This window comes from Mesocricetus auratus, unplaced genomic scaffold (genome assembly GCF_017639785.1).
Source record: "Mesocricetus auratus isolate SY011 unplaced genomic scaffold, BCM_Maur_2.0 Super-Scaffold_100031, whole genome shotgun sequence".
NCBI classification, from domain to species: domain Eukaryota; kingdom Metazoa; phylum Chordata; class Mammalia; order Rodentia; family Cricetidae; genus Mesocricetus; species Mesocricetus auratus.
This window is the reverse complement of record NW_024429212.1, coordinates 10040460-10112548: the sequence shown is the minus strand read 5'-3', so window position 1 is coordinate 10112548 and position 72089 is coordinate 10040460. Positions and strand designations below refer to the sequence as shown.

Genomic DNA, 72089 nt, shown 5'->3' with positions numbered 1-72089 from the left:
CAATTTTTGAGCACTTCAAAACACTTACTCCCAAAGAAAAATAATACTTAAAAAGCATTGTTTAGGATCCAAAAATCTGACAACAGTTAAAAGTCTTTCTCAAACGTTGACTTTGGTGGCTTCCACTTGGACTTTTTTCGGTTGTGGTTTTCAAGGCGATAAAGGGTTAGCTGATCTGTCCATGAAAACATGGACGCAGCCCTGTCCGTAGCTACAGTTGTCTCCAGCTAGCTTCAGTTCCACTCTGTGCTGCCCAGCAATCCCAATGTATCATGTGACTTGGATAAATGTAATCGTAAGAAGAAAAGTGCACGCTTGCCCAGAAGGGTGACTACTGCAACGGGCTGGATAACCATCCGCACTCCAGGTGACAGGGTTAGATGATGTCACACAACTGTCCAATAATGCTTGAACCCTGGGCCAGCACATGCCAGACAAACATTGAACCCCTGGCCCGCGCATCTTCTGCTCCAATGCCCTCGGATTAAGTACACGATCGCCTCCCATCCCCAGAGATGTTGTACCACAGCTCCAAGTGTCATTGCACACTCAGCAGATGAGCAAGGGTGGCCCTGTGAGCGGCAGGTGGACACTTGGGGGACCACAGACATTTGTCTGGTTCTGTAACCGTCTTTGATGATATAGCCTAAGCAGTTTCTATGCAGCAGAAACACAGCTGAGGTGCTGTTCAACACACATGTTTGGGTCACTTAACCGCCTGATGAAAGCCAGACCTCTAACCAAATCTTCCAGACCAACAATAAGATTCAAATGGGAATCAAATCTGTCCTGACCCTCGGCACCAGGCACGAACTGAGTTTCTGCAAGCGCTGAAGGGGCACAGCTAAGACACTGAGAGAGAGGTGAAGTGAGGCTTAAGGACATGAGACCACATGATAAGGGTAACTCCAGATACCAGCACTTACGAAGTGTAACATAGCTGCTTCCTATTGTAAAGGCCAAAAAAGGATTCTCTTGTGTGCATAAACCTTCATTCACCATAGCAGAACCTACTACACACTCCAGAAACACTTGGTGACCCCGAGGCACCCTGCATCTTTCTAGTGAAAACCTGAATCCTTCAGGAAGCTGTGAGGGTCACTTAAGGCAGGTCGTTCTGGTGTCTGTCGAGGATGCTGCGTTTCTACACTCTTAATTGAAGTTCAGATCACATGGTCGCATAGAAACAACGTCCAGCAACACCGTTGAACAGGTGGTGAGGTCGACGACAAGGCTAATATGGTGTTACAGTCGAGGTAAACTGCTAATTAGTGCTAAGTGGCTATTTGAGAGACTAATTAGGAAAACAACCTTTTGATTGCCATATTAGTTTTTGTCGGAAATATTTTCACGATCTCTATGCGGCACACTTTAAAGAAATGGGCTTGTGTGTGCGCGGCCGACTATGGAGGAAATGTCACTCACAGTTCCAGATTAATTGCTAAATTAGCAACCTTGACAAACACTATTAATATGACTCGGAGGCGGGGATATCTCACTCATGCCTGGGGCATTCAAGACACAGCAGCCTCTCAGGACGGCAGTGCAACAGCCATCCTAGCTAGTATGTGGTACTTGGCCGTCGCTGAGGTAAAATGCCCAGGGCAGGGAGGGTTTATAAGAACTCAGGAGCCAGCACAGGGAAAGAGGGGGCCTCACTGCTAGGCTGGGGCTCTGAGCAATCTGTCTTACTTTTCCCTTATAAAGCACATCTGGCGAGAAACAATAGGTCAGGTGTAGTGGCTTTGGATTGATCACAGCAAGACCACTAAAGTCCAGTGTCTACTTTTGAATTTTTAACTTTTAAAAATTAGTCATTTTGAGACAAAGTTTCACACGCTGTAACCCAGCCTAGCCTTGAACTCATGGCACTCCTCTTGCCTCCATGGGAACTTAGATGTGAGCTACCACACTGGGCTTTTCCAACTCCTGATTTAGATACACCTATTCTTGTATATGTATGAGCATGCCTATATGTGCACCAGTGTAGGTCAGAGGGCAGTGGTGGGTGTGGTTCCCCAGGCACTGCTTGCCCTGTTTTCTCTGAGACAGGGTCTCTCACTGGAGAGGAGCTCAACAAGCAGGGTAGGTGCTCCAGGACCCACCAGTTCCTGCCTCCTCAGCACTGGGATCCAAGGTTCCTGTTACCACACATGGTTCCTTTGCATGGGTTCTGACACTGGAACTCAGGTCCCACCACTTGCATGGCAAGCACGTTGCTGATTCAGTCAGCTTGCTATCCCCAGAATACAGCATTTTATACTGAAAACTGGTGTGTTTTCTGCAAAACAGTTGGCCTACAAGTTTCCTGCCGCGGTTGCGTTTAAGTAACTAGCATAACGAATGAGTTCTCACTCCAGGTCACCGTCTTCCTAGTTTATAAATCCTAACTAGCTATGAGCTGAGGATTCTGGGCTCGAGCCCTCCTTATTTTCCCTGCCTTTTGTGATCGCTTGGTGGCCTGGATGTCAACAGAGTGCCCCGCAGAGTGCTCCCTGGTCTGCACAGAGCAACTTCCAGGAGCAGCGCTTCTACAGGGAATACAAAGGCCGAACCTCACCAGGCTTGCTCTCCACCCAGAATGCTCGAAAATGCCAACACTCCACTCACTCGCATCCAAGGACTCCGGACTGCAGCCTTCGGAGAGGAGGCTTCTCATCTTGTTTGACTTTGAAAGCCCTACAAAGAACAGTTCTGACCCTGCTGGAGCAGAGAGCTCTCTTCCATGCCCAAGACTTTGATCACAGCTTGGGTCTAAGCTGCAGGACACTACCAGCTCGGCCCCACCACTCGGGTACTCTAAATCTCTGAGGTGGAGTTCATCCTCTCCAAGCTGGTGGCTTTTGCTCTGTGCCTTCACATAGGGCTGGGCCTTTCTCTGAGGTGCGTGTCTGTTTGAAAAACCATCTCATATCTCTGACGTGTCCATGAGGCTGTGTCTATGGTATCCATGCACAGAGTTGTCAAGAATTTAATCTTTTTGAAATTGACATATAATTACATCACTTCTGCTTCCCTTTCCTCCCTTCAACCTCGCTCCATGCCTGCCGTTTCTCTCAAATCCATGGCTTGCTTTCTTTGTTGTCAGTAAGCAACCTGCTGAGTCTGTCTGGTGTTGCTGTATGTACAAGATTTCAGAGCCGACCACCGGCATTAGATAGCGCCTTCCCTTGGGAAGACCGTTCCTGCTGCTCTCAGGATTCCTTAGTTGTCCACAGTTCTTTGTCTAGCGTGAAGCCTTGAGGTGGTTCTCCCTTCCATGTTGGCGTGTCTGTTGGTGTTGTCATCATTTAGGTCTTGTTTAGGCGGCCATATTGTTTTGACATCTGGGACTGGGTTCCCCAAGGTTACCTTTTCTCTGCATTTCAACCAGTTGCTTGCACACCATTCTGTAAACCAAGTAATTTCATAATTTTGTACCCAGAGGTTTGCCACTCACTGGACGACGCTTTCGCTAAAGGCTAGAAGAAAATGAGTCTGGAAGGGATTACGTTTAGATGACAAAACACCAACATACCTCCCTGTCTCTGTCCTACGGAGGGACGGTGAAGACAATCTATCACTAGCCATATGTCATGTGTGACACCCCAGGTTACGTGTTACCGCTGCCCTGTTAGTTTTGGTGTTGGGTTCTGTAAATGGAGGCTTTTTATCCCACCTGGTCCTGCAGCCACTTTTAAAGTACCCAGAGGCTTATATTCATTGTAAGTGTTTGACCAGTGGCTCCGGTTTATCATTAGTTAGCTCTTACATTTAAATTAACCCATATTTCTTATCTGTGCTTTGCCACATGTTTAATGGCTTGTTAACTTGTGTTCCATAGGTCTTATTTCCTCGGCGGCTGTCTGGTTTCCCGCTGACTCCACCCTTCTTTGTCTAAGTTTCACTTTGCCAACCAGCTTTTTCGGCCTGGCTACAGGCCAAACCAGCTTTATTTATCAACCAATGAGAACAACACATATTCTCAGCATACAGAAAGATATCCCACAGCAGGGTTACCCCGATATGGAGTTACAGGCAGTTGTGAGCTGCCCCATAGGAGTGCTGGAACTGAACTTGGGTCCCCTGCAAGGGTGGTCTATGGTCCTAACCGCTGAAAAATTGCTTCAGTGTCATGCCAGGCGTTTTTGTTGTTGTTGTTGTTGTTTAAATAATAGACATTATCATTCACTCCTTAATAGTGGTAGGTATTTTTGGAGTGTTTCTCTCCTTTTCATCTTGTGTGTATAAATGTTTGCCTGCATGCGTGTCTGTGTACCTCATCCATGCAGTACCCGCATAGCCCAGAAGAGGGCATCAGAGCCCCTGGGGCTAGAGTTGCAGATGGTTGTAAGCTGCCCTACGGGTGCTGGGAAGTAAACCCAGGTCACCTGAAAGAACAGCCAGTGCTCTCGACCACTGGGCCATCTCCTCAGCTCCCAACATCGAACACAACTAGCTCAGCCCACTCCTACTAGCGGCAAAAAAGCAACAGAAATGCAAACCTGACTAAATACGCCGTCCTGTAAATGGGAGTGGGCACAGCTGGGCAGGAAGCGAATATTTGCCCGTCACTCCCCCTGTTGGCTCCCCACCTCCCTTGCTAGTTCACTGGCTCTTTGGGGCGAGGTCCCATTTTCATTTTGCAGTCAGCTTTCTGCCGTGAGGTGTAAAGGTGATTTTTAGGTGAAAGGTGTCGGGATGGGGATGCTGGTCTTGGATGTCTGATTTCTCAGACGAAGTAGCTCCTGGGATGTATTTGTTCTAATGAGATCATCTTTCTCTGGAGCCAGAGGTGCTGATAGTACAAACAAGCATGATGGCTTATGTTTTTGTTGTTCTGGAGAGAGAGAGAGAGAGAGAGAGAGAGAGAGAGAGAGAGAGAGAGAGAGAGAGAGAGAGAGAGAGAGCACTCACATGAGCGCTCTTCTGGGTACAAAAATTAGCTCAACAACACCATTAATTCTCAGTGTGATTTTAAATCATGTCGTGTGGTTTTGAAATTTTGGTAGCATATCTACATATCTACCTACATATCTACGAACAAGGCGAAACAGACGAGAGAGGAAGGTTACATTGATCCATGTAGAACATACCAGCAGTCTTATCCAAGGGAGTTCCTTGCTTAAGTAGGATTTAGAGGCCTGGTTTCTGCTGCTTTTGAAGCCGTAAAATGACTCAAGTCGATCAAGCTGCTCAAAACTTGGAGTCCTGGCTCAGGAATGCCACTGTTGGACACGCAGCTTAAAACCCATCACGAGAAAAATGTAGATTGAACAGAAGCTAATACTGAAAAGCATTAGTAAGCCTGACATGTTTTTACAAGGTGTTTCGAATTGATTGGTTAATCCTCACAGAATCTGGAGGGAGAAGCTGCAGAGAGCAGCCCCTCATGTTGAGGTAGCACACATGCTGTGCCTAGAAGGCCTGGCCTAGAGCAATTAGTCCTCCAGGCAGGGAGTCTATTTCTTGCCTTGTACCTGCAGATAAATGGGCGGTGCTTCATGATGTGGAGGGACGGGGACGGGGGGGGGGGGGGGAGGGGTGGATAAACTTTTCAATGTTTTAAATGTAATTAACACAAATGTTTTAGTCTTTGCATTTGGGCACGGCAGACAGACAGGCTGGCTTTGAGCCTCTGTTGCTTCCTATCACAAACAGCCTCCCCACTCCCCGGCTAATCCAGCTCCCGCCATCTTTTCAGGGCAAGCTCAAATGTGTTCTTCTCCTCCAGGAAGCCCTTTCAACTCATCTAAGTAGCTCCGGTTTGCTGCTAAGAACTTTATTTCTCTTCTCTTTAACTCTGGGACCATTTCAAAGAGCCGGGGGGCGTGCCGAGCAGCCACGTGTCTAAGGCAAGAGTCAGAGTGGAGCTTGTGGGTCCTCTGAGCTAATGCACACGGATGCTTCCAAGATGAGGCATGAACTGTCAGGCTGTTCTTACACTAGGGCCTGTTCTGAACGTTCCCAGTGTCCTTATATTAATTTATATTAATGTACACCTGGTTGGGCCTCAAGAAGCTGCATTACCTTGTACAGAGAGTCACACAGACAATTCATTAAGTGAGCAAGTAGTTGAATGCAGAGATCATCTCCCCATATGGAACATAGAATTTCTCCATGCAGCCGGGTTAGTGAAGCTCCAAGAGTGTAGCCTCATCTGCGTGGAGAGAGGCTTCTGGCTAACTATGCTTTAATGGCTACCCTTATCTCTATTGCCTCAACAGAGAATTCGACGTGGGGGGGCTGGTGTGGCCACGTTGCTGTGAGACCCTATTGAGCTTGTAAATGTGCAGACCAACTTGTCCTTATCTTAGAACGGAACTTATTGAGTTTACCTCCATTGGAATTGCCTTTCTTCTGCAGAGGAGCTGTTTCAGTAGTAGTAGTCTTTTCTTGTGCAACGTCCAAATCTGCTTCCTAAAGAGACACCGCTGCAACACGTTATCTTGAGAATTACAGATGACCTGGAAGAATGTAGCTCACAAATACGACCAAGGTCAACATCAGATTGACTCTTCCACAGCAAGCTAAAAGTCCAGTTACAGCCGTTCAGTGCATTGGGATAGACCGGGTGAGGGAGGCAAGAAGAATGGATCCCAATAAGGCTTGCTTGCAATAGAGAGTGCCTTGTTTTTGCGCAAGAGACTTCTGCAGTGGAGTTGTCTCATGTGTTTCACTAATATGCAGGATACAACTACAAAATTTGTCCCAGTAGCGTGCAAACCCATCATTTTCCTTATACTCTGCATCACACATGGGCAAAGCAATATGGGAGAAGCTTGAGATTGGTGGCAATGAAAGACAGAGTGGAAAGGTATCTCTGAAGCCTGTTAGTCCAGCTTGGTTCTCCCCGAGGTAACTGCTCTTGCCTGCCGAATATGAATCCTATAAGACTGTGTGGTTGTGGTTCAGTTCTGGAATAAGAGAGATTAAACAGCACTGCTCCAACGAAATGATTCAGTCACCCGTCATCCAACCGTTTGTCTAACACGCATGCCAAGTGACAGCTCTACACCATCTCTGCGCCACCAGGAAGGACCCCCCCCACATCAGAGAACATAATTCTAGTACTGCAATCTCAGACGTCAACGTCCGGCTCTGACATTCCACCTTTCTTATGAGAGAAGATATGTTTACAAACTGCTGAGGAAATGCAGCGAAAGGAGCGGTTAGACGTGAGGAGGAGGCATTTTAAAGATGAAGGGGCTCTTATGTGTTAGAGGAGGGAAAGAGAAAAGCAAAATGGCAATCCAGGCAAGAAACAAAGACGTATGCATGGCCAGTTGACAGGAGCATAAAGATTTTGATACTGTTTGAAGGGAGGCAGGAAGGTGGACATGACATTTGTCATTAACCCAAGCTTGGCTGGTCATGGACAGACATTGCAGTGGTGCTGTGTGTGATCATGGCGTATCCCATTTCTCTCTTTCGGACCTGAACAGGAAGCAGTGCTCCAGAATCAGAGCCTGGTATGTAAACAGCGGTGCAGGCTCCACAATAACCCTGTTTTCCTATAATTAGGTAAACAGGAACCAAAATCACTCCCACGTTATCAAAAGCAGCAGCTGAACTCTACAAACACACAGAAACTTTCGACATCTTGTCTCTTTTCACAGGAACAAGAAGTGCCACTCTTCCTAAATAGACACTCTCCATGTTGGAGGATATTGTGTTTCCCGTCTCTTCTTTATAGCCCATTAGAAGCTGCATCTGCAGCTCAGGTCTGCGCATTGACTTCCACAATCCGTACAGAGAGAGCCCCACTGTTCCATTTGATGATGAAGTTTTAGAGTTGAAGCTGATGTTGAAGTAACAAAAGACTCCCCCCACCCATCAGAAACTACTCAGTCAAGTGCAGACAGCTCAGCATAACAGAGAACAGCTCCAACCTCTCACCCTTTGAGAGCCGTAAAACACACGATGGCTTTTAAGGACCAGAAGCGAATGTAAAAGCAGAAGAATAAAACCTCAGAACACTTTTTTTTTTCCTGAGACACACCAGAGCACTCGGGAGCAATTGGCATCTTATTTTTGTGTTTGCAAGTCCTCTTTGAAAACATACTTTGCAAAAATGCCTGTGGAGTCGAAGCTGAGAACTATTCAAACCATGTCTGCCAGCCTTTTGTTAAGCGAATCCAGCCATGCTTTCTGATCACATGTAGTTCTCTGACGATAGGACTTTTTCAGAAGCCCAGGTCTGAGCTGCAATACCTTTTTTTATAATTTAAATTAGGCTGGTTTATTTCCACACCTTTCCTTCCAACTTGCAGAAGCCCCAGTGATTCCCAAATTCTTTACCACTGGCTTACCTGTTCTCCAGCCAGTACGAAGAACTTTTAAAGAGGATAAAAATGGCTCCACAAAAACTGCATGGACCAAATTGTTACACCTTTCAGAAGATGCTGTCTGAATCAGGCGGTGGTGGCACATCCTTTAGCCCCAGCACTCAGAAGGCAGAGGCAGGCGGGTCTCTGTGTGTGTTCAAGGCCAGACTGGTCTGCAGAACGTGTTCCAAGGCTGGCTCCAAAGCTACACAGAGAAACCCTGTTTTGAAAAACCAAACAAAATGCTGTCTGTGAGAGCAACGTAGACGCTGAGGACTGGTGGGAATGGAAGCAGGAAACACAGAGGTGTGCTACCTCACGACCACAGTCACAAGTTAGAGCACACCGCTCAAAATCACCTCCTCCATCCCTACGGGAGCCAGGAGCATCACTCCGTCACGTCAGCTTGCCTTCTTCAGGTAGAGCCTTCCCTCGGAAAATGTGGTCCTCAATGTCACCTGCTGTTGGTTGCACTGCTCATTTGTCCCCCCCTTCTCTGTGTGTGTGTGTGTGTGTGTGTGTGTGTCTGTCTGTCTGTGTGTGCATGCCAGTGTGGATGCCCTCGGGGACCACAAGAGGACATCAGATGCTCTGGAGCTGTAGTTACAGGCAGTTGTGTGTTGCTTCACTTGGGCGCTGAGGATCAAACTCGGGGCCTTTGAAAGAACAGCAAATGCCCTTAACCACTGAGCAGCATACGTTCCTTCTGTATTTCCTTTTGGAGAAGATTGTATGCACCCCTCAAATCCATCCCTCAGAAGTAGCCACCGTCTGCTCCCAAACAGCCTTGGCAAGTTTTGCCATCCACAGATGCGGTGGACTCTGCCTTCTCCAGTCTTGGACTTTAAAGAATGAGGAAGGACTCTCTATGGTGTCAACGTCTGCTCCCTCTGCTGTCCTCTGATCGCACTACGTGGTCCCAAGTGCACACGTGCACAAGGACATGCAGAGACAGGCACACACACACACACAGATGCCCACAAACGCCGGCACACAGGCCCACGAAGACACAAATGTGTAAAACACAGAGATACACACACAGACACAGACACATACAGGCAAGCGTACATGCTGAATTTTGTATGACAACGAGGCCCTTGCACGGTGTACATTATTTTTCTTAATTTCCCTAGTGCATAATTCTTAAGTTTCAAGTTTTTTTGGAGGTCATTCCGAGTGAACATCAATAGCCACATGTAATGAACCTGCAGCTGTTCTCAGGGTAACCTCCCTCCTTCGCCTCCTGATCCTTATTTGCTGTCGGGAGTGTCGCTGAAGCGGGACACTGGTCGTACCTGGTAATGGCAACTGGCAGGAGAACCGTGAATTATGAACAATGGCTGCCGAGGAGGAATGATTGGAGCCTCTCTTGGAAATCCCATTTCAGAAAGGCCGATGCTTTAAAGAGATTCATGCTGTCACCGTTTGAAAGGTTTGAGCCTGAAATGTATACTCAAACAAAAGAGGCTAGAGAAGTTTGAAGTGAGGAAGACTAACACAGACAGGGAAAGGCAGTTCCTCATCCAGGTGGCCCTGGGCTTGTCTAAAGAGTCTTTGAGGTCCCCCTGCTTCTCCTGGGAGGAGAGATGCTCCCACAGCAGGGGAGGCAGGGGACCTGCGTCCGTCCTTCCCACGTGTTGTCCGTGCTGCCTCCTGAACTGGGCTGCTCACTGCCACTCCGTCTTCTTGGGTCACCGTACCTTCCAGCGTTTGTTTTCCGTGGCGGGACCCTTTCTTTCCCAATGAGTTATCGCCTGTCTGTCTAGGATAGCTTTCATTTTCTTGGGAAGGCTGTATCGTGTCACCCTGTGGAGAAACTCGAGGAAGCTGAAGAATCCCCTCTCACCACCTCCCCTGGCATTGTTCTTTCTGTTCGATGGCCCCCAGGTACATTTTTTTTTTCTCTGCTGACCCACGGCGTTCCTAACTTGGGCCTCTGGTTCCCTGCTCTGATGGTGTTGACCCCACCTTCAGGACATTGGAAACATGTTCACGAGGACTGTAGCATCGGCAGAGGGCATGGCTCACTAGATCAACCCGACTGTCTGAAGCAGACGGCAATCCTGCCTTCCTGAGAGAATTCCAAAGGGTTAGAAAGACCAGTACTCATCCTTAGCACTCAAGCTTAAAAACCGGAAGGGATGCATATCTCAAGGGCATTTTACTGTATCCCAAGGATGGGCACTGAGTCTTGATCTGTGGAGGGCAGAAGCTTTGCTGGGACCTCAAGTCATCCTCTACTCAGACAATGGGGGTGGGGGGGCTGGTTTGGTTGGTCACCTGTGTTGTGTTCTGCTTTGGGGTAGGGATTAAAGAGCAGTTTTCACCTCTGAAAACTACTCTTGACATTTCTCTCACACACACTGGAATTACACAACGCAGCTGCATTTGTAAGCAAAAGAGACCAAACCATCCACGACCCAGAAGAAAGGAGATGGGTTTTGCTGTTATGAAGGGCTAGGTCTCTCTCATCTGGTGCACTCACTGATGTGGTAACTGACCTGAGGACAGCTGTGGAGGATCCTGGGAAGGACTTCTGCCCAGAGCTGCTGAATTTTAGCTCCTGACCAGACTCTAAATTGGCTTCTTTATTTAACATTGCTTGAAAAACTTCTCTGAACTACGGACCAAATAGGACGTTGCTGTGTTCTAAGTTAAATACGAGTATAATCCGGCATTAACAACTCATTTTCCTAATGTTTAGCCAACAAGGGGTAAGGAGTGTTGGTTTCACTTTTCCGTTTTCAAGCTGTCACAATGAAGAGGGAGACCTTCCAGAGACAAATTGGTGGCACCGAGAAGAGTGTAGAGGATCATCGAGGCTGGGCACATTGTTGAGACCAGTTTAGTTTTAACTGTGTATGTACTCGGTGTGTCAATGGAAGGAGAGGCATCACGGGTCTTCTTTTTTTATTTTTTATTTTTTGTGCGACACAATAAAGATTGATTAGAATAGGAACAATCTGCTTGAATAAAATATCAGCAATTCTGCAGAAGCCAAGTTTTACCTGTGTCAAAAGCACTCCTTGACAGAGCCTCCTTCCTGTTCCCTAGATGAAAGGGAGCAGACTCTTAATGCTTACCTCCACGGCTAAATGTAATCTTAACAAGCTAGCCAGAGAATGCCAGGAATTAGGTAGGTGGCAACAGTTCAAGTGTCTCTGGTCCTTTCCAGAGAGCCTTGGACTTTTACAGGAATATCATTATTGTCAAAGAAGACTGGAAAAATTCACATGCTTTTTTCCCCCTCCTTCTGATTGGGGAATTGAGTCTTAAAAATGCAGTATCTACCAAGCACAGCAAATATTTTGTAAGGATTTTTGTTGTGTAAGGAAAAAACTTTTTTTTTCTTTAATCAGCATGTCTTGTAAAGTCAACAAAAGGTCACTGTGTGAGGATGTCAGAGTTTTTTTGTTTTGTTTTGTTTTTTTGCGGGAGGGGCAAAGTACAAAAAAAAATAAAAGGGTAGTGAGAAAAAAACTCAGAAGGGTTATTACTAGGTAAGTAAAAGACAGTGTATAGACAGACTGTCAATCTCCTATGGCCCGTTGCACGTACAGCAGGCAGCCAGCTCGCCAACAATGCATTTGACCCTTGGGACCCGAGCGGCTCCGCTCACGGCACCTTCTGCCCTGAGCAGCACTAATAGTGAGTGGCACCTTCTGCCCTGGCTTGGGTCAAGTTAGCTATACGAGAAGGTGCTGATGTGGATGTCTCTTTGTCACCACACTCTCCATCTTCTGCAAGGGCTCTGTGTCCTTCACAGGCCTCCTTGGCCTCACTCCCTCCATCCTTCGCTGCCTAGGACAGCCATGGCGAGCCATCAGTCAGAGGTTGGCTTTGATCACGTTTGCATGCCTTTCACTTGAAGGCAGGATGCTGATTGAAAGGATAGGCGTTTTTATTCGAAATCCTGTCCCTTCTGGTACGGGGTAAGAGAGGAAGAGGGAAAGGTGGTGTTGTTACTTTGCTACAGTTACCGGGCAGTGAAACACGGACGGACAGAGCAGCAACGGTCCCACGTGGAGTTTATTGGTAGAGAAGAGGAGGGGGAGAAGGGACAACGGGAGCAGAGACAGAGGCGGGGAGTGGAGGGAAAGGCGCGGAGCTTTAAAAGGGAAAACCACGCATGTGCACTGAGTCCAGTAACGAGTGACGTAGTGACTGTGCGTGCCCCTCCCGTCGTGGGGGGGGCGGAGTCAGCACGATGCTGGGCGTTCCAACAGGTGGACCATGTGAAGTTTTACTCTCTTTCATGAGGCTATCTAAGATGTTCATCTTGACCGTTCAGAAACTGTTTACTGCCCTGGGGTTTTTCAGGGAAGTGAGCCACAAAGCCCTCTTTGAAATCTCAAAAGAATCAAAAAAGAGTTCCAAGTATTCGTGTTGAGGTTCAAGCAGGCTTACAGCCAGGAGGAGGAAGAAATCTAAGCAATCGGTGACAATGAGAACTCCTTGTTAACTACGGATTTTTCACTTATTAATTCATGGAGACATTCAAAGCAGATTAACCTTCAGGTGGATGTAAAGTGTGACAGCGGCAGTGGAATGACAGCACGGAGGAAGAGGAGTAGACACAAAACACCACCAGCAACAGCAGACAGGCGCGGCAGACAGGCACAGCGTGCAGCTCTGGAAGTTTTAGGAAAGGTTGCGCGGCGTTGGGCGAGAACTCATCCTATTTAAATGAGGTGAAAGGGGACGACAAAAGTAGTAAAGATTTTCTCAATTATTGCTATTATTTTTAATTTTTAAATTTTATGCGCATGGACATTTTGCCTGCACGTATGCCTGTGTACCCCATGTGTGCTTGGTGTCTCTGGAGGCCAGAAGAGGTCAATGGATCTCTCCTGGAACTGACTTATGGATGGCTGTGAGTCACGAACTATTTATATGGGTGCTGGGACTCCAACCTGGGTCCTCTGCAAGAGTCCTGGCTGCTCTTCAGCACCGAGTTGTCTCTGAGCCTCTTCCTTGCTTACTTTTAGGGTAGGATCTCACCAAGCCAGTCTATTTTTTGTGTAGGTGAAAGTAATGTTGAAATTTGGGTCCTCCTGACCCTACCTCCCAGGTGCTGGAATTACAAGTTTGTGCCATCATGATTGAGAATTTAAAAGTATTATTTGTTTGTTTATTATTTTGAGATCAGGTCTCACTACATCAAAGGCTGGCCTTAAGCTGGTGATAACCATCCTGCTGTAGTCTCATCAGTGCTGATGACAGGCGTATGTCACCACATGCAAACTGTGAAACATTTTTAATTGACTTACTTCTATGAAGCATGCCTCATACATGGATTGTAGCAAAAATCCATTCTCTTGGGCCATCTTGACCACCATTTTGCAGGAGAGTTTCCTTTGGTGGTCAAATCCCATTATCATCTATCTACACAGTATCGTGTTTTTCTACTCTGTGGTGTCTACCGGGCTTCTAATTTGTGTGGGATTATTGTTCACATTTTGAACTAAATGGTTGTGAATTTTTGAAGCTTTATTTTTATTCCTTTAAATTATGTGTATGGATATGTGTGTGGGGGGAGGGTGAGTATGTGTAAGTGAAGGAAAGTGCCCTTGGAGTCTAGAGATGTCAGATCCATCTTGAATCATAGTCACAGGCCATCGTGATTCCCCCCAGGATGGTACTGTGAACTAACCCCAGGTCCACTGAAAGAGCAGCGTGGACCCTTAACCCATGCCATCCATCAGCCCCACAATTGTCAACCCTAGGGAAGAGACCAAGCTGCTGTGACTCAACACTGGATTTAAGATGCAGGGCTCCAGAAGGCTGGAGAGATGGCTCAGCAGTTTAGACTAGGGCTGGCCCGAGGATGTTTAATGAATGAATAGCTCTAACGAACTCTTTGTGTAGCATCTCCTCAGATTCCTAGACATTATGTTAAATTTCACCACGTATGGTCAGTTTTCCACAAGAGAGTGAAGACAATATAATTTGGCTGCTTGGGCTTTTGATAGGATTTTTAGGAACATGATTGAGAAAACCTACAAGTTTATGCACATCAACTGACTTTAAATTGTCCCTTCAAGCATTTCTTTGTAAGTTCTGGCAAGAGCTGATCCACGGGAAATTCACTCTAAAAAGTTTCTGCAAACAAAAAACACTTGAACTGTTACTCACTGCAGAAAACTCTACATCATGATTAAGCAGAACCATCGCGTAATTCTGAAGGCATTCAGAGGTCTGGGCTGTGTTCTGGCCTGGAAGGAGAGCCGGGGTCTCCCGGAAAATGCTGAGGTGCAATGAAATGAGTAAGGCCTACTGAAACATGAGTTCTAGACTTAGTCCAGCTTCTTGATATCAGTGTGAAGCTGGGCACAGACTCTCTCCTGAGCCACACAGGCCTTTTCGTTGTCAAGTGGGGTAATCAGGAACGTTACGCAGGCAAATGGTGTGGCATGCAGGGAAGTTTGTTAATTTCTTAATGCAGCCTTCCTGGAGCTCATTTATATGAAGGGACTGAATTATGCCTCTCGTTTTTGCACAGGAAGGCTGACTGCCTGGGCGGGGCTTGAGAACAGGGTGACTTTTGCAGTCCAACAACACTGATCATTTTCTAGAAGTTTCCTTACCACCAAATAGAACTCTATCTCTAACATCTGAGTTAGGATTAAAGGAATAAATCATTAAAATTATATCCAAAACTGCCTGATTTCAATTTACTTGTTTCTGGAATAAAACCCAAGGACCAATAAACATCGGACTTCACATTTTCTATTAACTTTCCCCGACTGGTTAATTTTAAGAAATTTAGATTAGAAGACTTGGGCATTTACCAGTAAATTGTAATCAGTTTTTGAAAAGCTAAAATGTGTCCCTGTTTTTGTTAGGACCTCTATACTGGAGTACTTGGGCTGTTTATCACCCACAAATTGTTCAGTGGTAGGAAATGTTACTTATTGTCTATCTTCTTGCAAGCCTCTGTGTTGCTGGAGGCTGGCAAGTGTTCATTGAACCTGGGGGACAGATGAACAATTATCTTCTTAATACCATTTAGAACCGTCTGTGGCTTGTATTAGAGTCCAGTTGTCTCTAACTTGCATACTTGCTCTAGTTACTAAAATTGGGGTATTCAAACTTTCCTTTATTAGAAAAAATCTGTCTCATTGAGAGGTAAACAATTCTCTTCTTGTTCAGGAAACCGGTTTGGATTTTAATAACCTACAGTCTCCCATCTGCTCCGACTATAAATTGTACATACAATTTATCATCATGACAGGACGGTGTTAGGTCAGAATCACCGGGCAGGAACGGCATCCTGAGTCCACTCTCCTCTGAAAAAGTCACCGGGTCCTTTGTCACTCGGAGCAGGTGTGACTGCACAGGCTGGAGAGCTGCCACTTGCCATGCAGGGAATGAGCGAGTGCATGCCCACCCCCGTCGGGCCTCAGGTCTGCATGGGTGTTTTAGAAAGAGATCCGGCTCAGCCTAAAACAATTCAGTTTTTCCAGTTCCCTCGTCTTACAGCATTTGCCCTAATTGTCTGACAGCAGTATAAACGAATGGCTGGGGTTTAGAGAGAACATATACATATACATATATATACACATACATATACATATACACATACACATACATATACATACATACACATACACATACACATACACATACACATACATATACATATACACATACACATACACATACACATACACATACACATACACACACATACACATACACATACACATACACATACATATACATACACATACACATACACATACATATACATATACATACATATACACATACACATACACATACACATACACATACACACACACACATACACATACACATACACATACATATACATATACGTATACATACATATATCAAAGCTATTTGACAAGATGAGTGTCTGTCCATCAGTTTCCAAACGTTTGAAAAGAAGCTACCCGGTGAAAATAGGAAAGGTTCTAAAACAGTGACTGACCACTCATAAACAGGGAGGAACCGCCCACAGTGGCTTTCTCTTCAAGGCGGTGCTCTGTCCCTTTAAGGAGAGTGTGTAGGAACCAGCTGCAGATCTGTGGTGCCCTGAACCTCTCTCTGGGGGTCCTGCTGTGCCTTACAGCTGCCCCCTCTGCATTGCTTGTTAATTCTGATAAAATACGGTTGCATTAAAGCTACCACGGCTTTTTGTTTTTTTAACCTACACGGTTGGGATGGTCTAGAAGAGTGTGGTTACCGCCACCGTAGAAATGAGGGAAATTTGAGTAGCAAGAGAAAGATCACAGAGGGCCGGGATGTGTGATTATGGCAGGACCTTGTTATAGGTGGCTCAGGCTGTGACTCTGAGGCTGAACCACTTCATCACCTGGGGCCAGGTGTCTGCACAGTCAGCAGGGAGCCTGAGCAGAGAGCCAGCCGCCCGTAAAACTGCTTGATGAAGCCTTGTGGCCACCGGTACCTTTTTGGCCCTCTCTCGAGCAAGAGCTGGTGGCCCCGAGTGAAAGGCAATGGCAGTGAGCGGCCAGTAGAGCAGGCAGGACAGTGGCCTGGTTTACATGTGAGCTCTTGCTGCTGGAAGGTTATCTTAGCCTCCCTGGGCTTGTTCCTCATCCCGGGGACCACGGGGTGAGTTCCCATGAGAAGATAGGACTGAGAACGGTGTTGGTGTTGGTGTGGGATCTGCTCCAGGTCTTGAGGGTCCTGTAAAGATGCTTAGAGGAAGGCAAGGCTCCCAGGAGGGAGGTGCACTGGATAAAGTGGGCTGAGAAGCAGGACTCCCAACGGTACCCTCCATCCTCCGCACCTTTTCTCAAACTTTAGGTTTTTCTTTTAGACCCGATACATTTTAAGGGGGGGGGTGTAGAGTGTAGTTTTTTCCTTGCCAGTTGTCTGGGCCCTGCTGCTCTGCCTGAACCCCCCCAAATAACACACAGGACACTATATTAATTAATGAAGCTGTTGTTGGGTATTTGCTTGGTTTCTTACTGGCTAGCTCTGATTTAAGTATTTAACCCATAATTGTTAATCTAGGCATTTCTCCTACCGGAGAAAAGGGTCCGGACCTCTTACTCTGGCGGTCTACATGTTGTCTGACTCTGCCTCTCTTTCCCAGAATCCTCCTTGACTCCTAGTCCCACCTATCTTGCTTCCCTATTAGCCAACAGTGCTTTATTCAACAACCAACAAGAGAGACAGATTTACAGAATGGCATCTCCCATGATGGGAGGGAGAGATTATTTTTGTTTGTTCCCCCACATAGCCCTCCTAGTCAGACTTCATTGTCTTAAAGAAATAAATTCGCTGGTAAATCACACGTATCTTTTCCAGCTATAATTTTCTGTTGTAATTGATGTTGTTAAAATTTTCTCATCTGTCCTACTTAGGGTTGCTATTGCTGTGATGAGACACCCTGACCCAAGAAACTTGGGGAGGAAAGGGTTTATTTGGCCTACACTTCCACATCGTAGTAGTCCGTCAGAAAAGGAAGTCAGGACAGGAGCTCAAACACAGCAGGAACCTGAAGGCAGGAGCTGATGCAGTGGCTGTGGAGGGGTGCTTTTCACTGGCTTGCTGCTCGTGGCTTCCTCGGCCTGCCTTCGTGTGGAAACCAGGACTACCAGCCTAGGGATGACACCACCCACAATGACTGGTCTCTGCCCTAATCTTCAACTAAGAAATTGCTTTGCAGGCTTGCCTATAGCCAGATCTGACAGAGGCATTTTCTCCCTTGAAGTTCCTTCCTCTCTAAGGACATAAAAATCAGCAGGCGTGCCATCCGGTCTAGAATTTATGCTTTACATTTTTTATTCTTTAAAAAAAAACCTTGAGATTATAATCACATCATTTCTCTCCTCCCTTTCCGCCCTCCAAACCTTCCCTGAAACCCCTTCTTACTCTTTCTCAGGTTCATTGCTGTGGAATAATTCTGTGCACTCCCTTTATGGTTATTTGGGAGCAGCTGCTCAGACACAGAGAAACTCCAACTATAGTTCATGTCCTCTTTTTCCAATTATTTTATATACATCTGTGTAGCCCTGGCGGTCCTAGAACTCACTATGTAGATCAGGCTGACCATGAGCTCAGAGATCTGAGTGCTGGGATTAAAGATATGAACCACCACACCTGGTATTTATTTTATTTAAAATATTTTATGTGTGTGGGTGTGTTTTGCCTTCAGGAATATGTCTCAGGTTCCCTGGTGCCATAGTTACAGACAGCTGTGAGCTTCTATGTGAGTCCTGGGAATTGAACTGGGGACCTTTGGAAGAACAGTCAATGCTCTTAACCTGCTGAGCCAACCGTCCAGCCCATAGAGTTCCAAAAACTGCTCGGTCTGCAGAATGTTAACTACTTGTAGGGCCTGTTTTCAGGAGTGACCATGTGGTACTGCCTTTACTTCTGCTCTCTTGGTAGGACGTTCACTGATGCCCACATAGTTCATTGGTGACGAAGCCTTTAGGATATATTATTCATACCAAATGGTTTGAAAAGACACGGAGGCAGAACTTTGAAAAGGGTGGCATTTTAAAAAGGAAGCCGCTCATTTAGATTTCACACCATGCACGTTGCGCTCGTCACTGAAGTAAGGGAAAGGTTCTGAAGTAACAGAATAGCATGGGTTTCTGATGCTATGAAGCGTCTCTCATTATAGCCAGGTTGAGTCAGAAGCTAGAAGCAGGCGTTCTCACCGCGGCTCGCGGATGACAATGTGAAGATGTGTAGATGTGCTGTCTTCCCTTCTTTGTCACATCAAAACGAGCTCAAGACACTTCCAGGTTCTCCTTCCTCAGTACCTACTTCATATTATCTTGCTTTCTTTCTAATACAACTTGCTGCATTTCCCAAAAAAGGGTAAAAATGGGGTTCACCACGTCCTTCTAAAGCACTACAAGTTTATCTGGAAAATTGTACACATGCTTCTTTACACATAAGTTTATTTCCCAGTGCCCCCCATACTCAGCAAGAATTAAAAAAGAAAAAGTTTTGTGAATCTATCCATTTCTAATAATCTCTTCCTATAATCCCACAGAAAAGGGATGCCGTTTCTTTCTACCATGGAGCAAGCAAGACAAGATAGCTCTATGAGCAGGAAGGAGAGCATCCAGAGCACTGTGTGTTCTGGATTCATGGAACCTGGGATGCCTGGATGCTGGAAATAAGATATACAAGGAGTTGGTGCACATTCTCAACTTTTCTCCTCGTAGCGACTACCATTTTCAGAGGAGTGCTCAGCTCCTCTGGGCAAAGGGCGGCGGGACTCCAAAGCTAGGAGCTAAGGAGAGAGGGGATCCAGAAATGGTGTGATTACACACACACACACACACACACACACACACACACACACACACACACACACACACACACGAGGCATGGGGGGCCAAAGCCTGCTTGAGCTGCACAGCAGGCGAGGGTGTTTCTAGAGCCTGAAGAGGCTGAGAGGAAAGGATGGACATGCTAGCGTAAGGGAGGACGCTGGAACGTGAGGAGAGAAGAGCAGATGGGGTAAAACATTGCTGGCTCATTCCCCTGGAGGCTTGTCTGCAGGTGCATGAGATAAGGGCCCCGTACAGAATGACTGCGCATCTTTATCTGTAGCCCAGCAAGGAAAGCCAACACTCCGGTGCGCTAACCCTGTGAACAAGCTTCTTTTCATCAGGGGGGAGGGGTGGGGAGTGGCACTTCGGGGTATACAAGATGGCTGTTTCGGCTGCTGGGCCATGGGGAACGCTGCTAACAGAACGTAACTCTAAATCAGGGGTGTTTATCCACCGTGGGAGCCACTGCAGGTCACGCTGTTTGCTTGGTGCCGCTTGGTCTGCCTCGCTGCTTCCCTGGACAGGAAGTCCTTAAGATTAAAGATTATATTTTTTTATGGTTGCATGCCTGCCTACTCCAAGCTATTAGATGAAGAGAAATGTGGCTAGAAGTCCATTTGCAGAGAGGATATTAACAACCATTTGTGTGTGTGACACAATGAAAAATCAGGGGAGGTCAAGGAGAGGCATAGGAGGAAGAAGGAGCCAAGTCGTGTTTGGGGTGTTGGGATATTCCTGTCGACCTTTCTCATTTGTTAAGTGCGTGGTTAAGACAAAACTGAGAAAGAACTTAGCATATCTGGATGTAGAGGGCTTAATCTTTCTTTCCACCGTTACCTTTCACAAGGCACCGTTTCTGCGAACATTACTATATCTGGCCAAATGGAAACAAGTAGATGTTTGTAAACCAAGCCTGCATGTGCCTGCAGGAGGGAAAGGCTGTTTGTCCCTCCCCTTCCCTCTCCCTCCCTCCCACTCCCTCCCCCTCCCCCACAGGCCCCACATCAATGTTGTAAACCAAGCCTGCATGTGCCTGCAGGAGGGAAAGGCTGTTTGTCCCTCCCCTTCCCTCCCCCTCCCTCCCACTCCCTCCCCTCCCTCCCCTCCCTCCCCCTCCCTCCCCCTCCCTCCCCTCCCTTCCCCTTCCTCCCCCTTCCTCCCTCTTCCTCCCCCTTCCTCCCCCTTCCTCCCCCTCCCTCCCCCTTCCCCACAGGCCCCACCTCAATGTTGTAAACAAAGCCTGCATGTGCCTGCAGGAGGGAAAGGCTGTTTCTCCCTCCCCCTCCCTCCCCCTCCCTCCCCCTCCCTCCCCCTCCCTCTCCCTCCCCCTTCCTCCCCCTCCATCCCCCTCCCCCACAGGCCCCACCTCAATGTTGGGGCTACCTCTGCTTCTTGGAAACCCAGTTTCTTCACACAAGCCTGATGGGTGAGGGATGGCTTGGCATTTTATAATCACGCCACTTGGGTTTATATTTTTGTATTTGATGTTTGTCAAAGTAAGGTAACAAGTGCAATGTATGAATGAATACCATTTTTTAAAAACCCTTAGCCTTTGAGAGAGAATTATTGTTGCTACAATAGGAAATTAATCTTTTCCCAACACATGCTGCTTTTATATTGTACTTAAGACACCTCACTCTGAAAATCAGCTTTGAGAGCTGGCTGGGATTTGGGGAGCTCTGGACATGTGCATGTGTACATGTATGTTGAGGTATTCACGTCATCTAGATAAAACGGTAATGACAGTGTCCACAAAGATGTCTTCAGACATTCGATGGCTTCTAATTTGCTGTTTACCCTCAGTGAATTGCAAAAACATCCAAATAATCATTAGCATGGGAAAGCAGCTTAATTAAATAACTCCTGTGTTTTATATTAAAGCAACTGATTTTGAACGTGTACCAGTAATTAGCCACATTGATTTAGGTATCATTAGAAAACTAGATGGTGAAAAGTTTGGCATAAATAAAAGATTTTTTTTCCTGAAAGGAATGTTGCAGTAGCTTCATGTTCTAAGCAGGAAAAACACTACAAGTTGAAAAAATATAACACCTGGGTTAGAAAGCATGATATATATATGTGTGTGTATATGTATATATGTATACATATATATGTATGTATATTTCAAAGGAAAAAATAATTTAAAGAGAGAACTTATGGATGTCCTCTTCGTTGTATAATAACCATAACTGTGTTCCATGTGTGTGTATTTGTAAGCGCCTGTGTATTAATCTGCCAATATGTGTACATATTATAAAGACATTGTTTAATTTGAGAGCCCTGTGGTGACTTGCTTAGTTTTGGCATGATTTCTTCAAACATCGGGGCAGTTACATTAGAGCTCCGGTCTACACACCTATGCTTGAGGGGCAAGTCTACCCCCAGGACGGTATGGTACATTTGCATCTTTTTTCTTCCTGCTGTTTTAAAACTACCCCACCCCTTCACTATAGACGATGCTCTTACAGGCCTCACACCATTCCCATCTGTTAGCGAACACCAGGATGCTAAATTTACCTGGGGCTTTACACTGTGAGAAGCAGTTCCGTGTGTGAAACTGCTCCCTGGGTCTTACGGGTTTCATCTGAGGATACCATCTTATCCATCACAGGGTACTGAACAGTGGAGCTTAAACACTGAAATATGGTCATTTCCTTAGGTTCTCCAAGTGCTCCCCCTTCCTCTCAGGCCACACAAAAGCCAATTTTGTCCTTATCTGACAGAGCTGAGAACGCCGGCTTTCCTGTTATTTTCCTCTTTTCTGTCTTGACAGAGATTATTTTTTCATAAACAGAAGTGAGTGTTCTACGCTAGGGTTGGAGCAGGTCGGATGGGCTAGGCCTAAGGCCGGTGACCATGGCTGTCAGGTCAACGGGCTGGCCACCATCGATGGGGTCTGCGGGTGAACCTGCCTGTGCTTAAAGAGAATGCTTGCTGCTGTGGGCAGGGTCGTCCTCACACCGTCAAGGACAGAGGTGCCCTCCCAGCTTCACGAAGCTAGCGAGATGTGAGGTCATTTCCCTGGCAAGCTGAAGGCTCTGTGTGCACCTGTCCGTGTGTTTTCACCCTTTATCTGAGAAAGGAGGCGAGCAATCACCTCCTTCTGCCCTCTCCTCTTTTCTTTCTTCTTCAAACACGATTAAAAAAAAAGACAAGTAAGGTGCCTGGTTCCGTAATGATCTGTGACCACTGTCTCTTAAGAGACGTCTCTAGTGTTCTGGGCAGATTTCTCACAGGTATCGATACGGGTGCGTGGACCCTGGCCACATCAGTGTGACTCCAGCCCCCCCAGACCTGAGGTTCTTGCCAGACCTGAAACGGAAGAGAAAGTACAGAGGCTTGGAGACAAAAAGTCTGGGAAATTTGTCAGCCTACTTGTATAAGTGAGACAAAATAAACTAGAGTGAGAAGAAAAAAAAAATCAACCGCACAAACTCTAACCCCCCAAAACCGAACCAAACCAAAACAAAAAAAAGTATTCAAACTAATTAAAATCTTAGGAGTCCCTGTCCGCATCAGAGTGGCTCCCATTGACACTTAGTAGTTAAGTCTGGACATTTGTTTTTAGGGCAGAAGTTCTGACAGCATAGAAACAGAACAATGGGCCCTGCTTAGGAGCTTGTGGACAGGCGCAGAGGGCATGCAGAAGTGCCCTTGGTTCTACTGAAGAAGCAGCTGCAGGTGGCTTCTAACCTGAGGCCACTCTCCGGAGTGGTCAGGCTTCAAGCCTTTCACTCTTGCCTGGACCGCTTGCTATTCACAGGGCAGAAGCTGGGCCTGTGCCTGTCCACCAAAGAAGCAGATGCCACGGTTGCCACCAGAAGCAGGGGCAAAACGAACCCAGTGGGCAAGGCATTCAGGATGGTGGCCAGACTCAGGGGAGACTTTTATTGCTGGTAATCCTTTTAGATCTCCAACACAGACTGATGGCCTTTATTTCGAAGCCATTGTCAACACAGATGCCGCTGGGTTTGGAATGCAGAGGCAGACAAATCCTGTTTGTATTTATACAGTTTATGCTTTTATTCTAAGAGACTCAACTGTGATGTTATCCACTCATTAAAAGCAATTACGGCGCACACACACGCAGGCTCAAGGATACACTCGTGATAAATATGCTTAGCTAAATGGCCATATCAGCATATGCATTTGTAAGTACACATATGCCTAACCCATTGTTAAGTGTGAATCTGCAGCCATGAGCGAAATTTCAAACATTTGAGCTTGTGAACCGCTTACCTCTTGATAGAGTGGTTGTGTAGCTAAGGGGGAAGGCTTGAGATTATTTTTATTTTAAGAAATGAAAGGCATGCCTGTATGATTTATTCTCTTGTTTGTGTGTCTGCTCCAAGACAGGGTCTCACTGTGTCATCTGGCTGGCGGAATCTCCCTGTCATCCAGGCTGGTTTCTGACTCGTGGGTGACCTTGCTGCCCATTTTCTAGCGTGCTGGAACTGCAGATGCATGCCGACATGCATGCCTGAGTTGCTTCTGTTAATCTGACGTGGTGGAAGGGCGATGGTTACCGGTCTTCCTCCATCTCGATCCAGAAGACCAGTCAGTGGGAGACGTGTCCCTCAGATATGAGGGTCTTGTGTGCGCTTTAGTGTCTTCCCTGGGAGCAGTGAGACACAGGGCTGTCGGCCCACACACTGCAGGCATTGTCAGCTCAGGTATCTATATGCCAGCCCTTACCTTTCACCCTGGAGTGTTTCAACTTCACATCTGTTCTGACTGGCTGGACCACCATCCCCAACCCCTGTCCTTGAAGTTGACTTTTCCACCCAGGACTCACTCCAGGGTCATCCTTTCCTCCTGTCGCCCCTTAGGCTGTTCCTTCCGAAACTAGAGGAACTCTATCAAACCTTGTGTACATTTTATTTTTGGTCTTTCATTCTCTGAGACACCTGAAGGTAGTGGCTGCATTTCTGGCCACCAGCATGCGCCAAGTCTGTCTTTGAACCTGATGTCAGCAGATGCTCCGCAGAAGTACACTGAGTAAAAGGTGAAGGGGGGTTTGCTGAAGGACAGGAAGCACATTGCAGGAGACAATGCTGTGTGGGACACGCTCAGGCCCAGCTTGCAGTTCTCCCCTTCTAAACCAAAGCTAACGAGTCCTGGTACCATCACAAGCCGAGGGCGGGTGGCTCAGCTCTCCCTAGCACGTACGTTTCTGAGGGCGGCCGTTATTAAATTTTTCAGGACACCAGAACTTCCCAAGAGAAAAATGACCAATAGGAATGTCCTCACAGTTCTGTATTACAAGAGTCTGGACAAGGCTATGCGGCCTCTGCTACCTCAGGAATCATCCCTCCTATGCCCCTTCAGGTTTCTTCCCGTAGCTCCAGGCGTCACCTGACTTGTGACCTGACTTGTGACTGTGCTGTTTCACTCTGTTTCCGTGTGTCATCGTGTGGCTCCTCCTCTCTGACAGCCTCTCCGCTGTGTAGTTTTAAGAGCCCGCCTAGAAGACACGGGTCCGTTTCTCCTTGAGATTCTTGTGTTAATTGCATCTGCAAGGCCCTGCTCGTGGACAGGGACACCATACAGATGAGGAGGGAAGAGCTGGAGCAGGCTGAGGGGAGATACTCAGGGGCCAGAGGAGCTGTTAGCTCTCTAGCCTCATTCTGCTTGACCTTACTTTGCAGGCACTGAGCTCGTAGCTTCCTCCCATGGCTTCAAGATGGCATGACCTTTCATCTCAGGATGGAATTTATGTCACAGTTGTCCCATGAGCACAGAGGTAGCACGAGGCATCGGGAGCTGTTCCTCTGCCTCCCCCTGTCTTGTTTGCAGCAAACTCTTGGTGGGAGAATGATAGCCTGGTCCCCGCGCCTCCATATGCTCAGCTACGAAGTTGCCAGGAAAGCAAGGGCAAAGACCTGCCACCCTGCAATCAGGATGACCCTGGGGTGTCAGGCAGAAAGACCATCTGCCAACCTGCCCTCCTAAGCTAAGGGATATCCCTGACATTGAGCTGCAGAGTGCTATGTTGAACCCAAACAAATTGTCTCTCTGGCTTAGCCTTTCCCTGCTTCTCGTTTGGTAGTCTGTATTAATTAAGTACAGCAAACCGAGCTGGTAGGATAGTTCAGCAGGTAAAGGCGTTTGCTGCCAAGTCCGAGGAAGAGCAGCTAAATTCTCTGGGACCCATACGGTGGAAGGAAAAAACTGACTCCTTCAGGCTGCCCCCTGACGTTTCCACACCCCGCATGTCTGAAGTGCTAGGGTAGTCAAAATTCCCGATTGTCTGCAGACCCATGTTCAGAAGGAAGACAGCCATAGAAACATTTATTCCAAATCACTGCACGGGGTGTGTAATTTTCTTAGACAACACCTACTTCTCTGAGCTCTTTTCCGTGGAGAACTGGACTGCCATAGTAAAGGAAGCCCGCTTACGTGTGTACCATGATGGACTTTTGTCATTCTATATACTCATGTGGCCAACTTGCAGATGAAGACTCTTCAGTAAAATTATCCCAGCACCTAGGAAGGAAGCATTAAAATTTGTCTCAATTAGATTGGCCTGTGGACATGTCTGTGAGGAATTGTCTTGACAGATGATTGACATGTGGGAGCCCAGCCCACTGTGGGTGGCACCATCTCTAGGCCCATGAGCTTAGGCTACTCAAGAAAGCTAGCTGAGTAAGAGCCAGTCAGTGAGCCAGTGGGCAGGCTTCAGTCAGGGTTTCTGCTTCAAGTTCCTGCCTTGAGCTCCTGCCCCGACCTTCCTCAGTGATTGGCTATTACCTAGCAGTGTAGTAGAACCTTTCTTCCACAAGTTGCTTTTTGATCATTGCATTCGTCATAGTGACAGAAAACTAACTAGAAGAAGATGAAAGAGTTGAGTTAGTATCTCAGGACACGTTTGCACTTACTGTCAACCAGATTCCCTGAATTTAAGGAATCTTGGTTAGAAATATTTACAAGGATCCAACCCATTAAACCAGGCATCCCTATGCATTGCTGATGATGTGACGGGGGCGTCTGTGTGTAGAGGGCCAGGATGTCTTCGCCATGAAAGCTTGGACTGCATGGCTGCTGGGTGGCCACTGACATATCTGTCTCAGTTTTCAAGATCAGCTGTGGAAATTTTCAAGTATATGCCTTACTCTCAAATAATTTTTCTCAAAGGAAACATCTTTCCCAGACAAAGGGATTTCTTTTGGGGCGGTGGGGGCAGGGAGACCTGTTCATCTTCCAAATGTATCAGGTCAGAAAAAAACAGGAAGCTAATACTACTAGAAGGTATCCATTTATGTGCAATACCCATTTTAACTAAAACCTTCAAACTTCTGTTACCCATTCACCAAGAATCAATTACCCAAATTGCTAGGAGGTAATTACACCTGTGGTTCCGACTTTCGTGACGGAGATGCAGACTTGCCAGAGAGAATGCTGAGGCAGATCATTCCAGTGACTGCTTCTCCTTACCAGTGGAGTAGCTACTAAATCCACATGTGTGCACGCATAACACACACATGCACAACACACACATACACACACATGCACAACACACTCACACCCACAAAGAGAGGGACAAGTCTCAGTCTGTGGTTGGGGTAAAGGGAGATAGTGATTGACCACACACACACACACACACACACACACACACACACACACACACACACACACACTAAGCCCTGAGAGCAACTAGGAGAGCATAGTTACAAGTGATAAAACAGACCCCATGTGGAGAGAAGGGAAATACCAGCAAGACCTGGAGTATTCAGAGACAGCATAGGGAATGTGGAACATGAGTGTCTAAGTCAGGGTTCTCTAGAGTAACAGAACTTATAGAATGAATATTTTCATATGAAATAAGTGTATACACAAGGGGGACTTGTTGGAATGACTTGCAGATTGTGGTCCTGCCCGTTCAACAATGGTTGCCTCTGAATGGAAGGCCCAAGAATCCAGTAACTGTTTGGTCCATGAGGGCGTCTAAGCTGGTCTTCAGTGTATGCCAGACTCCTGAAGAAGTAGACTCTAATGCCAGTGGAGGAATGGACTTGCTGGTGAGGTGAGAGCCAGCAGGCAAAGATGGAAGCTTCCTTCTTCCATGTCCTCATTTAGGCTGTCAGCAGAAGGGGTGGACCAGATTAGAGGTGGGTCATTCCATCCCAAAATATCCGGATTAAAGTGTTTTCCCACCTCAGAGACCCTGGTTAGACACACGTCTCCCCCACTTCAAATTAAGCCGTAATCCCTCACAGGTGGGCCCCATCTGGAGGTTTTAGTTAATGCCAGGTGTAGTTAAATTGACAACAAGAACAGCCACCACGAGTCTGTCCTGAAGAATCAGGAGAGTTTGTGGGAACCAAAGAAACAGCCAGGAAGCATGCGGATAGAGACAGTCTGTAGGAAATCGGGGAGAAGGATATAATGCAGGGCTCTGTGTTGCACATAGTGCAGCCAACTTGTATAATTCTTGGACTTCTTACTTGGAGGAGTAATCTTAACCTGGTTTTAGGGACACAGAAATATTTAAGTTCAGAATTAAGCCAGGATTTGACGAAACGGCCTTTCCATAGTTTTCTGGGTCAGTCATAATAAAGGGTTTCGGCAAAGTGGGATTGGGTTACTTGGAGCTTTGCAGCTACCACTGAAAATTATGCTGCTCTCATTCAAATTCCCTACTAAATTCCCTAACTCAGAGTTTTCTAAAGAAAAATCGATCTGTTTGAAATATGTGTATTTCTCCTTTGCTTTTCTTATTTCCAATAAAATCACACGTTCGCCATAAGAAGCATTAGAATCCTGGGTAGAAGAATTTACCCTTGAACTATTCACCTCAGGACTGGGTTTGGGAATCACATCACAGCTTGAGTCTCTCAGCTCTGTTTGTGGTCTGTTGGTGTCAAAAGCATACCTCTCTTAGAAGGGCTGGAGGGAGGGAGTCCGAAGAGAGGAAGGAATACTCATGAGAACTCACAAGGTTCTTTACAGTTCTTTCCTAGAATAACCTGCATTAAATATGGCTCTCTTGGATTTACAGACTAGAAAGCCCAGGCTAAAGTTTAGGACTATGCACTAATAAGGTTGCAGCTGGAGTCTCCAGAATGGCCTCTGGCTCTTCGGGACTGGGATCTCTTAGTCACCATCCCTGTTTAGACCACAGCAATATGAATCTTAATTGGACTCAGAACCTTTTGTCACTGTGACAAAATACCCAACAAAAACGATTTAAGAGAAGGATTTCTTTTGGCTTATATGCTGAAAGTGTAGGTCATCGTGAGAGGGAGACAGAGGAACAAAGAGTTTAAGGTCACATTGCATCGTCAGGAAGAAAGTGGAGAGAGATGAAAGCTGGCACTCAGCAGAATTTCTCTGGTCTTCCTTTTCTTTGGGCCAGGGGTTCAGGATCCCACGCCCAGGGTAGTATGGTGCCCCTCACATTCAGGGTAGTGGGATTTCCTTATCAGTTAACCCTCTTGGAAGCTCCCACAAGAAAGTGCTCACAGCTGTGTATTTTCCAGTCAAATTGACCATGAAGACTTACCATCCCTCCCTCCGTCTGTCCTTCCTCCTTCTCTCTCTCTCTCTCTCTCTCTCTCTCTCTCTCTCTCTCTCTCTCTCCCTCCCTCCCTCCCTCCCTCCCTCCCTCCCTCCCTCTCTCTCTCTCTCTCTCTCTCTTTCTCTCTCTCTCTCTCTCTTCCTGCTCCTTTAGATCAAGATGTAGACCTCTCAGCTACCTCTCTAGCACTATGTCTGCCATATGCTGTCCCCACCATGAAGACAATTGACTGAATCGTAAGCCAGTCCCAGTGAAAGATTTTCCTTTGTAAGAGTTGCCGTGGCCATGGCATCTCGTCACAGCAATAGAACACTGACTACGACACTGGCCTACCTCTTGTCAACCTGACACTGAAATATCATCTTGTTATTATTTGTTTAATTTAGTCTTCTCTCATACAATACATCCAGACTACAGTTCCCTCCCCCTTCCCCTGCCCCCCCTTCTTCCAATTCATTTCACCTCTGGGTCCCCAAACCTCAGAGACATCTCATGACACAAAATGCAGTTATCCCGACTTTAAGCCTCCACAGACTTAGCAGTTTTAGTTTTTAAAAAATGCAAAGCCTCTCCTAAGATCTAACATGTTCTTAACTGTGAGGCTCTGTAAAATAAAGGCTAAGTTACGTGTGTCTAATATGTGGTGTTGCCTTGTTGGCGTTCTAGTTCTGAGGACAGCAAGGAAAGACTGGACCAAGGCAAGACTGAAACTTAGTAGGATAAACAGGTCAACCTTGCCACTCCCTACCTAGCATCTGGGCCTTGGAGCAGCAGCATCTGGGTTCCAGCAGCTTGGGAAGTCCCTCCCTTCCATCTCTGTCTCCTGGAGAACACATAGCTTGTCTCTTAACTGACCCCATTGCCCCTGCAGGGTTTTTTGCTTGTTTGCTTTGATTATTTTTTTGGTAGGCATCCCACAGTTCTGGCATCTTCAGTAGCCTGGGATTTCTACTGTCTTCTATTCACCTTCACGGCTTAACCCAATGACCTCTTGGTGTCTCCGTCAGAGCATCTGACCCTGCCATCCATTGTCTGGCCTTGAGGGCTTTCTAGAATCTTGGTGCAGTCATCCATGACCTTGTAACTCTTGCATTTTGCACACCTGCAAGACCAGTACTATGTGGGCAATGATGCTAAGTTCTTCCCGCCAGCTTGAGATTTGGCCTGGCCAACTGTAGTGGCCTCTGTGTGATTTGTAGCTGTACCCGGCATAACTGCTCCCCTGCAGTGGTTGTATTCGATCATAAAATACCTTTGGAGACATTCTCGGTTCAGCACATCTTTTCAAATGAGTTTGTATTTTACAGCATGGAGCCTTCAGTTGGGTAGTGTCTTCTCTCTAGGCAATTTTGTTGTCCTAGTACAAAAAGTAAGTTTCTGGCCTTGAACTCATAGAGATCCTCCCCCACCTCTGTTTTCTGAGTGCTGGAATTAAAGGTACACATTGCCATGCCTGGCTAGTATTAGTTTTTTAAAGAGTCTATTTATTTTTATTTCAATTTCATGTATGTGAGTGTTTTGTCTCCACGTATGTCTGTGTATTGCATGCATGCACTGTCCATGGAGGCCAGAAGATGGTGTCAGTTTCTCCAGAACTGGAGTTACAGAGGGCTGTGAGCTGTCATGTGGGAGCTGGGAACCTAACCTGGTTCCTCTAGAAGAGCACCCAATGCTCCTAACTGCTGAGTCAGTTGAGGTGTAATTAATTCTTTCTCTTCTTTATTAATTTATTCTTGTGACCTAGACGTGCCAACAGGAATAGAAAACAGACCCTGGGACAGACAGCATGAGTCGGCCATGCTAAGAGAGGACGGGCTGGGGAATTCGGACAGATGAGCAGTCTTGGGGGTTGCAGAGGCCAGGCATGGAGGGGACATTCCTGCCTCCTTCCCCAGGAGAGTCTTTGGGAATTGTGACCAGCCAGGCTCTCTACAACCTCTGCTCTGGCTCTCTGGCCCAAGGTGTCCTATGTAGATGACAGAAGGGACCTTCCTCTTGTGGAAAAGGGGAGCAGTGTCCTGAGGTACTTCCCAGATGAACATCACCTGGGAAGATGACTGTAATTTCTTCATGTCCATGAGGAGGCCCTGGGCTCTGCTTCTTGCAAGGGCCCCCGAGCCATTTGCGAGTCCCAGGTGCCACCAAAAGCACTCTCCTCAGCAGTGGAAGAGACTGGATTTTGTTCCTGGCTTGGATGCTAAGTAAGTGCAGGATTTGGCTAGCTCTTAGTGTAATGGAGCTTCAACTTTCTGTAGAAAGGGAGGGTTGGGCTTCAGTAGGTTTTAAAATTGCTTCCAACTTTAATATTCCACACTGCGTAAAACAGGTTTTGGGGTCTGTAACTCACTTATGAAAGGGATGGGACTGAGCAGAGGCAGCCGGGAGAGAGTGATAGTTACAGAGTAAGGAGTGGAGGCAGGCACAGCTTCACAGTTTCCAGTTTAGGCTACAGAACTGGCTCTCTGTTCTGCTCCAGCACAGCTTCCAAGACGGGACCACATCAGCTTGCATGTATTCGCCATTGATGAACTGTCGGGTCGTACAACCTTGCTTTTTCTCACAAGTGTTCAAGGACTACAAAGGCAGCCTCCCCCATACACTGGACACAGAGAAGTGCGGGTTCTTGCTAAAGAAAGACTATGAATTTCCAAGAGTGACTTAAGAAACGCTGCCTTGTGTCCCTACCCCACCTCCCACCGCATCCTCTGGACTTTTGTGGCTCCAGGTGTGACAAGACAACAGATTTCTCAACTAGTTTGGTGTGTACCTGCAGTTTTACTAAGATACCCAGGCACTCTGCAGCAGAGGCAGGGGAGCACCCTTCGCTGCATCACAGCCAGAGGAGCACAGTTCAGTGCAGCAGAGCTAGGGGAGCACAGTTCACTACAGCGGAGGCAGGGGAGCACTGTTCACTGCAGCAGAGCCAGGGGAGCACAGTTCACTACAGCGGAGGCAGGGGAGCACTGTTCACTGCAGCAGAGCCAGGGGAGCACAGTTCACTATAGCGGAGGCAAGGGGAGCACTGTTCACTGCAGCAGAGCCAGGGGAGCACTATTCACTGCAGCAGAGGCAAGGGGAGCACAGTTCACTGCAGCAGAGCCAGGGGAGCACTATTCACTGCAGCAGAGCCAGGGGAGCACTATTCACTGCAGCAGAGGCAAGGGGAGCACCGTTCACTGCAGCAGAGTCAGAGGGGCACTGTTCACTGCAGCACAGGCAGGGAGCACCACTCACTTACCCGTGAGCAGCCACCAAGGGTTACATTTGGCTTTGTTTGAAGGGACCGGGTGACCTTATCACTTCTGTTTGAAGAAGCACCCACTGGAGCACACACAGAAGTGGGGGAGGCTGGGGAGACCCTGGGGGGTGGGGGAGGGAACCATGAGTCTCGTTCCCGGCTGCTGTCCTTACTTGGTCACTTGAGAGGCCTCTGGGCTGATTGATCTGTGGTTTGGATGCGGGCTCCTGGCAGGACCCTGGAGTCTGCGCGTGTCACGCATGGCTGACATTCAAGCAGTACACTCCCTAGGCGAACAATGAATAGGTGGATACTAATTGGTTTGTTCCAGCACATCTTCCCAGGAAGTGTGGCAGACGCTCAGTTTCCAGTGGCCAGGAGGCAAGCGTGGCATGCTCGAGAGAAGCCGTCAAAAAGGAAAACCGCTTTCACTGATTCCTGTCCAGGTTCTTCCAGAGCAGAAGAACGAGGGGCTCCTTAAAGCCAGGACTGGCTCCCGCCGGTGTGAGATCTGCAAGAGAGATGGGCAGGGGATATGAGACCTGGCGTTCTGCCGCCGGCCTGTTATTTTAAGAACTGGAGGGAAGAGGCTGGGAAAGGCTGGGTTTCTTGGCCTGTGCAGGATAGTGATTACAGATGCTTAGGGGAAACTGGGAAAGACCCTACTTGAAAGAAAGCTGTATACGTGGAAACCTGAACTTCTCCCTCAAAAGCTTAAGTCTTCTGCAACCCAGCCCTGAGCAATGGCTGTCACAAGATCCACTGTAGTTCATTGCAAAGCAGAAGGGCCATACAGTTTTGGGTCATTTTTACCAAGGCAATGGATAACCCATTGGGTAGGCCGATTCCCCTGAAAGGATGGACTGCCTGAGAGTCAGGCAGAGGTCGCTGCTGGTGATGCTAGCAGCCATCATCATGAGGTACAAAACGACCAGAGACGGAGATCGACTCACCCAGGGCAATGACAAACCGTATTTTGAGTTGTCTAACTTGATTCTGACAGATTGTGTTTCTGCTTCCAACCCACTGGTAAAGGTGAAGCCCCAGGAAAGAACAGATTCGGTGTTCTGTCTTAAAAGGATGTTTACACGTGTGTTTACATATCCGTGTGAGCATGTGCGTGACATTCACATGTGTAGGTCAGAGGACAACCCGCTCTTCCTCCCCACGATGTGAGATAAACCCCATGTGCAGCTGCCCTCACAACCGAGCTATCTCCCTGGCCCCAAATTGGCTCAGGATTCCTCATGGTTTGTCTCCCCACCCCACACCCAACTAACTGCTGCTTCCCTGACTTCAGGTCTGTTCCTCAGCACCCACACGGGGTTCGTTTTCCTTCCCAGCCCTCTGTGCACTGATTATTGTTTGAGTTGCTTCCATGCTTTCTAACCCTTCTCTCCCCCAGATGTTCTTCTGCTCTTATTTGTTCTAAGCACTGTCTGTACACGGCAGCTTTGGTGCAAACTCAAGGCTCCAGCTTCATAGGGAGCTTGGACCAGCAGCCCCCGCACAAGATTCAGTAGTTCCTGCCTCCAGGTTCCTGCCCTGTTTGGGTTCCTGTCCTGACTTCCTTTGATGACGAACAGAGATGTGGAAGCATCAGCCAAATAAACCCTGTCCTCAGGTGTTTTCATCACAGCAGTAGAAGCCCTACCTAGAACAGCAGGGAAGGCCACACTGTCCTACTAGTAACACCTATGGTTGCTACGGTGGCTAAACTCGGCTTTTGGAAATGCCATTTTTCCCCCTCTAATCCAATCACCACACATTTCTGGGTACCCATCACACTTTAGGATCTGTCCCCATTGCCAAGGGTGAAAGACTGAGCCACACAGAATATGTCATATACACTCTCCTGTTTCCCCAGGCACTAACCCTTGGTCCTTTGCTCACATGGAGGTAGTCATTGCCTACCCCTGCCCCTGACCTTGGGCAGCCCCACTGCAAGTTGGCTCTTCTGGAGCATGGTCTGCCAACACACTCGAACAACTCCTGTTCCAGTACTCCAAAACATGGCTGGAGAAATCTCTCCCAGGCCCTGTAGCTTTCTTTACCGATTGGGTCCAGAGGTGTCCACTGCTTTGCAGATGCGAATGAAGACCTTAAGATACCCAGATTGCTCAGAGTAATTTATCCAGGTGGGTGCCGAGTGTAGACACATCTCTTCATAAAGTGGAATCAGAGGGCGATCCGACGGCACATGTAAACAGAGAGCAGGAGTCTGCATGACCAAAGATGCAGGGACAGGAATCATGGAGTCTCTAAACCTGGGATGGGTATGCAAAGCTACTGGAGGATCCCCTCGGCCAACGCAGAAGTCTTTCCCAGACCATCAGACAAGAGCTGGCTCTGTTTGCACCATGAGCTCAGCTCCAGAGACTCCTTTCAAACCTCGGCTTCTAAAACCGTCACTGGGCGGTGTTTCCTTAAGGCTGGGTCTGGAAACCGCTCCCTCTTGTTATCCATTGACTATTAATTAGTCCACTCTCTGCACACCCTCTTCTTTGAGGTTCCTGCCCTCAGGTCCCACCTCTTGAGCCTTTTCTGTCCATTGTTAATGACCGTGATTCCAAATGACTACCCTCACATCACTGCACACTCCAGCTTCTGACTCACACCTCCCCGCCTTGAATCCCGCCGTCGTCCCGTGGCTTTCCCAGACAGGGAGATGTCCAGCCCCTTAGCTAGAATTTGCGTTGCTAGGCTCCTCAGACTCCACAAAGATCCCTCCACTTGGCTTCATAGTGTACTTCCACAAGCTCATCCTTGGCACTCAAAATTATCACATGCTCTGAGTCTTGGACTCCATCTGCCTCGCCCAACTCCTCCTTCCTTTCTTTTCTTGGGACACTTTGGGTGACACCACAGGCCAGTGAACCACAGGAAGACCCACGATAGCCATCAGTCTGCAGGTCCCCAGCTCTCCCATCTGCTTGGTTTTTGTTTTTTTCAGTAGAAGCTGGAATGAAAACGTCTAACCTCAGACCAGCTAAGTCAGATGCCAACATCTCCTTCACTCAATAACACGCGTGTCCTCTGCAATTTCAGTTGGTCTCCCCGTGGTCCTTCCTTTGTTCCCTCAACACCTGTAGCCTTCATGACACCATGTTTGTCTTTTCTGGAAGTTTCTAAGTGAACTTCAATTCTCTCCACAGAGCCAGGAAGGAAGAGTTCAGTGCCTTATTGCACTGTCAATATTTCGTTCCTTCGTCAGTTAATTTGTTAGTTGCTCATTACCTATAGCTGCTCCTGCTTCTTTTCATTGTTTCAAAACTGTTAAGTGAAGCTTTTTCTTTTGCTAGCCGCTTTGGTTTATCCCCTGCCAGTCGCCTGGGCTCTGCCACTCCAGCCTGGTTCTAGAGCCGCATCAGTCCCAAATAAACACACAGGAGGCTATATTCATTATGAAGCTGTTGGCCTTGCTTGTTTCTAACTGGCTAGCTCTGACTTAAGTAATTACCCCATAATTGTTAATCTAAGTATGTCTCTTACCAGAGAGGTTTCCAGGCTTCCTACCCCAATGGCGGTTACATCTCGAACTCCTCTGTATTTCTCCTTCCCAGAATCCTCCTGGACTCCTAGCCCCACCTATCTAGATTCCTATTGGCCAGACAGTCTTTATTGACAAATGCACAGGACTTCCCCCAACACAAAACACCAGACTACTTCATTTTATGTTAAAATGTCAAGTTAAAACAGTCTTCTTGGGGTTGTAGAGAGGGCTCAATGGTTAAGAACACTAACTCTCCTTGCAGAGAACCCAGGGCTGAGTCCCAGCACACACATGGCTGCTCACTCATCCATCCATTACTCCGGTTCCAGGGTATCATATGCCCTCTTCTGGCCTCTGTAGGCACACACACACACACACACATATGCCGGCAAACATTTACACACATATACTTACAAAAATGTTCTTTTGTGTGTGTGTGTGTGTGTGTGTGTGTGTGTGTGTGTGTTCATTGCACATGAGATTTTGGAGCCTACCATAGGGTTTAAGATTAAATGAAATACAGACAGTCAGGTTCCCCAAAGTAGTTGACTATCCTGGCAAGTCCTCTGGCCTTTCTCATCAGTTAATGAACAAGTATGCTGGCTAGTTTTAAATTATGGTGTGTGTGTGTGTGTGTGTGTGTGTGTGTGTGTGTGTGTGTTTCCTTATTCATGCTCACATATGTGAAAGTCAGAGAACCATGTGGGGGTCTGGGGAATCATTTCGGTGTCTGCCAGGTTTGGTGGCAAGGGCCTTTATCCATTGAGCCATCTTGTCTACCCAGTCATGGTTTTCAACACCCGCTTTGTATTTGCACTCCTCCATTCTCCTGTCAGCCTGTCCTTCCTTTCTGGAGCTAGCATGACATGTGATGTTTTGCAAATCCTACATGGTTGAGTCAGAATTTACTTTCTCTGTTGCTCTCCTGTCTTCTGGAATGCAGCTGACCCTCACTCTGTCTGGTCAAGAGAATCCCCTATTGAACCTTCCTCAGTGACTTTGAAAGCTGCAGATGGAAGAATGGCAACCACTGCTTTGCACAAAGTTCCCTTGGACTGTCAAAAGAAACAATGTTATCAGACACGGTGAGCCACTGAAGCAATCCTGGACCGGGACAACCGTCAGCAGCCTCCATATTTCAGCTGGAAAGAAAGGATGGGGAGAAACTTGGAATCCTGATAAGACAATTCGAACTCATGAGCTCTCCATCTTATTTATGTTCTTTAGATTCAGTTTCTAAAATGTAACAATGAACGGTGGCTCAACATTTTCTAAGTTTCTTTTGCCAACTTCTATTGATATATTTGTCAGAAGAGCCTGATTTTTTCTTAAAAATATATATTGCAAGAAATGAGCTTACCCATCAGATAGGGTCAAAGATGTCTCTGTCAGATTTCCATTATATATATATATATATATATATATATATATATATATATATATATTAGGCTATGAGCAACTGATTATTCAATGTACTTTAGGAATTGTTATTCCTTTTAACTAAGACCTTGCTGTTCACAATGACACTGCAGTATACCTTTTTATATTTTGTTAACATTATTTAGGTAATATTTATCATAGCTTGTTGATAGGCATTTCTGGAAAGGGAATAAAGAAAATTTGCTGGACAATGGCAAAAAACTCATTTTCTAAGAATTCATCTATAATTGCAAACAATATTTTATTTATTGTTTGAGGATTTCAGCCATGTGTATATTTTTCTCTCGTATAGCTGGATTCTAGCTTCAAATGTTTTGTTTTGGTGTGTAACCGTTAGTACATATGGAAGCCAGGAAACTAAAATGGCTCCATTTGGCGGAGGGGGCGTGCTTTAAGGGAAGGGAGGATGACAGAAAGGATGTGGATGAAAATAGAGAGGAGGGACAAGGGGGGAAAAGGTTAAACAGCTATGGGGAAATGAGGGAGTTGGGGAGAAGATTAATACAAAGGAAAGGTATGTGGAAAAGTCATAAGGCATCCTACTCTCTTGCAATCTAATTAAAAATATTCCTGGAAGGGTGCTGTTTGGGTACTTTCCTAATGCTGTGATAAAACGCCACGGCCAAGGAAACTTACAGAGGCAAGAGTTTCTTTGGGCCTATGCTTCCAGAGGGCTACAGTCCATGATGGCAGAATGTAGGCCTGGCAACAGGAACAGGAAACTTAGGGATCCCATCTTGAACCACAAGTATGAAGCAAACAGAAAAAGAAAATTGAAACTGCTGTGTGAGTCTTTAAACTTGAAACTGCCAACTCCCGTCTCCAGTGACATAGTCCAACAGGGTTACACCTCCTAAATCTCCCACACAGTGCCACCAACTGAAGTGTTCAAATGCTGGAGACGATGAAGGGGCATTTCTCGTTCAACCCAAGGCAGAATCTAATGAAAGAAGAGAGAGGGCCTGGGGTAGGGATATTAAAAGTGTGAGCAGGGGTGGGATGGGGGTATAGAAGACATGGGTCAGGAATGAGTTAACCAAAACTATGGCTGTATGAGAAATCCTTGTGTAATTTTCAATAATCTGTTTCAGTTTTATTTAATCTACCCGCTAATGGTCACCTCCCCACCCCACCCCCAATTTTCTCCAGTGCCCAGAGTTCCTCAAAGATTAGGTGGCTCAAATTTAATTTTTAACTAACTGAATCAAAGATTTACATACAGTGTAACTCCCCCTTAGCCCTTAGAGTGTCTGGATCTGGCTTTATCATGCCCTCATCTATCGATTTTCTCCTAAGCATGTTGATTCTTTGTCATTGTGAAACTGGCCTCACTGAGAGTCAACACAGGATTTGAGACACTCACCTTTTCCAATCTGTAGTCCAAGTTCACACACAAAGTCAAGAACTTAAACATATCTTACTTCTGGCTTCCTCGCAAACATCAACGAAGCTTTGCAATATTCCCTTCAACTTTCTTCCCCTAATATCGTCCCTTTTGTTAATATTTTGATTAACTATTTTTTATATTAGTGTCTTTCAAAGCACAGGGCACTAACTCTATAGACGGTCACCAGGTTTACAAGGGGACGCCACGTTTCCTGTTTAGATATCTTGAGGGGAGGCAGTTTTGAGTTAGACTGAGTTAAAACGAAATGCTTTGAAACCTAGCTAATTGTGTGGCTTTAACTTGTCTATAATTTACTGCTTTCCGTTGTATTGTATTAGCCCCAAATTTCATGGACTATACAAATTACAGCATCTCTAATGTATGAAATTAAATGCCCCTTTAATGTATTTGAAATGCATATATGGCCTGTTTCCATTTCAAGCATTTTTTTTTTCAACACAGCATTCTATGTGAGATTCTCAGGCATGGGCACTAACCTAAAATGAGGCAGCAGAGGAGAATCGCTTGTTACAAGATTAAAGTAGTTTTCTTTATGGCATTCACACACCTTTAATAACATGTGTGAGCTCAAGGATACTCAGTGATAAATTGTAATGAGATGGCTGAGTTTCCAGCTCAGAATGCAGTTGGCAAATGTTAAATCAGAAAGTACCAGGAGCTGAAATTTACCTTTGATGCTAATCCCCAGGGATCCAGCATCAGGTAAGAGTCAAAAGTCGAATGGCAGTCAAGTCCAAAGGCCTCATATCTCACAGCTATTACTAGACTAGACACTTCGGCTGGCTTGATTTTTTTTCCTATTAGAGTCGTTTCAAGTAAACAAAGAGAAATATCTCCTAAATCAGTTAAATATCTTTATAAATTATAACCCAAATTAAAAAATACTTAAAGAAATATAATTTTATGTCATTTAAGGCCTAGATGCAAATTAAAACTGCTCTCAGTGGTTTGCCCTTTCCCTTCTTAACCACAGATGACAAGGGGAGTCTATTTTAAATCGTTGACCAAAGAAGCAGTGTCATCATTCTGAAGTAGCTTTTCCTTGTCTAACTCCGTTTATGTATTTATAAAACGCTACCATTAGTTTTCATTCGAGTGTGTCTGGGCGATTCTTTACTCCGAGGTAGAATTTGGATAAAGAAAATAGCTTTTAATCTTATGATAATGGTACGAATCTCACCTTGAGCCCTGACCCCTGATCTCCTGAACCCTGCAGGCTGTAACTTCCTGCTGCCACACCCGTGCCTTCCCAGGTCTACAGAGGCAGTCGGTTTCCGTTAGCTGTCTCTCTTTCCACTGGTCATGGCCCATTTTCCAGTCTTCCCTCCCGCGTTAGTTACTCATCTCGGTGACCAAAGAGCTGTGGGAGGGTATGGGTAGGACCCTTACATCTGTGGACTCGCGGAGCAGGACGGGGGATGCTGATACTCAGCTGGCTCTTGCCTTCCCTTTTTATTCAGCCAGCCCTGTATCCCAAGCAACGACGACAGGAAACTATCTAAATTCAGCATGGGTTTTCCCTCCTCAGCCAATCAGAAGCGCTCTCGGGGATGCACCTAGAGGTGTGTCTCCTAGTTGATTCGAATATTCCATCAAACCGACAGAACTAATCCTAGGACAGCCAGGGCTACACAGAGAAACCCTGTCTTAGCCACCATCTCCCGCGTTGCTTTTGTGCCTGCGCTAGCTGGTACACAGCGTCTGTCTCTCTCAGCTGAGTTTCCCAACCTCCTCGCCAGTTGGGTGCTGCCTCTGTGGGCAACCTCACTTCCCAAGAAGGGATCTCCACACGGCCCTGCTGGCTCTTCACGGGTCATTTCCCCACGCCCCTCTTCATGAATGCTCAGTAACTACTAGATCCTGACAGTGGATCGCCCATCCTTGTGCAGATGCAGGCACATTTCATGGAGCAGTGTCTTCCTGAAGACCAGGTTGGCAGCAGAGCAAGACACCTTCTGTGCTGAGCATCCTGAGTCCACGTGCTCTCCTGTTTCCACCTTAAAGATCGACTCTGATGCCTCACGCTGGGGCTGCCTGAGTCTCTCCCGTTCCACCGTGATTCCTCACATAATCTCTCTTCCTCACACCACCAGAAGCACCCCACATCACAACTGTGGCTCCCTTGTGCGCTCGCTTGGCTTGAGAGAGTACCTTCACTAACTTTGCAAGAGTAATTAGCTTCAGAGTTTAGTCTCCAGGGTGGGCACAGTGCACAGGATGTAGTCTGTAAGAAAAATGTATGGTTCTCCAAATACGACATAGCTGACACATTTTGGAGCCCCCCCGGCCCCCCCCCCCCGCCTTGTCCCTGTTACATGGGACTGTAAAAGTGTTCAGAACCAGGCTTTGAAGTTCTCCTTCACCGATAGCTGTTCCTTTTGGCTTGCAAAATGGCAATGTCTTAGCACAATCCTGTGATCACCCTACTTCCCTTACCTATTGTTCCCTTTATTAGGTAGGGCCTCTCCCCTTTTGGACTTAGATCTATCATGGGATTATGAAAGACAAAATAAAAGACTAGGCTCTGGAAAAAGATTTCCTGGTATCAAATACTTATTAGTTGTGGGAACCAAGGCAAATTATTTAATGTCTCTCTCCTTCAGTTTTCTTGTCTTTAGTCATGGCTGTAATAATAGTTATTGTGACAAAGAAATGAGGTAATACGTATAAAATGTGTAGAACAGGACCCTGCATGTGATAAGTGCGCTGTGATTTTTCCTGTTATTATGGTAGAATCAAGTCATCTTAGGGCTGAAAAGTATTAGGTGTAGCCTTGCTGTGCTGGAAGCATCGTCAGTCATTTTGAAGTTACATAACTTCCTGAGTGCAGCAAGTGGAAGGAGACTCAGTAGCTCCATTCATTCTACGGGTGGAAATCCCTGTGTATTCTCAGTTCTCCTTTAAGTAAATAGTCATTCCCTTCACTGGTGTTTATTATCTCCTAGAAGGTTCCTTGGAGACCTTTAGAGTCAGCCTAACCCTCTTCTGTCTTAGTCCCTTTAATGTCTGAGGATATTCAGTATGCTGGGTTCTTTTTCATACAAATTCTTTTATGGAAGTTACAGCCACATGTCCTCAAGCTGTCCTCCTTAGATGTGATTCCAATTCCCTTACCACCTGGCCATGGAGAGTCATGGGAGCTCCTGTCACTCCAGTAAGATCCCATTAGTCTGACAACAAATGCCTTAGGATTAATTATTTATGCTGCTCAAACTCGGGAAAGCATATCCTTTTGTCTTAGTTCACTGAGAAGTCCACATTTGCGAATGGCAGCTTCCTATCACCCAATGTCAGGTAGGAATGAGGTGTTCTACAGTTGAGAATTTCCCAAACACGAACACCAAAGGTTTGCTGGATAATCGTTAATTGTGAATGTATGATTTGAATATGTCCTTACTTCACATGGTAGATGTGACAAGAGCTTGTGTTGATTCCTGAGATAGGTAAGTAAAAAGGAAATAACTACCTAAACTGCTGCATTCCACATTGTGGTAGTTTGAATAACAATTATCCCCATAGGCTCACAGATTTGGATGCTTAGTCAACAAGAAGTGACACTATTTAAGAAGGATAAAGAGGTGTGGCCTTGGAGGTGGGGGTGGACTTTGAGGTTTCAAAAACCCATGCTAGCTCCCTCCCAGCAGCCTGCGGAACAGGTACCCTTCAGCTATGCTGCAATGACGACAATGGACTAAACCTCTGAAACCATAAACCAGCCCCAAATTAAATGATTTCTTTTAAGAGTTGCCTTGGTCATGGGTGTCTCTTCTAAGACAGTTATCCTTCTTACAGTCTCCCGAAGGACAAGGACAAAGGGCAGAGTGTAGGACAGTAAGCCCCGAGGGGCAGAACAGTTTTCTTAAACTAGCATTTCATGTGGCCTTTGTCATGGCTGTGACATAACACCCAGAAAAGGCAGAAGTGACGCGTACCGTGACTCCTCACATTTCAGTGCAGCAGAAGCAAAGGGCAGAAGACGCCGGTGCTCAGCTGGCTCTCTGATTTTCCTTTGCATTCACCCTGGATCCCAGTAAATGGGATGCTGCTGCCCACAATCAGGGCAGGTCTTTCCTCTGTCATTGTCGTCGTGTTAAACTTCAAGGAAATGTTCAGAGATGCGTCTCTTAGGAGAGTCCAAATCCAGTGGCATGGCCATGCAGATGAGCCAACCCAACCGTGAGACAGTAGGAATCTACGGAGTGACATAGCAAGAGATACATTTACAGCTGAGGGGGATTGCGTGTGTAAGGCAATTGTTTTGAATCCAAGTGGTGGGATAACTGCAGGATGAGTGTGTCTCACTGGAAGACATGGGTAGGTGGATTCCAGAGAGGTTAGAGTCAGAAGGCAAAAGGCAAGATCAGAGTCTGAGTGTTAATTAGACAGCAAAAGATCTAGCTTTCAGCAGACACTGGAGGGATCAGGCTTGTCTTTGACAGACAGTACTGTGTTGGGAATGTTATTGTGGTGACATGACATATCTGGGGAGTGACTGTTGTGCCCAGAAAAAAAATAATCTCACACTGAATCCTCAAAAAAAAAACCCAAAAATTCCGGTGTTTAGTGTCAGTAAGTAGAAACATAGCCAGGTAAAGAGGAGACTCTGAGAGAATGGGACCATGACCTTTCATCAATAAGGTGAAGGTGCCATTTGAAATCTTATTTCACCTGAAACGCAGTCTTCTACACAAACTTTCCTGTCTCCATGATGCTAGGAGCCACCTGTCACAGCCCTCCCCCTCCCCCCATGCTTATGATGTTTGCTTCTCCCTATTTTTGTCTTGTTTTGTTTTGTTTTTATGACCCTGTCACTTTATGCACTGACATATCATTTCTATAGACTATGAGCTTCCGGCGTCCCAATCCATTTCTTACTCTTCCTCGAATCACCCAAAGCACTGAACAGAGGGATTTGCACATTATAAGCACTTGGTTTTTATTGAAGAGAAGAGTGATCTAATTTGTGTAACAGGAAGATAAATGGTCCAGTTATGTATAAGAAGGATTGCCAAGGAGAGAGACTACACACTGGGTAGGGAAATATTGTGTCGGGTCTTCTGGGGAACATAAGATTAATGGCAGCAGAAATCAGAGGAAGAGATTGTTTGAGGGACCTTTCAAAGAGACAGTGACAGGGGACCTCATCCAGTTGCGTGGGTTAAGTACTTTAATATGCTTGATGACTCTCTCATTTAAATGACCCGGCTTTGCCTGTCTTTCGAGCTCAAAGCTCATATGTTTAGCTGTCAGCTTGTGTCTCTCCCAATCTCGGTTCTCTGCTTGCTCTGAATTCCTTTAATGACATCCCCCATCACGGATTCCTCAGGAGTCGGGTTTGATTTATGACTTTCTCTCATCTTTTCTCACCTGGCTCCATATCTAGCTCGTAAACAAGCCCGGTTCTCCACTCCCGGTATATCCCCCACTGGATGTTTCTCATCATACCCCACTCCAGCAACTCTGGCTTTATCATTGCTTTTATCATTTTCAGGAATACAGAAGCCTCCCAACGACAGTGATGTGAGCTCCAGGTACCCACGAGAGCTGCTGTTCTCTTGCCTTTGCTGTTCCCTTGCCTTTCCTCCAGACAGCCACCAGTGTGATCTTTGCAAGCCTGTATCACTTGGGCAGTACACTGAAACCTTGCAGTGCTGTCCTACGTATGAAGGATGAAGTCCAATATCCCTCTGAACCTTCATCTTCCCTCTGTGACATCTGAAATTTCCTCCAACTTTCACCGTCATGCCCTCCCCCATCAATGTCTTTGAGAGCATGAACCGGAAGTGCCCAAGGCATGAATTATACCTAACCTCTCCCCTGAGATTCTAAAATGGCTCCAGACTTGGTAGAACCTTTCCCACTGATCTGGAGAATGGCTGCTGGATACATGGATGAAGGTGTTCTTTGTATCACTTGAACATGACCCTGGATTATGGGCCTCTGGTCTTGATCTTTTCTCTGTAGATGTTCCCAAGCCCTTCTAGAACCCACCTCCTTCTGACCACACAGGACTTAGCTCTGAATTTAATGTGTCAGTTCCTAAGGAAGTCTTTCCGAGTTTTATCATCCTGTTACCTTAACTCTCTCTCTCTCTCTCTCTCTCTCTCTCTCTCTCTCTCTCTCTCTCTCTCTCTGTCTGTCTCTCTCTGTCTGTCTCTGTGTGTGTGTGTGTGCTAGGATTACTACTGCTGAGATAACACACCATGATCAGAAATCACACTGGGAGGAAAGGGTTTATTTGGCTCATACTTTCACATCGCTATCTTCACTGAAGGAAGTCAGGACAGGAACTCAAGCAGGGTAGCATCCTGGAGTCAGGAACTGATGCAGAAGTCATGGAGGGGCGCTGCTTACTGGCTGGCTCCCCATGGCTTGCTCAGCCTGCTTTCTTATAGAACCCAGGACCACCAGCCCAGGGATAGCAACACACACCATGGCCATGTCAATGTCAATGTCTATTGTCAATCACTATATGCCCACTTATAGCCCTATCTTGTGCAGGCATTTTCTCCATTGAGGCTCCCTCCTCTTTGATGACTGCAGTTGATATAAAACTAGCCAGCAAAACTGACCCTTGTCAACTTGACATACAAACACATCACTGTTAAGCCACAGCTTTTCTTTCTTGTTCATCCCAAAGATCACACATAATATAAATGTCACAGTGCAAAACATTTTACACATGTTACAAGTCCCACCGTTTTCCAGTTTCCAACACTTTAAAAGTTCAGTCTCTTAAAAAACAGGTCTTTCTCTCTTTTCTTTTGCTGTTGTTGTTGTTTGGTTTTTTGTTTTTCAAGAGCGTGTTTTGCTGTGCAGCTCTGGCTGTCCTGGAACTCACTGTGTAGACCAGGCTGGCCTTAAACTCAGAGGTCCTCCTGCTTCTGCTACCTGATTGCTGGTATTAAAGGTGTGAGTCACCACTGCCTGGCTCAAAGTCTCCTAAAATCTGAAGTCGCTCAACTGTAGGTTCCTACAGGACCAAAAATAAGCTGAACACTTATTCTAAGAGGGAAGAGCCAGGGCACAACCACACTCAAATTAAAGCAAGGCCGAGCTCCACCTGGGGCAATAACTCGAAGTGAATTGTCCAGGAGTCACTCACAATCTTCTGGGATCCTCGAAAGGACCTGAGTCACTGTCTGACTCCCTACCTCTGCAGCACACACCCCTTATCTCCTAGGATCAGGTGGGCTCCACTTCACAGCCACTGATGTTCTTGACAGTAGCGCCGTGATACTGGGATCCCCACAATACCGGGGTCTCTTGCTGCAGCTAGGCTGCACTTTCACAAATAGCCCCTCTCGAGATCTTTTCGGGGACTCCAGCCTTACCACAGTGCCACGCCTCAGCTTTTCTTTGTGGCCCCTCTTGTCTGCAAAGCCAGTACCAACTGGGTGATTCTGACCCTACCAAGTTTGGCTGCCAGCACAAGGTACACTTGGCTGCCTCTGGGACACAGCTGTTAAATGCTAACCCTGAGGAAAGAGGTCCCAGAAGATTTCAGCTCAACCATGATGGCGCCTCCTTAAGTCATCACTGCTAACTTCTCAGCCCCAGCTGAGAAGCCAATTACCCCCACCGAAGCCAAGTGTTCACTGTAGTGGTTCTGGTCTCTTGCTCATCACAGCTGATTCTTCAGCCCTAGATTAGCTGGAAATATGCGGCAGCCTCAATAGAGTCTATGTGTGACTCTCAAACTTCCCTTCAAAACCTCACAAGCCGTGTCTCCATCCTTCTCATTTCTCTGAACATTCTTATCTTCCAAACTCCCACAGAACCTCTCACTGAGCTTTGAGTGCTCAATGGCTTTTCTAGTCCCAGAGCTCCAAAGTCCATCTCCAGTCCTCCCCAAAATGACATGGTCAGGCCTCTCACATCAATCTGCCATGGTCTTGGTACCAATTTCTGTCTTAGTTAAGGTTGTTATTGCTGTGACAAAACACCATGACCAAAGCAACTTGGGGAGGAAGGGATTTATTTGGCTTACTGATGGGGGAAGTCCTGTACATTTGTTAATAAAGCACTGTTGAGCCAATAGGAATCTAGATAGGTGGGACTAGGAGTCCAGGAGGATTCTGGGAAGGGGAAACACAAGAGAGTCAACATGTAACACCATGGGGTAGGAGCCCGGAACTATTCTCCGGTAAGAGACATACTTAGATTAACAATTATGGGGTAATTACTTAAAGCAGAGCTAGCCAGTAAGAGGCAAACAAGGCCAACAGCTTCATAATTAATACAGCCTCCTGTGTGTTTATTTCGGGCTACAAAGCAGCAGAGCCCAGGCAACTGGCGGGGGATAAACCAAAGCGGCTAGCAAGGAAAAGCCTCCCTTTACAGCTCACACTACCACATCACTGTTCATCACCCAAGGCAGTCAGGACAGGAACTCACACTGAGCTGGATCTTGGAGGCAGGAGCAGATGCAGAGCCTATGCAGGAGAGTTGCTTCCTGGCTTGCTCCTCATGGCTTGCTCAGCCTGCTTTCCTGTAGAACCCAGGACCACCAGCCCAGTGGTGGCCCCACCCACAATGGGCTGGGCCCTCCCACATCAATTACTAATTGAGTCATCAATTATTAATTAATAAAATGCCCTATAGCCTTGGCTTCAGCCCCATCTTATGAAGAAATTCTCTTAGTTGAGGTTTTCCACCTCTCTGATGATTCTAGCTTATGTCAAGTTGAAATAAAACGAACTAGCACAATAAATACATATGTATGTATGTATATATGTATGTATGTATGTATACTTGGTTTTTATTTTGTTAAATTATATTTAAAAATTACAACCGCAATGAGAGGTATATTGATGGAATGTTCTACATTTCCTTATCTAAACTATATACTCCATGTGTTTGGGAGTAGCACATGTGTGGCATAGCATGTGCGTGGCAGCCAGAGGACAGCTTGTGGGAGTTGGCCTCCTCTCTCCATCATGCTGGTCTCAGGCATTGAAACATGTCATCCACATTCAGTTTCCAGGGAATTTACGATCTGTATGGGACCAGTCATATTAATACCTAAACACTGCTCTCTATTGGCTTCTCCTGTAGTAACCAAATTGTTTGATTATAGTGGTCCTCACACAGAAGGCAGCTGTGAAAAATAGCTCTAGTAACTCGGAATGAAGTCTCTAAGATTCATCTTAGGTCAGTCAGAGCGTTGTATGACTTCTCAATCTTTCCCTGTTTCGTTTCTTTGCAGTTCCAAGAGACAGGGCAGAGCCCAGAGTCAACCAGCCAGCCGTCGGGTTCACCGTTGGTTGTATATCTCCGTTTGGAGCAGCCTTGTCCTAACATCCCAGCAGCTTACAGTAGCCTTTGCTGCCTCTTTATCTCCTTTTGCCCTTGAGATCACATTACCATCCACATGCCTTAACTCCCTCCTGCTCCGTTTTAGCTGTGCCCAGCCCCACTCCCGATCATTTTTATGCAGAGGAGGAGCAACTGCCCAGTTACTCTTTGTTTGGAGGGCGCCTCTATTGTTGGGTAGAACTTGCAGAGCAGACCAGCTCTCCAGCAGAGCTCTCCATCCTGCTGAGGTATCAACACACAGTAGATACATGATACCTCGGGGACCCACACCACTTAACAGTCAATACTTCTTCCCATCCACTCACTGGGTGTGTGGCACACAACCCCCGGAAGTGTTTACTGAGAAAGCCATTGTGGAGGGCTTTAGTGAGACCTGTATCACTCACTCACTGCTAGGTAAGTCTTCATTGTGGTGTGTTTGACACCGTTGAAAGTGGCAGCATGGGAAAAGCCATTGGAAAGTAACTTCTGTTTACTCAGCCTGTCTGGGCTAATTGGTTTTGCTGACAACTCTTGCCTATTCTTTCATTGGTTGGTCCTGGGACCATCAAACCCTTAATTACAGCTCTCCTGGCACTGCCTTTGAGCCTTCCTTTCTTCTGACGAAATGGGGTGCCTTTATATGTTTGATCGACTTTAGTTAACCGAATGATGGAGGCCTACCTGCTGGTTCCCACCCTCTCCTGGGTGAGACAGCCATATGAAGGACACAAGTAGATTTCCCCAAAACTCAGTATGTGATTGGCATGCCCAGACTCGAGGCTTCTCTCTAAAGCTCTCCATTTCTAGTCAATATGTTGCTGTTTTTAGAAAGACTTTTATGCATCTAGGGAATAATGACTTGCTATGCTAATTTACAAATTGAGTTTTTCTCCCCCTTCTCCTGTCATTGTTCTTTCCCGTTGAAGCTGTTAACTAATTAATAACTTACATTAAAGAGTCCACGTGCCTAGCACAGTCCTAGGTATTTAAAGATTCAGTTAATGTACCCTGCCCCCAAATCCTCGTGAAAGAGATGCTACTTTCCACCCCTCTTTATGGAAAAGGGAAGTCTTTAGTTGTTGGAACAAGCATCTTGTTCCCGGTCACACAGTGAGGCTGGGTAGACTGTATGCTGTGTTTGAAGGAAATGAATCTCCATGGGAACTCTGAAGATTTCAGGCTTTGACAAGGTGATTGGAACAGTGATGGGATCAGAGCCTCTCACTCTCCCACTAAGGAAAGATGTCTGTGAGCCGGGTAGCATGCCCTAGGGGATGGGGTTGCAGCAGTATATACATGATGCTCAGGCTGGGCAATTCACAAGCTCAACCAAAGCTTTTTGAGGCTTATCTCCTAGGCAGATAGAATGAAGAAACGGCCTTAGTGGTTCCAGAGCCTTCAAAATGCCTAGGGACAGGAAGTTCACCAGAGGCCGGTGTAAGTACAGGCAGGGATGGAAGGTACCAGTGGCTAGGGTGTTGGAGCACATCTGTGTTATAGGTAGGTCACCATCCCACCTCCTGGTAAGCCTGAGCATGTCTCACTGGAGAGCTGTAGACCCAGTGACCCTAAGGAGTTGCAGAGCCTTCTGGGACTTCCCTCCCCATGCTGGTCACAGGTTCTAGGAAGGGATAGGCAAACACTGAACTGATAATGAAGGTTGTTATGGTCTATTTCCTCATAGAGAACTGGCTTAAATAAGAAGGCATGCGAGTTGTTGAGACCATAGACGGCTGCATTTCTGATCATCTGACGGGAGAGATAGGTCCCATGCATTCACTTAAAACTTGGACACTGACATGGAATTGTTGCTATGTAAAGGACTCTTCCTTCTCTTATGACAATTACTTTAATGATAGGTGAGGTGGTTTTTAAAACTGTATGCTGCCTATTAAATGGATTATTGGGTAGGCGTCTCTACTCAGGCATGTCTACTGGGATCTTTTTCGGAGAAGCTGAACAGCTGCCTGAATTTTGCAAGTCAGCCTTAAAAACAGTGTCCCTGTACCCCTGTACAGAGAGGTGAAATGTCTGCTTTAAATGAATCTCAAAAGAAAACACATGTTCCCAGAGGTTAGAAGTGTCACCTTGGATGTGAGAGTAGAACCTGGAAGAGAAGATGATGGGGTGTCTGGAGCACTCTTAAAAGATATAGAAGTCTCACCCCGGTACCCCACTCCTAGGACCTGTTTCCTCATTTGGAAGTGCTGGAGTATAATCATATCGTCTGTCTGGTGTCCTTATGGGAAGAGAGAAAGCCACCAGAGACACAGGTACACAGAAGCAAGACCATACAAAGATGTGAGCACTCACCGGAGTGGCCATGCTACCAACCAAGCACGCGGCTGCTCTCAGTCTCTCAAGGCAAGACAGAGGCCTGGACCAGACTGACTCCCCCTCAAGTCCCCAGAGGGGAGAGCAGATTACCACCCATTTCAGATGCCTTGTTTGTAGGAATGTCTAGGTACAAGAAGGCCATCCTGTGGCTTATAGATTGAGCACAGGTTCTACGGGGGATTTGTAAATGCTCACCGACCTATGGAACTAGAGATATGACTCATAAGAGTGCTTGGTGTGCAAGCATGAGACTCCAAGTTTGGATCCTAGTCCCCAAACACGTACCATAAAAAGCTGTGCATGACTTGTAACTCCAGCAGTGCTGGGAGAGGAGACAGGAGGATGTCTGGGGTTTGCAGCATACCAGCTTAGTTCCATGTTCAGTGAGAGGTGGATAGTGACAGCAAGACTACCGGCCTTGGCACACCTGCACACACACACACACACACACACACACACACACACACACACACACACACACACAGTGAGCGAGATCCTGTCTAAAATGGTGATGATGGTGATGATGATGATGATTGACAGATCACACATGCGGGCTTGGGGAACTGGATGAGGCCAAAGTCCCTTCTTGTCCTCCCTGGGAAGAAACAGCTTCATGCTCCATTCACTGGGGCTTCTTGTGTGTCCTGGAGAGCCTTTTAGAAGAAACCAGTTGATAAGATGCTATGAGGAAATGGCGGAAAAAAGGAACCCAGAAAATGTGTGTGGCTGGGGGGTGTAAAAGCCGGTGACAAAGACGAATGGCAGAGGGTTTAAAGGAAATTTGACTTTTCTCTCCAAGAGTTTATCTGTTCCCCTGATCATGGGCTGTTAAGCCTGCGGTAATTAGAAGTAGCTTTTCTAGTCCCTCGGTCCCCCCACCCCCTCCAACCCCTGCTAATGAGGGGCTTCCCTCACTTCTCTCAACCCTGGGCTTCCCTCACTTCTCTCAACCCTGGGCTTCCCTCACTTCTCTCAACCCTGGGCTTCCCTCACTTCTCTCAACCCTGGGCTTCCCTCACTTCTCTCAACCCTGGGCTTCCCTCACTTCTCTCAACCCTGGGCTTTGTGGCCTAAGGGGTCTCCCCCCCTTGATTGTCATGGCAGCACCCACAGATAAGAGAAAAAGGAGAGTGGAAGGAAATGGAAGTAGCCCGAGCAGCGGGGAGTCCCCTCCGCCCTGGAAACCTTTGGTGACTTTGCTTGCAGCTGTCACTGGTGTTAAGTTCTAACCCATTAAACTTGCTTGCAGGGTGGCTGGAGTCAATGGAGCAGGAGGTAACCTTCCCTGCCCGCCCCCCATCCAATCCCAGCCAGAAAGAATGAAACACTGAAAGTTCACAGAGGGAACAGAGACTAAGGAGCCAGCGCAGGGAGCCCGAGCCTTTCAACTCTTAGCATTATACTGTCCGTTTGCATCTCAACTTTTATCTGCCCGTTAACCCCTTAAGTTTGCTCATCCATCCATCCACCCAAAGGCAAGAAAGATGAAAAGAGCCTCAGGATGTTCGAGAAAACCTTCGAGGCGTCTTGAGGATGCCCGGTTGCATCCCGACTTCGCCTAATGTGGCTGGCGTCCCGAGGAGACAGATTCTCTGTAATGCTTATGTTTTTGTTTTGTTTTTTAAACATTTAGCTTCAAGATCCTTTGGACATCTTTAAACTCATTTCTGCAAAATGGTTCTTAAGCTTTAAATTCATTTTTGGGGGGAAAACCGAGGAGGTAATTATTCCCCACATGTGGCAAGACTACTTTATGGATGATAATAATAATAATAATAACTGATTCAAATGAATTCTCCATGCTTCCATAAAGCTCACACACCTTCAGTCCGAGCACTCAAGAGGCAAAGGCAGGAGGCTTGTGATTTTGAGACGAGTCTAGGATTTTAAGAGTGAGGCTCTGTCTGAAAAATAAAAGTCTCTAACATATTTCATGCATGCTCACATACCTCTTTAGACTTTTAAATACTCTGCTTATGGTCCAAGAATATGATATTTTTAAAAAACTGCTCCAAGCTGGATAATAAAACAGAATTTTTGTTCCTAGATCACTAAGCTAACTTCACAAATGCTTATTCAGATCTTTGCTAACACAATCCTGTTACCATCCAAGAGAAACCCAATTTTTGAGAGGAAATGGATGCTGATAATTAGCTGGGTTTTCCTGGATATAAATGGATGGATGGAAGGGAACAAAGGTGCTCGTAAAAAAAAAAAAAAAAAAAAAACTAAAGGACTCTTCAGAAAAGGCCCTTTCCACACAGTACAGATTTTCCATATATCCATCCAATCATATAACATTCAATGACTGTACAGGAAATTAAGTGCCTCCACTAGAAACCTCTATAGTCTTAGAAAAGATATTAACATAAAATTAAGGCAATTTGGATACATTTTGCCACAGAACAATGGGCACCTTGTGATTTTAACATGCCTCTCTCCACTGGAGACGGACACACTGGCTGGGTAAAGACACACAGAGACTGGATTCTCTGTGCCCATGCCATCACTCTCTTCTCAACCGAGAGCTGTGTCACCACCATGAGCAGTGAGACTGAAAATGCCCAGACTAACACTTTACAGACCTGGACGCACTCTCCATCTCCGTCCAGACTTGTGACTATGGTTATAGCCAGAACTGGGACGAAAGTAACAGATTCTAGTACCGAGGTTAAACAAGAAACCAATTGGTCGCAAAAAAATAACAGCAGTAGCAGTGGCAGCAACAGCAATGAAACCCAAAGCTTCACGGCTTAGGACAATGCCTGGTTTTTTTTTTTTTATTAGAGTCATTTACTTGTAACGTGAACTGACAGGCAGGGCAAGTTCCACCTCCTCGTGACAAGCGGTGCAAGCACAGTCTGAATCCACATCCGACTTTTCCACCTGACCCTGTTCAGTTCAGTTCAGCTGACACAGTTTCTAAGAAGCTCCAAGCATGGTACTAGGTGTGGAGTCTGCACAGCCAAGAAGCCCAGCTCCTGGCCCTCCAAGGGAACCCTTTACGTTCCCACCATGGCTCTGGATTGCTGTGTAGACATGGCTCGCCCTTCTCTGTGACTTCCTCCGAGGGGAGAAAGAATGAAAATCAGAGCAAAGCTTCACACAGTAAAGGACACAAGTCTGCACACAGCCGTGACAAGAGCCACACAAAGCGCACTGTCAGACGTATAAACGCTGTGTCATGGGAGTCTGGAGTGAGTGAGTGGGCTGGGTGGACAGAGAAGGGGATTCAGTCCAAGTGAAGGAATATTCTTTTAAAACCCTTTGTAAAAAAAAACTAACAAACTAAAAAGCAAAACAAACAAACAAACAAACAAACAAAAAACAAAAACAAAACTTGTGAGCAGATCCCTCCCGAGTGGATCTCAAGAAGCCCTTGACTGCGGTGCCCATTCTGCTCCAAGCTCCACATGCTCGTGGCTGCCTTTTCATGGAAGCAGAGCATCTCTGTATGCATGAGGAGACTTCTGAAGTCATAGAAACACAGCTTACTTCTTGCTATGACGCATCCTCTGAGTTGGTGTGTGCCAGCAGCATCCCTGCTCATGGCCAAGCGTCATGGTCTCTCTGTCAGCCATGCTGCAGGTTATAAATGATGCTGCAGGTTAGAAACCTGTACCCTGCTCTCTGAAGAGCTCCCTGAGCTGGCTAGTGCAACAGGAAGCAGGGAAGGCCTGTGGTTTTTCTCTGTGATTCCCACTGTACCCGATTATCTGTCGGGCTATCTCTTGGATCTGAGGTAAAAATTGAGAGAGATGCCAAGGGCCACAGAGGAGTAGCCAGAGTGTGTTGCCACAAGAGGCGAGTGCTCACATCTCTGGAGCAAAGGAGGCAAGCTCACACACTGTGCTGTAAGTCTGTCTGCAGCAGAGCAGACAATTCTGGTGCAGCCACAGTGGGGCATGATCATGCTGATGATGACCCCTGTATACGCAACCGTATGCCAAGTCCAGCGTGCCACCTAGATTGTCCGTGCATTTAAGTCACCCAAGGACTCCTGTCATCTGCTCCGCTAATTCCTAGGCCAAGATATACCTGGACCGTGGATAATACCTCCCTTTGGGGAAAATCCTTAACACTTTATCCAGGTCTTGTTTCCTCCGTGTCTCTCTCTTTAGAATTCTGGCATAACACTATAGCTGTGGGGAATCTCATAAAGTTGTAGAGAGCTAGACGATTAAGGTCAACTCTTTTCTGATCTCAGACTTTAAAGGAATTGAGGGGGGGAGAGGGACAGAAGGAAACAGATGGAGAGAGGGGGAGGGAGGGAGAGAGGGGGAGGGAGGGAGAGAGAGAGAGAGAGAGAGAGAGAGAGAGTCTTATAGAGCCTGTGCTAGCCTCAAACTAGCAAAGGCTGGCCCTGAACTCCTGGTCCTCCTGCTTCCACTTCCTAAGTGCTGGGATTAAAGGTGTGCACCACCACATCTTGTCACAACCCCAACTTTCATCTTCCAAAGGGAAAGCCCATGCAGGAGACTGACCCTGGTCATACCCGGGTGGCTTCAGAACATGCAGAGAGCTGGGTACAGGACAGAGCTGGGCCCAGCATCAGGAGGGGGAAAGGCCTGTGACCTTACAACTGTGGAAACAGAAGCCACGGGGGACTAGAACTTGCAAGGACCCTGCTTCAAGGATCTCACAGCCCCTGAGGCCAAGATGACACTAACACTGGGACCCTGGAGCTATTGCTAGAAATGCTGATATGCAGAAGGCAATAATACGCTGCTTCCTGGACTCCTCATGAGTGCTGGCTGAAAGACATTCCTTATGCGGTAATAACATCACATTTCCTGGTTATGTTACAAAATGAGCTTAATTGATCTGTCTTCAATTTACCAAATTTATCAGCATAAACCCACTTTTGAACTGATGTTAATTGAAGTCTCATTACAATGGGAACTAGAAAAGTGCACATATCCACCAATAAATGCCCACTTCCTTCATTATTTAGCATGGTTTATATTTAATAGCATGAATTTATATTTTATAGCAGAGCATCAAGGGAAAGAAACCAATGCATTTTTTTAGGACTGATGGTTGTAGTTTTTTAAACTGTGAGCATTTCTCCTAGAAACTCTTCAGTAATTTATTTCACTTTTTGAGCTTTCCCAGGAATCACTGATTTAATTAGGGAGGAGCCTTTTTGGCATCACAGACTTGGTATGTTGACATACACAGCAACACAGACCTGGGACAGTGACTTGGTAACATTCACAAACCTTACAAAAAAGTCTCATTTCTCGTCATTTGCTAAGAAGTGACTACAGTCACATCCGGTGATTAATGGAAAGAAGGTTCAGCCAGGTAGAGTTTGGGGAAAAGATGCTAGGCTTCGAATAACTCTAACATCCCTCCCACATAACGCACTTTGTCAAGTAACATTGGTCTATTACGTCATGAAATCCGCACAGACACACTTCTGTATGCCTCACCTTCTGCTGTTGGGCTATACATCATGGTAGATCCAGGCATCTGGACTGATGGCATGACCAGGTATATTGTCATTGGATGTGCCTGTGGGATTATTATTCCTTGCCTTTTGGTTACTGTTCCTTCTAACTTTCACACTGAGGACCACTCATCCTTAAATTATGAAGAAATGTCCACAAAATCATTTAAGATCTGTATTAGTTTCAGCTGCCAACTTGACTCACAAGTAGAATCTCACCTTGGGAAGAGGCAGCCAAAGGGCATGGCTGTGGGGCATGGTCTTAACTGCTGATTGATGTAGGCGGGTCCAGCCCACTGTGGGTGGTACCATCCCTAGGCAGATGGGGCCTGGGCTGTATAAGCAGCTGATCAGGCAAACCAGAGTAAGCAAGGCAGCCCAGCAGGTAGAATTCCTTCATGGTGTTTGCTCCCATTCTAGCCTCCAGGTTCCTGCCCTGACTTCACTCAATGATGGACCGTGACATGGAAATTTTAAGTTGCTTTTGGCATGGTATATATCACAGCAACAGAAAAGGAAAGTAGGGTAAGATAATGAATTGAAAAGAGAAAAGTTGTGGACAAGAACTGTCACCTTTATCTTCCTCTTGTTGGTGACAGTTTTCAGATGCTCCTTGTTTGACACCTTTGACTGTTAGGAGGCCAAGCGTGTTGTGGGATGTTCTTGTTTAGGAGTTTGGTGTTTGTGCTGTGATTGGGCTGAGATTTCAATAATGAATTATTGGTAAGAAATTCTTTTCCTCAATCTGCCCTTCAGCAACAAGAATCCAAAGTTCGAAACGAAGCAAAACTTCCATCTAAGACCCAAGGCGATGTTGTCTAGCTGTTAATTCATTGACAAATGTGGAAAATGATGTAGTCTCCCGTGGGCTGCAGGTCTCTCCATTGGCTACCTAGCCCTTATGCACAGACAGGCATATTCTGGAAGAAGTTACATCAGTGGTTCAGTCCCCCCCCCCATGTTATAGCATGCTCTTCTTGGTTACTTCCAACAACAAATCCCAAGTTTGAATGTTAATGGGGCTGGGAGCATTGGCGCAGCAGCTTGCTGTGTCATTTCCTGTTGCTTCTTCAGTTAGCTGCTTTCTGATTCGACAAGGATTTTAGGTTTGAATGCCACGCAAAACAATGGAAGGCCCACACCTCACTGTGTTTTCTTTCTCTTTTTGGTGTGTGTGTGTGTGTGTGTGTGTTCAGGTGTTTGTAGTGCTAGGCAGCACAGATTTAGGTTATCCCAGCTTCCATGTTCTAAGGAGGTAGCAATTTCCTGAACTTTTCAGTAACTGAGCAAGGAAAAGTCATAAATTAAGGTACTTCTCAAATACATTAATTGGTACACCAGGTAGGCTATAATCAATATAAACGGTAACGAGGCTCCAGGCCTAGCATTCTGACCACTTCCTCACTGGGGTTCTGAGCCACCCTTCAGCTTTTGTAGAGAAGCTTCTTTACAGGGGTTCTTGTCCACGCTGCTAACCCTGATAGACTTTTATGTGGATTCTCCCAGCCTCACGAGTGTGCGTGTCCCTGACTTCCCTGATCTCCTCATTTCACGGTTTGCTCACATCTTATGCTTACATGCGTGCTTTAGTAGAGATTTCTTCTGACTCGCTTCCTCCACCTAGGTCCGCCCTCCCCAAGGTGGCAAAAAGATCCCTGAAGAGGGCCACTGGCTGGGGACATGGGCCTGCAGACAATTACGCCATAGCCAACCCACAACACTTTTTTTTTTGTCTCTGCAAAAATCTCTGCTTTTGGTTGCTCTCCCTCAGTTCCCGTTTGTCATTGTTCTGGCTTATCCATCACAATTCTCTTAAAGAATGCTGAGAGAACCCGAAACACATGACATTACACGTTACCTCTGAAAGCTGGGGTGCCCAGTCATGGCTAAGAATCAGACAAAGAAGCATGTGTATGAGAAGTACATGTTCCCAATTCTGTGTGGTGCAAGCTATTTATTCCATCTTAACCAGCGTAAAGAAGATACTCCAGAAAGTGAAAAGAGTTTAGATCATAACAGCAAATATGACTGCACTCGTGGGACCCAAAAGGGTACTCACGAATGCATTCACTCTCTAATGCACCTATAAATACATAAAAACATGACTTGAGAGAAGTAAGTCTCATTTGCTTTGAAGCTCATTTCTATTTTTTAAGTGACAGGAATAACAATGATAGGTACATTCTCAAAAGACACTGACGCTTTATCATCATTTTATGTTACCTCTTTGGGTTGAGATGCACTTTTTAAAGACATGAGGTGGATTTCACAGAACGTTCACCTTCCGCACAACATACTACCACATTAACATTTCAGATCCAGTCGAAAGAGAATGGACAATGCTGTGAGAACTCGACATTCCTTCTAGAAACAGAACACAGAAAGCCCACGGTTAGGGTCAGAATTACCTGGCTGGACGTGAGGCAGTGACGTCCCCTTTGCTTTCTTCCCCGTTGCCAAAGGCTGAGTTTTTATTTCATTTGCTTCTTTCACTTATCATTTAAATATAAACCGCGGTTCATTTGTGACATCCATACCACAGGCTCACACCCTCTCAGTGAAGCTCATCTATGGGGTAAGTCAGCAGTGTGCTCAAGGTTGTGTTAGTTCTCGGAAATATTAATTCCGCCTTAATATTTCTGTCTCAATGTTAGGTCATGGTTGGTATCTTATCGTGGGCAAAACTCAAACACATTCAATTCGCCCTTATTTTGAAAATGAGAACATTTAGCTTTGTGAGGCAGAGATTGTACAGGGGAGAAAGCAGATCCAAACTCAAATTTAGCACCTTTGTAAGTGCCATTACTGACTGACTTCATGTGTTAGACGAAATAACCAGGATACGTGAATAAAAAAACAAAACAAGTGACAGTTTCAAAGCATCGAATCTGCAAGTGATAATTACTCAACTGTCTTATTTTCACTCTGGGGCACAAAGAAGTTCTGTTCCTCTGCACTTCAGACTAATCCAGGCGTATGCTGAGGTCTACAGTCTTGCTCTGGGGCACTCTGCAGCTTCCGGTCACATTCTGTGCCTCCTTAAGAATCTGTACTGTTAGATTCCTTTCGTTTTGTTGTGTGGGATGGAAATGAAGATCTTCAAGTAATACACAAGCGTACTGAAAAGTAAAAAAAAAAATCAAGGATGTTCCTTATGACCCACTCTTGAGAGTCTGAAATCTTCTTTGCCAATGGAGTCACTCATTAGGTCCTACTGGATCAAAAAGTAACAAGTTTTTGTCAAAGTCTTTAGCCTGAAGCCCCTCCTAGCCCTTGTAGATTAACTCTGCTGTGCCTGGATTAACCCTCAGGATTCTGTTGTCCTTTCTCCTCATTACGCTTATCCCCATGTCCTCTGTTGTCTTTGCTTTCATGAGCAGGAACACAGTGAAGAGCTTAAGCCACAATAAACTTCTCCAGTCGGGAGCATTGATTTTGGATTCTTTGACACTTGTCCCCTTTCAGTGTAAACATTCATCTTGAATCCAATAACCTAGTCAATAGAAACCATTAACATTAAGTCCCGAGTAGGCCTTGCAAGTAAAAGCCAGGGATGTTACATTCATGGAACAAAAACTAAGGTCAGAAACAACTTAATGGTCTGTTGACCCTGATAGGAAAGATGTTAGCATCTAAGAGCCGCATCTGTTTTCATATTATGAATTTAAAGCATGTGAAATATGTCCTCAGAGGTTATCAAACATAGATATTCATTATACACTCTCCTTCACTTTATACCAATCTCTTAAACAGGCTGGGGTACTGTATGTGTTTAGCATAAATGCGTTGCCAGGGCAATGGACTGAAGGAGACAAAGTCAACATAATTTCATGCTAGCTGTGGATGGAAATAATTTCATCCTGATATCCAGTTACGATTTCATTTGACTCATTTGATTCTGATTCTGACATTGTCTCCAAGGAGATTTGACATTGATTAGACAGGCCACAGGCAAAAGCCACCGAGCTAAATTCCGGGGAAGGGCAAGAATGACACTGTTTTTCTTAGAAGCAGCATGACAAAGAATCAATACAGTGAGCATTCTATGATGTCATAACTTGATTTCCTAGCTTCCCTGCCAGCAATCAATGTCTGGAGAAGATCCAAGGCAGCCTCCGTGGCCTCATCATGTAAACTGGGGTCTTCTATTTACAATGAAAGTTACATCTTGACGTGTCAGGAATGCCTCAAAAAAGGGCAGCCGTCTTGTTGTGACTATGTGAAAATACTTGTAATATTAAAATGTTGAGACCTGCAGTTGTTTGTGGTTTCTCAGTGTTCAGACACTTCTTCCCACGGGAGCACCCAACGTGTTCACCTCATCACTAGGAGTGACTCCCTCACATGCAGGTAGAGTCAAGGGTCAGAGTCAGGAGGCTTTCAAAACAGGAAGAGATTGCTCAGGCCTAGTCATTATTTTAATAGATGATCCAGAAGTGATGTGTGTCATGGTGTTCTCTTCCACAGCTTGTACGTACACACACACACACACACACACACACACACACACACACACACAGATTAATCTGTATGGCTTCTTTTGTTTTGACTTTGTCACTTCTATTAGAGAGAGCATTGTGTGACTGCAAGGGGCCCACTACGCCATTTGAGGAGTTACTCTCCTTTATTAAAAATTCCTGCAAAGCAATCATTATGGCAATGGCAGAGGATACAGGTGGGATCAGGACTGAGGAAGACAGGTTCGGTCAGGGGAACATGCCTTTTTATTATTTAGTGGCATTGGTTTAGGGTCACCGGAGAATGCCTGTTTCTTACTTACATCTCAGTGGCCCCTTCTTTGGAAGCTCCTGAGGTAGGTACAGCCAGATGCTTGTGAGGAAGGAGCTGTATGTAGGGCTTGCATCCTCATTACAGCTGCTGGGTTGGAACACAGAGTCTGTACATTGTCACCCGTCTCTTCAGAGCACTCAATCCCAAGCCAGTTTTGAGAAGCCACCTCTCCCTTGCAGGCTGGGAGAGGAAGAGATGAAAGTTTTAGACCCTGCAGCCAAAAACAAGTCACAGACTGAACTGTAGCTGGGGGCTTATTTTGGAATGAAAATATAACATCAACTCTAGAAATTAAGTCATGCATACATAAGACCCGAAGCAGGCAGTGAGCTTACAGTCAAGTAAAGTGTGCCAGGAGACGTAATTATGAATAAACCAAATTAGATGCCTTATATATCTACCCACAAGCTTCCGTAAAACCCGATGAACTAGTGCAAAGAATCTCTGCACAAGTCTACAGACTACTGTGAGTTTGTCAAATAATAATCTAAATTTGGAAAGACTCAAGACTCTGAGTCTAATCCTGGGTCACTTACACGAGAGGTAATTTATGGTATGTCACCGCACCTGGGAAAACATTGCACAAATTCTTCATGCAACTTTTTCCTAAGAGCAATACTTGCTTCTGCTGCAAGTATTCCTATTTTAACATATTTGAAGGGTCTCATGTTCCCAACCCCCAGTCTTTCCCATCCTAGACATAAAGGTTTGAACAAGTAACCCCCACTACCAAGTGTCAAATTACTTAGTAGTAAAATATGTGGTATTTTGGGGGTCGACCCTAAAATTATTATGATAATGTTATGATTGTCCTAGAAGACTGTTTGACAAGTTATCTACAAAAATAAATGTCTGACAAATGCTAGCCATTACTGACTGTAGAAATTAAGAATATTTATTAATTTTCCTGTCTTTGACTTCAATACTAAATGCTTTCTTTGAATTCACTGATCTATAAAGTATTTATTACCAACCTAAATTACACTTACAGATTATGGTTGGCTCCTGAAGGGAGAGGTCCTAAAGACTGCTTGATCCGTGCTGATCTCATGTGAATCTGTACTCACCCCTCCTCATTGAATCTTCATATTATCCTGTAGTGAGGCAGAAGTTTCTCTGGAATGGGGCATTCTCATAATTTTCACTCTGTGTCTCTAAATATCTTTGGTGAGAAACTGCCTCAGGTTAAGGTCTCTCTCTGTCTCTGTCTCTGTCTCTGTCTCTGTCTCTCTCTCTCTCTCTCTCTCACACACACACACTAGCAGGTACCAGCTCATCTTAGAAGAACACTTTGTTTTATTTACTGACTGAATTAGGTGATTAGGCTGTATATTTGAATGGGCCACACAAAATGGTTTACTGTCCCAGCTGTGCAGGGGTAACGTTAAATACAGGAGAAACATATATTTTCAGTGTTTAGTTAACTAAAGCTGGGTAATACATAACCACCCACACCAGGAGACCCCTGAACACACAGACAAATCTTGGGAGATGGATAGCACTGCATGAATTGATTATCCCTGCCTTCCATATTTCTACTGCTGCTGCATACAGATCATTAGGCAGAAATGGCTCTTATTTCAGACCCGTGTAAATCTTTCAATGGGACGCCGAGGCAGTCTGCTTTAAAATGCTGTACTACAATAGTTAATGGGATTATCTTCTAAGCTATGAAGTGAGGGATAAATTATTTGGGGAAATCTAATCAATGATGCTGTAAAAATTAATTGCAAAAGCCTGAGATCATTTAACTTCTGTTCTATAAAAAAGGTCAATGAAGAAAATCACTGTCAGCATCAGCATGGGAATAGGGGTAAATCTGTCAAGTGTCCAACAGACAGCAGGCAGCGGTGACCAGCAACTCAAGTGGCCACCCACCGGATCGCTCTCATGCAAACCTGCAAGTGTGACAGCTCTCTTGGGATGTGAGCATGGCAGTACTGCTGTGCTGGACTTTTGCTATGGTTTGAACCTAGAGTGACGAGGACAGGCTCCGTCTGGAGCTCTCGGTGCCGGCTCGTGCTGATATTTTTGAAGGCTGTAGGACCTGAAAGAGGGTGAAGCCTGGGTGGTAGATGTGGACCATTAGGGTCACCCTTTGAAGGTGACACCTGTCTCTGTTTCCCAGACCACGAGGAAACTCGTTCAGACAGCCACAGACGGGGCCGCTCTGTCTGTCTTGCCTTCCCTGCCACGGTGGACTGAGAATGCACCAGAATCGACCTCTCCTCAGCTAAACTGCTTTTGTCACTGGGAGGTAAACCATTACAAGTATCACATTTTGTACCCCCTCCCCCCAAACGGTGTTTGTGATGTGATTGCCTTGATTGTCAACTTGACTACATCGGGAATCAACTAAAACACATACCTGTAGTTCTTTTGTTTTTGACTTTCTGTGTTTTTCTTAATCGAATCATTTGAGATGAGAAGACCCACCTTTAATCTGGGTCACACTGTCCCCTGGCAACCTATATAAAGGACGTGGGAGGAGGACGTGGGAGGAGGAGGCTGGTGCTCTGCCCGCTTGCTCTCATTGACAAGCCCATTCCCTCGCAGGCGTTAGAGCCCACTTCTTCAGTATTCTTTATTCTGTCGTCTACTGAAGACCAGCTGAGACACCCGGCCTTGAGCTTACCATCAGGAGGTAGCCATTGTTGGATAGCCAGACAATATCCCATAAGCCATTCATATATATTATATGTGTGTATATGTGTGATGTGTGTCTATTGATTCTATCGGTTATGTTTCTTTAGAGAATACTGACTGATACAGAAATGATGATACTGAAGGATTTTCAGGTGGATGGACTTGAACTCAACTTTTGTTGCATTCTGCATCTATATTTCTCATCTTGTGTCCAGCAATAAAAATTGCATGTTTTAATGCATTTAAATTAAGTTTCAGATATCTGTTTAATTTCTTCTAAAATGTATGGGTGCATTGAAATTGAGTTGGAATTTGATATTTATGCTTTCTTGATGGAAACTTTATGTAAAATGAAATACATAGATTCAAGGTCCCTGTTCTTTGAATTCCAGCAGGTCCCCTTTGTCACCTGGTGCCCTCCATACTAAGAATGCTGTGTCTCTGGAAATTGGCCAGTGGAATTACCCTGTGTTGTAGTTACATGGTTTTCTTTTTTTTTCAAAGCTCTTTACATATGCTAGTACACCGAACCAATTCTCAGAACCAATCTATAATGTAAATATTCTTGTATCCTCATTTTACAAATGAAGAAACAACTAAAGAACCACCACAGAAGCAGATATATCAAGTGATATATCAAATCAAATTTTAACCCAGTAAGTGTTTAGCCTGTGACAGGCTCAGTATTGAGAAATCTATCTGGAAATATTTTCAGGAGACAGACGATTAAGAATCTTATAAGCTAGTTTAAAGTATTTAGACTTTCTTTTGTTTAGGGAACCTACTAGACCACTCAGCTCCTCTTTGGAAAGTTTTAGAGTGAAGGGATGGGTGCCATGTTCCCCAGTGCTGCAGGGTGACAGCCAACTGCCCAGCTCTGTCGAGAGGGAGGGAAGTTTAGAGGAACTGGAGCTAAGGTATCCCATCCAATTACCCAACAAATATCTATTGAGGACCCAGTAGGTGAAGGGAAGTGTTCCATGAACAAAAAGGCATCTCCCATGGAGCTCAGCACAGGAGTAAAAGAAAATGATAAACAGGTAAACACAAGTGCACAGTCTCTGAATATAACAAATATCTGAAAAGCAATAAAGAAGGCAAACGGGGGAGGGGATTGCAGGGGAGCAGATATGGCTTGACAGAGTGACGCAGGAAAGCCTTCAGATAGAAATGGGAGCTGGTCACAATTCTTCACAGACCTTGAAAGAACAATAATCAATTTTGTATGGAAAAACAAAAGACCCAGGATAGCCAAAACAACCCTGTTCAACAAGGCAACGTCTGGAGGCATCACCATCCCTGACCTCAAGCTCTATTATAGAGCTATAGTCCTGAAAACAGCTTGGTATTGGCACAAAAATAGACAGGTAGACCAATGGAGTCGAATTGAAAATCCGGGTATTAACCCACCCACGTACGAACATCTGATCTTTGACAAAGAAGCTAAAAATATACAATGGAATAAAGAAAGCATCTTCAACAAATGGTGCTGGCATAATTGGAGACTGGCATGTAGAAGAATGCGGATCGATCCATGTTTATCGCCATGCACAAAACTTAAGTCCAAATGGATCAAAGACCTCAACATAACTCCAGCCACACTGAACCTCATAGAAGAGAAAGTGGGTGGTACCCTTGAACGAATTGGTACAGGAGACAGCTTCCTGAACATAACACCAGTAGCACAGACAGTGAGATCAACAATTAATAAATGGGACCTACTGAAACTGAGAAGCTTCTGTAAGACAAAGGACACAGTCAGCAAGACAAAAAGGCAGCCCACAGAATGGGAAAAAATATTCACTAATCCCACATCTGACAGAGGGTTGATCTCCAAAATTTACAAAGAACTCAAGAAGCAAGTCTCCAAAACAGCAAAGGACCCAATTAAAAAGTGGGCTGCAGAACTAAATAGAGAGTTTTCAATAGAGGAGTCTAAAATGGCTGAGAGGCACTTGAGAAAGTGCTCAACATCCTTAGCCATCCGGGAAATGCAAATCAAAACAACTCTGAGATACCATCTCACTCCTGTCAGAATGGCTAAAATCAAAAACACCAATGACAATTTATGCTGGAGAGGATGTGGTGAAAGGGGGACACTCCTCCATTGCTGGTGGGAATGCCAACTGGTTCAGCCACTTTGGAAAGCAGTATGGAGATTCCTCAGAAAAATGGGAATAAACCTACCACAAGACCCAGCAACTCCACTCTTAGGCATATACCCAAAAGATGCCCATTCATACAACAAAGATGTCTGTTCCACTATGTTCATAGCAGCTTTATTTGTAATAGCCAGAACTTGGAAGCAACCTAGATGTCCCTCACCCGAAGAGTGGATAGAGAAAATGTGGTACATCTACACAATGGAGTACTATTCAGCAGAAAAAAATAATGGAATCATGAGATTCGCAGGCAAATGGATGACACTAGAAGAAACCATCCTGAGTGAGGTAACCCAGTCACAAAAAGAGAAACATGGCATGTACTCTCTCATATATGGATTTTAGACATAGATCTGGGGAGTGCCAGCATACAATCCTATGGCCAGACAGTCTGGGAAACAGAAACTACATTTAGTGGCTGGTTAAGTACTGAGCTGAACTCAAGAAAGCCAGTATCAGAGAGGGAGGACTGATGATCAAAGGGATTAAGACTGGGCTGGTTTAACCCCCAGAAACAGCTGACCAGACAAAGGTTAACTCTTGAATCCCAGGCATCAGCCTGGGAATCCAGCATGGGACTGATCAAGACCCCCTGAATCTGGGTGTCAGTGAGGAGGCCTAGGGAATCTATTGAGCCTTGGGCAGCAGATCAGTACCCATCCCAAGTATACACACGGACTTTGGACTCCCATAGAACAATGTGAGGTGCACTCTCACCCTGAACTCTTGGGGAAGGGTCTAGGCCCTGCCCTATATGAAATGACAGACTATGGACACCCCCATGGAGGGCCTCACCCTCCCTGGGGGAACGAGGGGATAACGGGGGGGGGGGAGATGGGGGGAGGGCACGGGAGGAGGGGAGGGAAAGGGAGAGGGACCTGGAACTGACTTGTGAAGCAACCTTGTTTCTTATCTAAATTTAAAAAAAAAGAATAAAAAAAAAAAGAAATGGGAGCTGGTGAACCCAAAGCAAGTGATACAGGGTTAGGGAGAGTGGGTCCTAGCCAGGCTGAGAAATCTGATGAGATAACGAGGGTTGGAGACAGCATTTCTCTAAAGCATAGAGACACCTCTCTGGAAAATGGAGGCTACTATCAGAAGCTTTGTCTATCCAGAGACCACACTGGGGTAAATTAAGATGTGGGATATTACTCTTAGTGACATTTTTGGCTCCAGAGCCCAGGGTTATTAAGGTGAAAAACCACTACGAGTCTTACTCTTGTAAAATGGCTGTGTCTGTGAGTGTCCTGTCATTAGCAATTTGGTTGTTCTCTAGATGCATACTTGACTCTTTGTGCTTTGACTCTGTTTTGTGATCGCAAAGCTCGTGTTCTGAAATTAACCATTTTGTGTATCTCTTGGGTCAATAAATTTTTTCAGTAAGATTCAGCCTGAACCCTAATCTCTGCCCTATTCCTGATCCTAACTCTCATGAGTCTTATGTTAACTCTAATCCTCCCCTTTAACCCTAAATGCTAATCCTCACTATCACTAACTTGGATCTAAATCAAATCCTCATCCCAACTACTCATTAATGCTAACCACAATCCTAACCTAACTAGACCTAACCCTCACCCTGACTCTACTCTAAATCCTACCCCTAACCCTGGTCCTCATCTTATGCCAGTGTCCCTGACTCTTAGTGGCTTGTCACTGTTGTCTCACCTCCCTTATTTCTGGCTGCGAGCATGTGTCCTTGTCAAATGAGGGAGGGCATCTGTACTAGGAACCAGAACTCTCTGATACCCTGTCACTGCCATCAAGGTGCCTTCAGTATTTGCACAGAGTCTGTCACTGTGATTTGTCCTGGGCAGGACCTTCTGCAGGACACCATCTCACTGACACTTGCTGAGGTCTGAACTCAGTACATTAGCTTCGCAGCTCATTCCGAGATGCCACAGCTCCCATCCTGCCATCTGACCCAAGCCGTGCTTTCCGTGGGTGATGCCACACTGAGCGGGGCTGTCATCCCAAATGCCACTCTCCCCAGAATAGCAGCAGAAGCAGCAGCCTTATCTACCCAAAACCCCATCCCAGGTCAGAGCAGATGTTTGCTAATGTCCAACTTTTTCCTCCCTGCCCTAAGCTTCTCACATCCTCACATCCACCGTGTGGATGATTGCCATGTGACTCTACATTCCAATCGCTATCAGCGAATACTAAAAATACGTATAAAACAAGAGCAGTTTATTCTTATGTCTTCCCTTATTTCTGGATTTTCATTTTTAGGATTTCCACTCTGCATTTTGACCCCTCCCCGTGTGTATTAAGACAGTAATCGTTAGAGAGGATATATTCAAAATACATTATGTAGTATATGAAAACATATAGTGAATACATACGTGGGATATTTTAAAAAGAGAAACAAAAAATCAGCATAATAGCTAAAAATAGGCAACTTTCCCATTTCACATGTTATTTCTAAGCAGTATCAGTTGATTGGACACATTCTTTTGAGAGAAGACTAGTAAAAGTGTGTGTGTGTGTGTGTGTGTGTGTGTGTGTGTGTGTGTGTGTGTCTTGAGTTTTACTTCCTGGACTGTAGCCTGCTTCTTGGGCTGCTGATCTCATTTGTCCTATTACTTTATCTCCACCATCATTCCCCTCCAGGCAGGCCTGTATAACCTTCTGACACACTGGCCACTGGTCATTCAGCAACATAGCTCAGGAGCACCGCTTGAAAAATGAGTTAGATCCCGGTTTTTTTCCACAACATGCTTTAATTGAATTTAAGTCACACTGTTTAGACATCTCTTTTTTGGTAATTCTATTTATTTTTAATTTATGCTCTTCTGAAGAACAATTTTAAAAAGGCAGCATTCAAGAAGAAACGTTGTTTATTGTATTTTCTGAGCTAAAGCATCATCTTTGACTGTAGGAACTACCTGTTGTTAGGATGATCCCAGCCCTCAACTGTACACCTGCTGGACGTAAGCGCTGTCTCTTAGAGGAAGCTTGGAGAACTTTCTTCTGCTTCTGTCCAAGTCACAGAGAAAAATGATCAAAGGAGAAAATAAGAACAGCGTTTCAGGATTTTGATGCATTTTTTTACCTTATTAATGCATATACTTTTTAAATGTCAGAAATGAAGGAAGTTGGAAAGTTGAAGTCCGTGGGAGATTCTGTTTTAAAACTCCACCATTGTACTATATCCAAAGACATGGTTGGCATTCTCTTTACATGCTAGCCATGGGCTCAGGAAGACGAGCCGTGATTCTTCACTGTTCTAAACTGATACAATTAAGTGGAGAGATTTAGGGGTTCTCATACTGATGAGCAATGCTAAATATTTCTCCTCGTTGCTTCTTAACTGAAGCTATTTTAATACCATCATGTGTCTTATTTTCACTGTGAGCCTATAAGGTGCCTCCAAGCCCACAGAGGTACATATAGAATACTACAATGGAGATGAAGGGAAGAGAGCAATGGTATAGTTCAGGAGCTATGAACCTGCATGTGTGTTATTTACCTTCTCAAAGCTCTGCTGCCATCTTCATGAAAGTGGAGGTCTGTTAGCAGGTCCTAGATCCCGGGCCTCTCACTTGCCCTGCATAGCTAATCCCCATGTTGCTCTGACTCCACACTCAGTGTGGCCTCTGTCTGCTCTGTAGTGTGTCTCTTTCTAGTCTCCAAGTGGAGTCCCCTGCTCACAGTTCCCCTGATCCGTTTTCTCAGTTTCTGCTTTCCTTAGATGGTCTCTCCTCTCATTAAAGGGAGATTTGATTTGCCACCTGAGATTGAGATGCTAAGAACCATAGATACCCACTTCAGGCGTTCGTTATACTGCACATTTGCCTGGCTGTGAAACAATGAGACAGACATCCTGCCGCCTCCTCCAGGCTGTTTCAGATCCCTTGAAGACCTTGTTATATGTGTTGCACTGAAATGTCACAGGGTTGTAATTGATTTTCAGGTGGGTATGCATATTGCGTTGGTCTAAAGTATTTTTCCGATGTCCATATTGACTATGAACGCTTTATAATGTGTTAGTCAGCTTCAACGTCTTTCTTTCTGATCCCTACATACACACACACACACACACACACACACACACACACACACACACACAAACCCATCATGACTGTCTTACAAGAAATACTGCATGTTAACCTAAGAATCTGTGTAGAACTTCACTGGGAATTGAAAAGCACAATAATTCAACTAGTCAGCGTTGTGCAAAGAGTTTTAAGGCTGTGTTGACTTCAGTAGCCATGCTGGCTTCTCCTTCTTCTCCAGCCATGGAAATAATTCTGTTTCTTGAGTTTTACATAATCCATTTCCTATGCTCCCTCAGGTGAGCAGGTGAGCCTTCCACTTCAGTGAGTGGGAGCCAAGGATACTGGCCAGGTGAAGAAGTACTCTTGAGTGCTCCTGGGGAAGAAATTTATCCCAGTCAGCGTTACAAAACTTTCTGAAAATACAATAAAAAACAAAAAACAAAACCACACTGTGGTAGTTTGAATGTAACTGACCCCCATAAGCTCACAGGGAATGGCAGTATTAGGAGGTATGGCTTTGTTGAGTGTGTATGTCCTTGTTGGAGGAGGTGTCATTGTGGCATGGGCTTTGAGATCTCTTATATGCTCAAACCATGCCTACTGTTCCAGACCACTTCCTGTTGCCTTCTGATCAATATGTAAGCAGCCTGTGTCTGCCTATACTCCGTCACTTCCAGCCATGATAAAGATGCACTAAACCTCTGAAAATGGAAGCCACCCCAATTACAAGGTTTTCCTTTTTAAAGAGGTACTGTGGTGCTGGTGTCTCTTCACAGCAATAGAAACCCCAACTAAGACACACAGCAGTGGACAGTGAATATTTTGCATGTTGGAGGAAGTTTAATAATTTATAGCCAGAGTGCATGCTTTTGTGGTTTCAAACTATGTCCATAAAGATAAAACTTAAATCTCTGTCATCTATCTATCTATCTATCTATCTATCTATCTATCTATCTGTCTGTCTGTCTATCTATCTTTCATCTATCTATCTGTCTATCTACCATCCATCTATCACTAAAGGGAGTGGTACTATTAGGAACTGTGCCCTTACTGGAGGAGGTGTATCATTGTAGGGGCAAGCTTTGACATCTCTTTTGCTCAATCTTCCTTCAGTGTGGCATTCATTTGACTTGCTGTTGCCTGCAAGATGTAGTGCTCTCATCACCAGCACCTCATCTGCCTGCACACCGCCATGCTCCCCGTCATGATGATAATGGACTGAACTTCTGAAATTGTAAGGAAGACACCCCAATTAAATGTTCTCTTTATAAGAATTTCTGTGGTCATGGTGTGTCTTCACAGCAATAAAAAAACCTAACTAAGACAATTGATTTATGTGAGTATGGAAGACAAGAAGTTCTCCTGCAGGCTAGAGAACAAGAAAATCTTGATTTCAGTCTAGTTCCAAAATCCTGAGAGCCAGAGGTGCTGATGTCTCAAGGATAGAGAAGTGAATGTCCTAGCTTACAAGGGGGACTTGGATTCACCCTTCCTGCTCCATCTGTACTTCATTCAATTGGCCTGAGTCTTTCTACGTTGGTACAGATAATCTTCTGAACTTAATCTACTGGCTCCAGTGAAAACACCTCCGCAGACCAGAAACACACAGACATGATGTCTGATACCCAGGCATGCTTCAAGTTGGCACAGGAAATTAGCCACCACAGTCATAAAGAGCATAGTTCCTTCTTGGTCTGTCTTCTCCAACTACAAGCAGGAAAAGAATGGAGACCCCAGGTGAGCTACCCACGTGAGCCACATTGAAGCAGATCCATCAGGCAGGTTTTCAAGGGGCTACCATCTTAACCAAAGTTCTGATTCCAACCTGCGAGAAATATCAAAGAGAACTGCTGACATAAGCCAAATGTGCAGCCCACTCAAGCACTTCTCTGTTTGCGGAACCACAAATCTTCTCAGATGTGGTGAAATAAAGAGATAAACATGCTTTCTTAGCCTCTGTGTGGTTGGGGTCCATGGGTGGACAGGGTAGGCACCACTTCCTTGAGATTTCTCATGAGGTTGCAGTTAAGGTGCTGGTTGAGGATGTGGTCATCTGAAGGCCTGACTGACAGAGGATTGGCTGCCAAGCGGCTATCTCAGTTGGTTATCAAGGGTGGTACTTGTCCTTACTGACTCTTGGCTGCAAAACTCAGTTTCTCCCTTGTGGGTCTCGAGTGTCCCCACACCATGTCTGCTGAAATTCTCCAAGAGACAGAGTAACTTATAAAGCAGTGCTTTCTGCAACACAGCCTGGTGTCTCAGTTTCATTTCTCACCATTGTTTCTCTTTGGCTCAAGATTTGAGAAGACACAGTCCACTAAGTAAGGGAAGGCATGTGACTGGAGTGACTTTAGCTGTGGCAGCAGGAGCTGAGATGCAGGTGGCCATACTGCATCTATGTTCAGGAAGTAGAGACAGGGAGAGAGACAGACAGACAGACAGACAGACACACACACACACACACAGAGAGAGAGAGAGAGAGAGAGAGAGAGAGAGAGAGAGAGAGAGAGAGAGAGAGAGAGAGAGAGAGAGAGAGAGAGATCAATACTGGTACTCTACTCATTTCCTCCTTGTATTTCAGCCTGGTACCCCAGTTCTAAGGACGGTGTGATGGGGGATGTCCTTCTGTATATATGTTTCTCTTACACACTGTTTGGCCAGTAGAGGCAGGAAGATAGGTGGAAATAGGAGACAAGGAGAATTCTGGGAA

General features: G+C 45.7%; 1 long non-coding RNA gene across 1 annotated transcript; it reads right to left on the bottom strand.

Annotated features, from left to right (window-relative positions):
- Positions 1-23621: 23621 nt before the first annotated feature.
- Positions 23622-34535, bottom strand: LOC121135184. The gene is made up of 3 exons (XR_005872400.1): positions 34407-34535; positions 32526-32863; positions 23622-26083 (listed from the first exon to the last, which is right to left on the bottom strand). It is a non-coding gene; the product is annotated as an uncharacterized LOC121135184 (long non-coding RNA).
- Between the last annotated feature and the right edge of the window lie 37554 nt (positions 34536-72089).